At 29.4% G+C, this 72,089-nt stretch overlaps 2 protein-coding genes and 1 pseudogene across 4 annotated transcripts; 1 reads left to right on the top strand and 2 right to left on the bottom strand.

The window, feature by feature from the left end:
- Window positions 1-27,050: 27,050 nt before the first annotated feature.
- On the bottom strand, window positions 27,051-27,695 carry LOC111293336 (early nodulin-like protein 14 pseudogene; annotated as a pseudogene).
- A 10,247-nt stretch (window positions 27,696-37,942) lies between these two features.
- Window positions 37,943-43,939, bottom strand: LOC111291952 (pre-rRNA-processing ESF1-like protein). 3 transcript variants are annotated; one of them, XM_089766875.1, is made up of 9 exons: window positions 43,681-43,939; window positions 42,906-43,481; window positions 42,451-42,525; window positions 41,338-41,558; window positions 40,875-41,037; window positions 40,514-40,642; window positions 39,173-39,840; window positions 38,557-38,929; window positions 37,943-38,214 (listed from the first exon to the last, which is right to left on the bottom strand). In XM_089766875.1, exons 2-8 carry the CDS (start codon window positions 43,431-43,433, stop codon window positions 38,599-38,601), a joined length of 2,115 nt encoding a protein of 704 aa, XP_089623001.1. In that variant the 5' UTR covers window positions 43,434-43,481; window positions 43,681-43,939; the 3' UTR covers window positions 37,943-38,214; window positions 38,557-38,598. The 3 variants fall into 3 exon arrangements, with proteins under 3 accessions (XP_089623001.1, XP_089623002.1, XP_089623000.1); XM_089766876.1 differs by having other exon boundaries at window positions 42,906-43,468; XM_089766874.1 differs by having other exon boundaries at window positions 42,906-43,939.
- A 20,484-nt stretch (window positions 43,940-64,423) lies between these two features.
- On the top strand, window positions 64,424-66,860 carry LOC149516517 (uncharacterized). The gene is made up of 2 exons (XM_089767293.1): window positions 64,424-66,247; window positions 66,473-66,860. Exons 1-2 carry the CDS (start codon window positions 66,026-66,028, stop codon window positions 66,698-66,700), a joined length of 450 nt encoding a protein of 149 aa, XP_089623419.1. The 5' UTR covers window positions 64,424-66,025; the 3' UTR covers window positions 66,701-66,860.
- Window positions 66,861-72,089: the final 5,229 nt, after the last annotated feature.

Below are 72,089 nucleotides of genomic sequence, written 5' to 3'. Positions count from 1 at the left end.
TTGTGGGAACAAACTTTAAGCTTTATAAAGTTTATAAAATTATATTCATGACAAGATTCTAAGTGAAGAAAATTACTACTCTATTTTTATTATTATAATCATGTCTAAGTTAAAAGAAATACATATGAGATCCAATTATGCCACCACCATGGTCCTACGCCATGGCTTTTGATGCTTCCATGAAGCCATGATCCTGTAGATACATTTTTTAAACATAGACTACATTTCAATCACAAGATAGTAGAAACAAGAAAGACAAGTAATGAAGTCTCAAACTTATGGATAGTCAAAAAGATGACTTGGAACCTACCTTTATGTAGTAACTAGTGAGTCACAAAAGAAAAGTGAAGCTGTAAGACTCCCTACAAGCAGCCCACATGCATAACAACCTCCACCCTTCAACAACACATATGTAAGAGAAATCAAAAACCATGAAAGAATAAAGCTTCAACCTTCCACCCATAGACCATACATAGAAAAGAACAAAAAAAAAAAAACATGAAAAAGGGTAAAACTTTGTGTTTTTATCAAAAAAAAGTATGCAAAAAATAGAACAACAAACATGAAAGCAACTAATATGACCATAAAAAAAACCATCTTCCCCATTCAGACCACTTATCGCTCCCTACTTTACAAAACATTTTTGTAAAAAATCTTTTTTCCACGTCAAATGGGTGGTGCTATATGGAACGACATCTAAAACTATGACTGCTTATGGGAAACCAAACAACATAGTTTGGTTATTCCAAGCTGATTTCCAGGTTTTTTTATTTGTTTTAGCTTAGGCAAACTAAAAACTAGTCATGAAAGATGAAAAAGCGAAGACTTTTAAAGTGGAGAAGCAATGATGGAAAACTTTGTAGAATGAAACCAACTACTGCTACTACTAGAAGAAGTAAAAGCTGTTCGACAATTCCAACAAAAAGAGATGAGGTTTTTCTCATTGATAACCATTTTGTAAAAAAAAAAAATTGAAAAATAGAGCATATAAAGCCTCAAACTTCATCAACATACATGCCAAAGACAAAGCATACAAAGAACAACTATGAACACTTTTGCAAAAAAATATAATGGTAGATGCAAAAATGCTGTCACAATCAATGATATAGAATGAAAAACATATACCTTTATGAGACCATGGTCATGGGACTATCTTAGCTCCTCTTTTGAAATTTTTTTGGAAGTTGGTTTCTCTCCTTTTGTTTTGTGAAAAGCTCTTACCTTTCTAAAACTTTCTCTTAAAAATCCTTCCTTTTTTCCTTTCTTTTACTTAGCTTTTCTCTTTTCTTTTTCTTTTGTGTTTTTGCTCTCTCTTTTTTTTTTACTAGAAGCATTTCTTCTTTTTTTTTCATCCACCAACTTCCTTTTCTTCTCTTCGATAGACCCCTCTTTGTATGAAAAAATGGCTTTTCCTTTTTATCTTGGTGAATATAAACCCTTGGATCAAGTAGCATCCAAGGGCCAAAGTTTCTTCCTTTTCTTTCTTCCAAGGAATAAACTTTAACTAAGGGATCAAAATTCAAAGGATATCTAATTGTTCATATTATTCACTGCAAATGTTGGATTTTATTGCTTCTAAACCCATGAAAAAACCATTTTACCCCTAATAGAAAGTTTTCGATATTTAGGTCATTTTCCTAGAAATCAATGTTCCCATGCTCATTTATGAGATTTTAAAACACCAAAAATTATGAAATATTATAAAATTGAGATCTATAAAATTTCATAAAAATCCAAGCTCAAAAAGATCAAATTACGAAAATACTCTTAAAGGGTATTTCGATAATTTCATAATTTTTAGGGTACTACCGCGAATTTAAATGCATCAAAAATTATAAAATATTATGAAATTGAGATTTGGAAAGTTTCACAAAAATCTACGATCAAAATGGCCAAATTATGAAAATACCCTTAAGGGTATTCTGGTAATTTAAAATTTTTAGGGATATGGATGTGATTTCAAATGCACTAAAAATCATGAAATATTATGAATCAAGATCTAAAAAGTTTCATGAAAATTCGGGCTCATAAAGGTCAAATTATGAAAATACCCCTTAAAGGGCATTTCAGTAATTTTGTACTTTCCTAAGTGCAATAAAAATTTTTAGTGTTTTAAAATTTTCCAAATTTAATTTAAAACCACATTGATTCCAACTACATTGTGAATTTTGAGAATTAACCTGGGTTTTATTCATTTTGATCAAGTTTTGTGTAATTTTAACTTTATTTTACCAAATTTGACTCAAGTTGACTTTAGGTCCCTAAATTGGCTAATTTATAGGCTCTGTATGGGTTGTAATTGATCTTCCTAAATGGTCTCGACCCATGTGCACAAATGAACCTTAGGTCAATCATGTTGAAAAATGTTATAGCCAAAATTCAGTGTCTACAATATTCACTTTTTGGAATATGAAAATGGGTGTAAGAGAAGATATGGGGAGATAAAAAGCATATCGTGGTGATTCATGAAAGAGAAAATATCATGAAAATGCATCCTATTTGCCATTTTTATTAAAATGATAAAAAATGAAATCTTAATACATAAAAGAAATCTTAACATTATTTTAAAAGAAATCCTACAATGACAACCAAATCCAAATAGCTCAAACTATCTTTATTGCTGTTAAAATTATGCTCCCATGAGGTCAGGCAAAGGGTTTTTACCAATATTCGGCCCATTTGGCTTATCAAAACTCACCAAGCCAACTCTAATCAAACTTTGCACCTTGTGCTTGAAAGCAAGGCAAGTTTCTATAAAATGACCCATGTTTTCATTGTGATAATCACAAGTGGCATTAGCATCATATCATTTTAGATAGGGTGGTTTTAATGGTTCTATAATAACTGGAGATATCAAGTCATTCTTAACTAGTTCTAAGAATAGCTCAATGTAGGTTATAAAGATAGTATCAATGCAAGCTCTATCTTGGTTGTTCATAGATATTCTCAAACCACTCGCTTGGTTATTAAGCTTTGAAGCTGATGTAGTGATAAGACTAGACCCATATATAGGTGTTTGAAAAGTTGATTGGTAAACAAGTGGGTAAACTAGATATGGAACAAGTTAGTAAGGGGCTTGCAATACTATTAATGTGGGGTGGTAAATAAGATGAATAAGTGGTGGATATGAGGCATAGCTTTTGAATTGTTGCCCCTTAAAATTCACAATGTGGGCTTCAACTTCTTTCTGTTTAAGCATCCATCCTTTCTTTGTACTAGTGTTCTCTTCTTCCTTAAGCTTGCCACTCTTAATGGTATTTTTAATAATCTCTCCTAAGATCACCAGGTCAGCAAAATTTTTCATTGCATTTCCTATCATCCTCTCATAGTAGAGTGCCTTCAAGATGTTCATAAATAGCACTATAGTTTTTTTTTTCAATCAAAGGTGGCTGAATTTTGGCAACTATGTCCCTTCACCTTTGGGCATACTTTTTGAATAGCTTAGTCATTTTTTCTTTATGCTCTACAAAGAAACATGATCTGGAGCTAAGTTTATGATGTGCTGGTACTAGGTGATGAATGCCCTAGCCAATTCCTTCTATAAATAAATGTAATTTTTGTCAAGCTGAACATACCATTTAGCAGTAGAGCCTGTTAGACTAATTGACACATGTGGATCATAAGCTTCTCATCACAATTGTGGGTAGCCATTTTTTAACAATACATTGTGATGTGAGTCACAGGACATTTAGTGTCATCATACTTTTCAAACTCATAGACTTTAAACTTGGGTGGAACCACCATATTAGGCACCAAACACAATTCAAAAGTATCCATGGACCCAAAAAGTCCATCCTTTCAATAGTGCAAAGTCTTTCTTCTAATAGATTTATCTTTTGAAAAGATGAGTTTTCTACTACCTTAGAGGATTTAGTTTTAACTTTTTTTGTTCTTTGGGATCATTAAAATCATAAACTTAAATAGGATCAAATACCTTTTCAGTAAAGGTAGGATTAGTATAAGCTTAGAATGTTCCTTGGAGAACTACAAATGACATTCTTAGGTAAGCATATGGATATGTCCTAAAAAAAAATAGCTATTGCTCTTTTGCCCCTTGAAAAGTTTGAGCTTAATTGGCCTAGACTATACCCAGATGGATATAAAAAGGTACTTAACATCTTGGGATAGGTGATCTGGGAAAGCAGGAGTTTCCTTTGTAGCCTTCTTCTTATTCATTTTATTAAGCATGTTCATGAATTTTTCTAACTTCCTCTTAATCTACATTTAAGCTTTCTCCACCTTTTTAATTCGGCTAGCTTGTGTTGGCTCCATAAGTTTTGCTTGAGTGCAAGTGCTATAGTGATGCTGAGTAAGGCTACCCTAAAAGTTGAGCTATCCTTGGACCATTTTACCATAATTAGAATGTCATGTTACTAGATGCCAAGAATCATCCTAACTTGTTATATGTCTCAAGGGATAAACGAATGCATGCATTAGATATTTGATACATTGCAATATATGATGCATGAATGAATTGCAATATATGATGCATGAATGAAGACATGCGTTAGTGTTTACCTCATAACAATGCATAAATGAAGGAATGCATGCTTTGCCCTATGATGTATGAATGAATAAATGACCACATAAAGTTAACATGATGCATGAATGGATGCATGGAATGATAAAAATTCAACAATGCATGGATAAATGTATGAATGTGTTAATATTTGCCACATAACAACATAAAAAAAAACTGCATAAACTCAAATTCATACAAAAAAACTACAAAAGTTCCTTCATGTGTCCTAACTTAAGTTACATTCTAATAATGGGTAAACATGGCTCTAACTTAAGGTTAGCTTCTTATATTTTACTACATGTAGTTTCGGTGAACTCTAAACGTTCCCAAATTATTTTTTACATTATTGTCCATAGCAAACTAATAAGGTAATTCAATCCTTATTCAATATAGGTTACAAGCGAAAAGGGTTGATGCAAAAGTATCATAATAAATCATGCAATTAATACCATAAAACAAATATGAAGTAAAAATAAATAATTACAAAAATCAAGCATTAATTTAAGAGAAAAACAATAAAACAAAAATAAATAAATAACCTAGTGAACCAGATCAGGGGAAAGAAGCATGGGTACACACGGGCCGCCTAATCGGGAATAGGTAGAAGCAGGGCTTCGTAGCAAATAGTGTTGTTTTATCTTTGGTTTAAAAACCAAAACTTGTTTTCTCCCCTTTGCTGCTACTCCGTCTCTCTTTACAAAATCTAGCTTTACTTTGCTCTTCAAGCTTATTCAAATAGCCTCAAAATTGAAATTCTAAAAATTAGCCAATCACCATACAACCCAAAATGCAGACTATTCCCATACGATGTTGTTTTTCTTATTGATTGCTTAGTGTTTTCTTGTGAGTTTTTATTCTTGCTAATTGGTTTTTCTGTGGGTTTACTGTTGGTAGGAATTCTTACTGGATTCAATGTATCTTGAGGATGAAATTTGGATTTGTCTAGTTTCTGGTGTGTTGTCTGATGATGCTGAATGGATGATTGTGGTATTGGCTTTCGAATGCTGGGTTTCGGCCATGGATTTGGTTTTAAAAATCATCTCTATTTGCTGCTTTCTAATCAGTAAAATTGTTTCTGGCTTGGTAGAAATTGGATGAGTAAATCGCTTGTTAACCGTTCCCTTGAAAACTTTGCCTGAAATTTGCTTGTAATTCAACTTTTTTTCAACTCAAAAACTCTTCACAAATTTACTAATCTGATTGTCCTCTCTTCATGAAACTATGGTGCTAAATTTATAGGGATTTTGTTTCAAATTCAACAGAAGTCCCGATCTAAAGGAGTCTCAACTCCAATTTCAACCAAAACTTTACAATCCGAAAGAATTCTAATCCTGAACCAATTTGGTTTTACCCAAACTGTTTTTGCTTTTTTTAAAATAATAATAACTCTAAACTAAATATAATAACAAAAGTTGAAAAGATAAATCAAAGCCTAATCTTAAAATATAAATTGACCTCAGACTAAATAGGGTGTTTGCAATTATATAAGGAGAAGTATAAATGTAATGAAGCATGCGATGAATTCTTAGTAAGGATTTCGATGGAGTATGATTTTTATGTTTTATGTTCTTAGTCTTGATCTATGATATGCACTGATTTTTGTGAAGAGATATGCAATGTATTAAGTTGCATAGAGATTTAGAGATTGAATATGACTTTAGAATTTACCTACTCAACCCTTAAAGCAAAATTATAAACTATAATTGGCTCAAGAGATGATTTAGGCATTTTTTGGATAGTTTGTGCCTTTTTCAAGCCTACCTTTTATGAAACATTCCTAGTATCTTATATTTTACACCATTGATATATATCTTTTTCTTTGTTTATTTGGTCATATGAATAAGCCAAAGCCTTTTTCTTTGAATATATCCCATTTTTATTGTTTTACCCAATACAATGTTGGTTGTACATATTTTTGGACAAGCTTTTATATTTGGGAGAGAGGGAAGCATAAGGAAGTGAAAAAGAAACAAAAAAGGAAAAGCAAAAATAAAAGGCCGAAAATGGCTTAATGAAAAAAAATGCCAAAATAAAGTGATGCCTCAAAAGTCTTGAAAGTTCAAAGTTCTCAATTCAAAGTTCTAAAGTCCAAAAAGTCAAAAGAAAGTAAGCAAAAAGGTTTATAAGCTTAAATTTTCTTTTCTCTTACCTTGACACAAGCCTTACATTACAAGCCTTAAAGACCTTTTGATCTTAAGTTAAGTATGTAAGTCTAACATTAGTGGAGAGGAAAAAGGAAAGTAAATATATGAAGTATATTCTATCTTTGAGTTAATATACAATGAAATATTTTGCATTCTTTTTGTTTAAATTATATATATGGATTATAGATGGAATAATTCCATATGCATAAGAGTTATATGATATTGAAAATCTTACTTTTAAATGAGTTTCTTGATATCTACGTTTGTAATTATCTTTATATTATGCTATAGTGCATGATTGAGAATTTGTGTGATTTTGACTTTGCCTGCATGTATATTGATTTTTAGTAATATTAATTTGAGAGTTTTGCTTGAGGACAAGTAAAGATTTAAGTGTGGGGGTGTGATAACACTAAAATATATAGAGATTTACATATGTAATTTGGTTGAAAATTTTAAAATTTGCTTGAATTTAGTGTGTTTAATGTTTGTTTTCTTTATCTTTAGGCTTTTCTACTTGGAGTAGGATTTCTATTCATTTTCATGCAAAGTCCATGCAAGATTAAGACAAGATCAAATCTTGTAATGTTCGACCACGCATATTAAGGATGTAATCGAATTCTACTTGAAGTATGTTTTCTAAATTTAACTTAAAATGGAAATCCTAATGGTACTATGACTCCTATAAGCATTTGGTTTTCCTAAATCCAAGAGGACTTCTACATGCATTCAATATTTGAAGAATTTTATTTAAGGAAGGACTTTATGATATTTGATCAAAGGAGTTTTTATTACACCATGACTCTTTGATTAACCCTTAAAGAGTTATATTTCAAGAAGGACTTTTGCAAGACTAATCTTAAGAGTTTGGATGAAAAACAATTACAAGTTCTTGATAATGCAAGCTTAGTCGTCACTCTTCAAGATTGTAAGATCAAGTATGATAAACATCCAAGATGATTTCCAAAAAGCATATTCGGCCAATGCAATTCAAGAACCAAATATCCCATGTTCAGCCAACATCTCCTCGATCAAGATAACTCTCATTCATTAGAGTTTGGATAGAAATTGACTTGTAACCTTTATCTTTACCCCATAGCTGAAACTCTCATCTATAAATAGGTAGGTTCACTCTTGTATTTTAGATCCCACTCCACACCATTCTTCATTTCTATTTTCTTTAGTTTCTTAGTTTTTTTTTTTTAGTTTCTCTGTATTAGGCTAAAGTGACAGATTGGCCATTACAAAAAGTTTTTGTTTTCTAAATTATTTCTTTATTTCAATACAAGAATTCTTTATTTTCAAGCTTTCTTTGTTTTCAGTTTACAAGTTTTTTAAAGCTTTCTTACTTTTATTTTCCCAATCTTGTTTCTAAGTTTTCATTAATCAAGTTTCGACATAATCTTTCTTTCAATATAGCATTTGGTCATATTTCTTTATTTCCTACAAGCTTTCAGCTTTTTGCAATCTTTGTTCAATTGTTTCTTTTATACTTTTACAAGTTTCCAAAACTTTAAATCTTTCTTTTATTCAAGTTTCAATCATTTTTTTTCTTTAGATCTAGTTCTATTCAGCTTAATCCATGATTGCTAGTGACAGTTGAATATTGAAATCTTGGCCTATATTGTTCTTTATATGTTCTTGATTTATTTTCAATTGCAATCAAATCAATTATCCTTAGTTTAGATATAAGGACTTAATTTGTCATCTTTGGTACTTGAATCCATCCAATAATTCAAATTTATAATCTTTATAGGGTGATACTATACTTCCATCATTTTATTACTTGATTATGATCTATGCACTTATAGACATTATAAAAACTAGTAATTAGATCACCAAAGTTGAGTCTCCATATACCTTTAATGCTCTACTCTTTTTTTCAATTGCCATTTTCAAACCCATAACACATGCTTCATATTCTGTCACATTATTGGTGTAGTTAAAATCCAACCTTGTAGTGCTTGGATAGTAGTTTCCTTTTGGAGAAATTAAAACTGCCCTAATTCTATGTCCTAAGGCATTTGACGATTCATCGAAAAACATTTTCCATGGTTTTCCTACAAGCCTTCCCTATTCCACTTAGAAGATAATTGTCAAGTCTTCATCTAGCAAATCAAACTTCATGGGTTCATAATCATCAGTAACATGATCTACAAGGAATCCTACAGCATCTACAAGGAATCCTACAGCCCCAACAGATATCCCATAAAATTCTTACACACGATCAAATATAGAATCCAAGGTCTTCCTATAATAGGTGGCATCAACACAAATGGATACAATAAATATTCTTTAATTTTCTCCAAGGCACCTGACATTTTTTATTCCATTCATCAAGATCATCTTTCTTGAGTAGCTTAAAAATGGGAACACATTTGGAAGTAAGTAGGAAACAAAACAAGAGATCTAGTTCAATTTTCCCAAAAAGCCTCATACCATTTTTTATGTTTGTGGAGGAGATAAGTTCTAGATGGCACATATCTTGTCAGGGTTTACTTCGATACCTCTTTCACTAAACATGAACCCTAGCAACTTTCCTAGTTTGGCCCTAAATATGCACTCAATTAGGTTTAGTTTGAGTTGAAACTTTTACAACCTATCAACAGCATTTTGAGATTGGCTATATTGTCTACCCTCTCTTAAGATTTCACAATCATATCATTCATGTACACTTCTATTTCTTTATGAATAATATCATGAAAAAGTGTCACATTTCTCTTTGTTAAGTAGCACCAGTATTTTTTAATTTAAAAGGCTTGACTTTGTAACAAAATGTGCTCCAAATTGTCACAAATGTGGTTTTTTCCATATCCATAAAGGCCATTGTAATTTGGTTGTATCTCAAAAAATCATCCATAAATGAGAACATGGAATGCTTTGCAATATTATCTACTAAAGTGTTAATGTGAGGTAATGGGAAGTTATCTTTCAGGTTTGCATTGTCTGAGTCTCGATAGTCCACTCACATCTAAACTTTTCCATCATTTTTTGGGACTGGGACTATATTCACCACCCACTTCAGGTATTTAGCCACTTTCAGAAAACCTACGTTGAACTACTTTTTCACTGCATCTTTAATCTTCAGCAACATTTATGCCTTCATACATCTCAACTTTTACTGCATTGGCTTGCATTCTAGTTTTAAAGGCAAGCAATGTTCTACAATATCCATAGTGAGCCTTAACATATCCTAGTATGACAATGCAAATATGTCAACACACTTATGGAGCAGGTCCTCCAACCTTTACCTTTTAGTATGTGGGAGTGAAGTGCCCACTTTGACTTCCTTCTTATTTTCCTCATTCCCCAAATTGACTACATCTAGAGCTTCTTCATTTGATTCAATTGGTTTATTTCCTTGCTCTACTAGTTTTAACAAATCATGGGGTAAAATATAATCATTCTAAAATCCTATTTTGATTGGATCAAATTAAATTATAGAATTAATATAATAAATAGGATTTGGTTTGTTTATTTTATTACTATATTGTATTGTATTATTTATTATTTATTTGTTTATTTTATTATTATATTATTTACAAACTATACTATTTTATTTTGATTTGTTTAAATATTTAAAATAAAAATTTCAAAGATTTCAATTTCTATCATTCATTATTATTTTTTTATCTTATTTATGAGATACGATATATAGAAAATTCCAATCTTTTTCTTTTATTTTAACTCTAAAATAAAAACTTTACAAGAGATTAGTAAGAACTTTTTTACTTTTTTTATTTTTGACTTTTCTTTTATTTTAATATATTTTTATTTTTATATATAATAATAATAATAATTTTTATATATTTATATATGATATTTTATATATTTATATATGATAATAATAAAATTAAAATTTTTATGAGAAAATTTTATGTAAATTATGTATTAGTACATAACGAAAGTATAATACTAAGTTAAGTCCAATAAAATTAAATCCAACTCATTAAAAATCCTTTTTTTTTTTTTGTTCTTATGGTAATAACTTATGTTACTAAATAGGGTAAAATTAAAGGGTAAAGTTAAAGTAAAGAAAAAAACAAACTTATGTAAAGAAAATAAAGACTATTAAATCTAAATTAAATAAAGGATAAAGGAGCAATACCAATACTCTTGATAAAACAAGAAATTGGTTATTGCTCCTTTATTTTCAAAAACTTGTATACACTAAAACCAAAGTTTTATCCATTTGTAGATGGAGCTTCGATAGCAACTAGGTTTAGAGGAAAGTTATGAACATTAAGTTCATGCATAACTTCCATACCAAGGTTAGTACGATTAATAATATTAGCCTAGTTATTAATTACACGAACTTGACTATCAACTAGATATTGACTAAAATTGAAACCATTTAGGTTGAAAGTCATAGTGCTAATACCTAAAGCAATGAACCAAATACCTACTACAAGCCAAGCAGCTAGAAAAAAATGTAAAGAAGAAGAATTGTTGAAACTAACATATTGGAAGATCAATCGGCCAAAATAACCATGAGCAACTACAAGATTATAAGTTTCTTCCTTTTGATCGAATCTATAACCTTTATTAGCAGGTTACCAAGGAACCATGCATAGCACGGAATAGGGAGCCACCGAATACACCAAAGCTGCCAAACATGTGAAATAGGTGCATAAGGATGTTGTATTTAACTACAATCATGAAGTTGAAAGTACTAGAGATTCCTAGAGGCATACTATCAAAGAAACTTTTTTAACCAATTAAATAGATCAAGAAAATAGTGGTAGTAGCTGTAATAAGAGCTGAGTATGCACTGACTTTTCTTTATTATCAAACTCGTCAACATGAATAAGATTTTCAAAATTGGATTCTAGATTATCATCATAGTTATCTTCATGTTCATTATTTGGACACTTGAAGAATATATTGAAGAAATGTAGGTAGATATATATAGGTGTGGAAAGTTTAAATGAATGAAAAAGGAAACAAAACTGAACTTATTTTATTGAAATGGAAAGATAAGTCCATACACAAAAAACCTCATAATGCTGTTAGGCAAAAGCATTGAGGAATTAAACTCATTACATTACTTTGAAAGAGACTCAAGGACAACTAGCAACTTATCATTTTTCAATTGTTCAACATAGTTCCAAGTGGGCACTAATAAATAAACACCTCTTCTTCTTTGATTGCCATCTCTTTTCCATTTACCATGCTAATTTCTAGCTTGAAAAAAAAATTTTCTTTATCAAATGTGGGTTCTCCTCTTGCAACCTCTATTGAATCAGTGGTAAATACATCTATTTGAGTGAAAAGTATCATAAAGGTGAGAAAAAGACATCTTCTCACTTTTTAGTTCATATCCGTTAAAACGAACCATTCTTTTCTTTCTTTTTATTCATCAGTCTCTTTCTCTCTTTTACATTTGCCTTTATCTTAACCCAAATCTTTCATTGTTCACAACTATCCTTGATAGCTTCTTGATTCTTTACAGATTCACCCTCAGGCCTTTTCCAACATGCCATCTTTTTCCAATTATTTGCAAGATGACCATTTCTGTGACCCTAGATAAGCATAAAGTTGGTATCATTGACTCTTCTCCCACATAAGCTATATTGAAAAATTCAAGAGATCTGAAAAAGCTTTCCAATATCTTCTTAGTAGTTTTCATGTATAGGGTGGTTAAAAGCTTGCTTACCAATAGATCATCTTCTTAAAAAATACAAACATGTTTATCTTTGATAATGAACTTGATCATCTAATACAGAGAAGATGGGATGACACCTATCATGTGAATCCATGGCCTTCCAAGCAAACAACTATATGATGATGAAATGTTCATGACCTAAAACTTTATAGTTAAAGTACATAGGCCAATTTTTAAGGCTATCTCTATATCTCTAAGTATCTCATGCTGAGAACCATCAAATGCCCTTATAATCATATGACTTAGCTTCATATATGACATGTCAATAGGTAACTTCTTCGAAACGGTGATGGGTATGACGTTGATCGATGAGCCATTATCAATGAAAACCCTACCTATGATGTGGTCTTTACACCAAATAAAAATGTAGAGGGCTTTAGTATTACCTCGACCTTCTGGTGGAATCTCATCATCATTGAATATGATGTAATTTTGTACCATGATATTTTCCATTATGTAACTAACATTGATATGTTATGACCCACGTATGCTTCGTTCAACACTTTTAACAAGGCTCTTCGATATAGGTCAAAATTTAGCAACAAAGACAATAACGAAATACGGGCATGCATTTTGTTAAATTGCTCTATAACATTGTACTCGTTATGTTTGATCAACTTCAAGAATTCACAAGCTTTTTCTTTAGAAATTGACTTCTTAGCATATATTTCTTAAGTCGCTGTCGAGTAGGTTTCCATTCCTTCTTATGACATTTCCTCTCTTTCTTTTGCTTTCCATTTTTGAATCTTCTTTAAAGTTTCCAATATGTAACACCTTTCATTCATGGTTATACTGCCCACACTAATAATATTAGACGTGCTTAAGAGCTAATTTGTTGAGCAAGGGGAAATCAACAAAAATGATATCTAAAAAATGGAAAGAAAAAAGAATCCCAACACTTGTATCTTTGTAGAAGCATTTGCATCATTAAAATAGAATCTACATTTTCATCATGGTAAGGATTTTTGCATGTGCATTGTCACATTTGCATCATGAAAAAGGTATTGAAACTAGTAAGACATTTACATCACTAGGATTAGAAATTCACATTTTACATAATCACATGGAACATTTGGAACATAGAAAGGACATTTGCATAGTTAATAGGAATTTTTACACTTGCATTATCATTTTGAAAATGTTTACATCATAATTACACTTAGCAATCTTGTAAATATTGAAGAAAAGAGAAAAACAAAATTTGAATGGTTGGATTAAAAAAAATGAAGAAAAAAAGAAAGAATAGAAGAAAAAAAGAAAATATTGAGAAAAACAAGAATAGATACAAAAGCAATTAACATTATTTCTTAGAAAAATATGTCAAGATTTTCTAATGATAATACCATCTTTTATTCAATTCCCTCGATGGTGATATTTGATTTTTTTACATGTTTTCATTATCTCAATGGTGATGTTTTATGATGATTTGTGATGCTATTTAAAACTCTTTGGTGGTGATATCCGAGTTTTTTCAAATCTCAATGGTGATATTCGAGTTTCAATTCCAAGTTTTCAAATCTTGATGGTGTTATTTGAATATTTAAAACTCCTCAGTAGTGATATCCAAGCTTCTTCAAATCTCGATGGTGATATCCAAATGTTTAAATCCCAGCTTTTCCTAATCTCGATGGCAAAATCTGACGTTTCATTAAAACTCTCTCAATGGTGATATTTGAGCATTCAAGTTTATATTTTGTCAAAATTTTCTCGGTTATGCAATCCAACCTTTTATCAAAACTCCGTCGATGGTGAAATCTGACTTTTTTTAAAATTCTCTCAGTGGTGATATTTAAGCTTTTACAAAAACTTTTGATGGTTATATCCAAAATTTTCTTAAAACTTTCTTAGTGGTGATATCTAAGCCTTTACAAAACCTTTTGATGGTGATATCTAAGTTTTCTTCAATGGTGATATCTGAAGTCATTTGAATTATCTTGGATAGTGATATCCAAAGTTACTTGTTTTCACTTGGTAGTGATATCTAACTCTTTTTCGGTAGGGATATTAGAGTCTTTTGTTTTTACTCGGTGGTGATATCCATAGCCCTTTGTTTCACTTGATAGTGATATCCAAGGTCATTTTCATCTACTCGATAATGATGTTTGAGTATCTAAGTCTAAATTTGCATCTTTTTTTCGATGGTAATATCTAAAGATATTTACATCTACTCTATGGTAATATCTGGGTCCTTTTTTATGATGATATCCAAAATCATCTCATTTTTTATGGTATTATTCAAAGTTTTCATTTAGATTTCCTTTCAAAAATAAGAGAAATTTAAAAAAAAAACATAAAAAAGAAGAAAAAAATTTTCAAAATCATCTTTCAATATCTTTTCAAAATGAAAATTTTTTTTTAAAAGTCCTTTACCTATCATTATAGGAGCTCTTCTTAAAAAAAAAAAAAAAAAAAACCCTCCTCCAATGTCAAAGCAAATCAATAGCACAAATAAAACCCCTCAACCCTTGCTCACAAACAAAATCGATGTCTTTGATCTTTTCAATATTTTTTATTCTCAGAAATATGCAAAGAGAGATAGTTGTAGACACCTAATTTTTTTGGGCAAAATTGAAGCCATTGTGAAGAGCTTAAAATCTAACCCAGTTCAAATCCAACATCTCTCTAATTTTAACAAGGTTCTAAAATTAAAATTTGAACCAGTTTGACATAAATGCCCTAAAGTCAACTCTAGTCAAATTTACTCCAACTTGGTCAATAAAGTCAAAATTGATAAAGACTTGGTAAAAACGGATAGAACCCATGTCAACCCTCAAAATTCACAACCAAATTAAAATCATTGTGGTTTAAAATTAAAATTTGTGATTTTTAAAGCACTAAAAAGTTCGATTGTACTTCAAGAAGTACAAAATCACCAAAATGACTTTAGAGGTATTTTCAAATTTTGGCTTTCTCAAAATTGAATTTTGAAGAACATAATTGATTTTTTTTTATGATTTTTGATGCATTGAAATCTTAGATTACACCTTAAAAAGTGTAAAATTACCAAAATACTCCTTAAGGTATTTCTTAATTTAACATTCTATGGTTGGAATTTGACAAAAAAACTTCAGATCATGATTTTATAGTATTTGATGATTTCTAGAATTTTGAAAATCTTGATTGTGCCTCAAGAGGTATGAATTACCAAAATGCCCTTTAAAGGTATTTTCGTAATTTTACCTTCCTGAGGTTGATTTTTCGTAAAACTTTGCAGATTATAATTTTATAACATTTGATGATTCCTGGTGTATTTGGAATCACAATAGCACCTCGAAGGTGTGAAATTACCAAAATACCCATTAAGGGTATTTTTATAATTTGACATTTTTTATGTTAGATTTTCACGAAAATTTTTAGATCTTAATTTCATAATATTTCATGATTTTTAGTGTTTTGAAATCCCAAAAATAAGCATAGGAACATTGATTTATAAGAAAATGGCTTAAATACCGAAAACTTTATATTAAAGGCAAAATAATCTTGTCATGTAGTTTAGGGCTATAAAAATCCAACCTTTGTTGTGAATAATGTGGACCATTAGATCTCATAAGGGATATTGATCCAACGGCTAAAAATAGCTCCTTAGATTAAAAACAAGAGAAAAATTTTGGCCCTTAGATGAGATTTGATCCTAAGGCCTTAGTTTAATCTTGAATAGATATTTTGGTGGCTTTCTACTTCACAAGAGAGAGGTCTTTTACATGAAAAAAAAAAAAAAAAAAAACAAACCAGAGGAGAAGAATGTGAAAATTAGAGGAGCTTTTTGTAAAAAAAATAGGAGAAAAATTCTTTGTGCTTGGTTTTGAAGGTATACTTTCGTAACACCATTTTTCCATCTTCATGCATTCTCCATCACATTTCATAACATTTTTCATGCTAGTTTAATCCATTTTCTTTTTTTTTCTTAAAGCTTTTTACTTAATTTTTATTTACTTGAAACTTGAAATAACTTCATCTAATTAACCAATAGTTGGATTGAAACCAAAATTCAAGTGACAAAAACCACAAATCCACCATAGAAAACAAGTTGGAGACTTGACCACGGTGTCCTTGTGTTTGGCTGAACCTCTTATTGGCCCCCTTTATCATTTTGTTGCTTTAAATGGTAGCTTATGATGATTAAATGATGAATATATTGTTGTTAGGTTACCATTTTTGTTCTCATGATTTCTTTGCCATTCTTGGATCATTATATATTTGTTGATATTGTTTTCATACTATAAATCCTTTCATGAGGTAAGTTTCAAGTTACCAATGCTTGTCTGGATGAAGTAGGATGAAAGAATGCTTGGGAAGTATGTTGGATAGGTTCGGCCATGGGGTTCTTGTGGTTGGCCAAACCATACTTATTGCTTTATGAATATTTGATGTTTTAATTCTTGCATTTGACTATGATTTTATGATATTTAGCAAGTTTTTAACATGTTTGAACAAAAGTTTTATTAAAAAAAGGTTGTTTGATGGTTGTTTGTGGTAGACTTTTGAAGTTGTTTAGCTGAGGTGACTGATGAACGATGGTGAAACATTCAAACCAAATTCAAAGTTTTTTTTTTTTAATGTTTGATCCATTTTGGTCTTGAATTTTTGTGCACTACATGTTTATGATATTAAGTTTAAAAAAAACTCAGTTTGTAATTATATTTCAAGTTCATACATTTGGCACATGTATTCATTAATGGCATTTTAGTAATATACATTTCTTTCATGTCCATTTCCTTAAAACCCAAAAAAAAACAATTTGAAACACCAACCTTAAACCCTAAATCTCCTATCAAACCCTAAACCCCAATTCCCAAAAACCCTAATTCCCAAATCTAAAAACCAAACCTAAACCCTAAACTGTAACTTAAAACCCTAATCATTAACCCTAAACCTTAAATCCAAAACCCTCAACCCTAGACCCTAACCCTAAACCCTAAACCATAACTCTAACCTTAAACGCAATCTAAACCCCTAAACCCTAAACTAATTATGCATTTGCATTTCATTTTATTTTGTCATCACACACAATTTTATATTATCATGCATTCATACTTTGTCATCTATATTATATTGTCATGCATTCATCATATTTTAATATGTTCATACATCTCATGCATTTGTTTTCAAAATTTGGCATTTAAAGTAAAATATTTTAAAACAAGATAATATCTCAAGTAAATATAGTTATTAAAATCTTGCCTAATTATAGAGGGACTTTCGGTGATTATTAACTATGAAAGTTGTTATCTTGATTTTTTAGGGCAATTTGAAAACTCTTAAATTAGAGATATTTTTAAAACCCTATCTAATTATAAAAGAATGAAAAAAGTGTTTCAATATTTAAGGTGTTTTCATCTTAATCCAAAGTAAAAAAAAAAAAAATTGTTTTGAAATTTTGATTTGTTTTTGCTTCTAAAAAAATAAAGAACAAAATGAATTGATTTTAAACATTAAGTAAAATAGGACTATTTTAATCAAAATTAAAGGATAACATGTAATCAATTGGTATCGTCTTCGATAGGTATTGTAGAGGTGTTAATTTTTTCGCATGCATAAATGACTCCCGAACCCAACTCTTGTTTCGCAAACTATAAATTTATTATTTTTCTAAAACTTTTAAACCTAATTTAAAATGTTTTATTAAAATGACAAAAAATTTTGGGTAGCCAATCATATCCTAAAAAGATTTATGGAGACTCTTTCTTTTTTTTTTCTATCAAAAATATTCTTTAACCCTCGTTTCCTAAATTTTCCCATTCATTCGACTTTCGGGTCACCCTTCTTTGGGTCTTAAGACGTCACAACAACTAGTCTATATGCAAGTCAACCTGAGATCTAGTCTTGTTAATCCAGTTTTTGGTCCCAAACTTAAATGATCCTAGGGAATAAGAAAAGCTACGAAGCATGTTAAAATTGCTTGAAAACATCGAGATGCAAAACAAATATGACTTACTGGAATAGAAACTTAGGATGATGAAAGGAAGTGATATCTTCAGGGGTATTAATCCTCGTAAACTTAGCTTAGTGCCTCACCTAGTCATCCCTACAAAGTTTAAGGTTCTTAAGTTCGAGAAGTATGATAGAACAAAGTGTTGCTTTTCACACATTATGGTGTTCTATATGAAAATGATCAACCATACCTATAACGATAAACTTAAAGGTGGTATGTGCAACTTGTTAGGAGCTAAATCCATTCTTAGAAAGATCTGGCCAAAGCTTTTATTGCCAATAAGCATGTGATTAATATAGCCTCAAATACATTGTCTCTAATAAATGTGGAGAAAAAACCAACTAAGACATTCAGAGAATATGCACATAGATGGAGGGATGTAAAAACTTAGGTCTAGCTGTCATTGACAGAAAAAGAAACAATAACACTCTTCATTAGTACACTCAAGGCCTCATATTATGAGAATTTGGTGAAGAATCTACTAAAAATTTTATCAACATAGTGATTTCTAAAGAAATAATAAAAAATGTGATAGAGTGGTAAGATTAAAGTAAGTGATGCAACTAATGTTGCAAAAGGTAATGCACCCAAAAGAAGAAAATAGAGGTGCATGTAGTCATACTTAAAGGCCAACTATCAAAAAAATTTATCCAATACAATCCTTATCATCTTCACCAATCTTACTACCAATCATAAACAACACCTCCCAAAGTCCCTACCATTATCAACCTAGCCTTCAAGCAAATCTTCATCCTCAAATGAGAAGCTAAAGAGGACAAAAAACAATCATGAAAAACTTTCAATTTCTATTCCTAATCTTTTGCCTTTACTAATAAAAAAATCAACACCTAGCTTCTATGCCATTGAAAACAATTCCAAATCTATCATCAATGAGTTATGATCCTAATAATAGGTGTTATTATCTCATGAGGTCAATTGGCCATTCGATTCAAAAATACAAATAGTTGAAAAAAAGGATTAAGGATTTCATTAAGATTGATATTTTAACTTCACAACTTATGAAACAATGGAAGTCAACACTATCCAATTGCAAAATTTGAAAAGTTTAGATAAGGGAGAGAGATTTAAGTTTTGAATGTTCAACATAGGATAATTTTTGTGTATGTAATTCATATGGTGTAGTCAGGTGATATTTTGATTAATATTGTTGGATTTTTTTAAATGAATGTTTTGGAGTTTTCTTATGAAACTTGTTTTTTTTATGCAATTTTTCAAGATAAAACACCACATGATTAATTCCCAAAAAAGAAAAGTTACATAAAAAAAAGGAAAAAAAATGGGGGATTTTTCTTAAATAAAGAAATGAGTCTTGAAAGAATTGGTGATTATTATTAGGAATTAACAATCCCAATAAATACCCTTATATTTTTCTTTCAAATATTTTATGGCTAAGACCATTTGAATAAAAATCACTCAAGAGCCTTAATGTTTCAAAGGACATACACTTGAATTCCTTGAACCAAATCTTCACTTGATCATACCATAACAAAAAATAGGTGATAACTTTTTTCAACATGATGAATAATGAAACTATTAATTTGAAAAATTTTTTTGTGGATTTCTTGAAAATTAAGCAAAGATGACATCTTTTAAAGATCTAGAGCCTAGTAATTTAATATGTGTCAAGATTATGCTAGATCTTCAAGCATAAAAGCCATTCAACCAAATCCCTTAGAATGGATCAATGTCTTAATACTTTTCCTAAAATTATCCTTGTTTTGTGTTTAAGGGTATATTGACCAAAAGAGTTAGACTACTCATTTCCCTTAAGCCAACTTGAGATACAACTAGTTTTTCCTTTTGTGGAATGACATAAACAATTTGACACCCTAAATGAGCTAATTCTACATGACCTTTTTATCACATGGACCTTCATTAGGATTGACATGTTAAAAGAGGCTTCTTTCATGATTCTCATCTTTTTTGCAAAGTGAATTAATGCAGGACATATGGGAGCATGTGTAAAAAGAAAGGTAAAAAAAGAAGAAAAAAAGGAAAGAAAATTAGCAAAAATTGTGTGATCATCTTTCGATACAAACGTATTATTCAAGTATCACATGTTATGAATATCACGTGTTATTCAAATATCATAAGAATAATATAATAAAAAATTTTATTAGGTAATCTTACGTTCCCCTAAACCAAACATAAAAAACTTACATTTTCTAGGTCAACAAAACTTGGGAATCATACATTCCCTTTCAATATCACTTCTTTTTCAAAATCTTAGAATCCGTGAACTAAACAACTTTTTAGGCATTTTTATTGTGCCACTTGTATGAACCACCTGTAATGTCTAAAACTTAATAAACTTTTTTTGTCTAGGCAAACCTACTAATAATAAGATAATCACTTCATCCCAAATTTTTTTGGTGTTTTTAACTTCCACGAATTTTAAAAAGAAAATTTTGAATTTAATGTATTTAATATTAAATTTTAAATTTTTATAAAAGTTTCCTGATTTTTAATGTCAAAAAGTAAAAAAAAAAATCATAAAAATATTTTAAAATATAAAAGGTAAGAATTTTAAATGTTCAAAAAAGAAAAACATAATTTCAAGACATCTAAAAAAGAAAGATGAACAAAAAAATGTGACAAATGGAGTATGTTTTTATAACATTACGGGTTTTTTAAAGCCAAATATGGGGTAAGCCAAAACTATCATTATCATTTTGACCAAGAAAAATGAAATGTTTTATTCCTTTCTCTCTCTCTCTCTTTCTCATACTCCTTCTCATGACAATTTTTTTTAGAAATGTTGTTATGCTATTTCTTCATTCATTTTCCAAAGCAAGTTTCCTTACTTTTGCTCTTTTTTAAATTCGAAATCATAATAAGAATCTATCTCATATCATATTTGAAATCAAAATATATCTATCTCAAAACAAGGTAATAAATCATACATAGGATATATTAAAGTTGATATAAGTTGGATTTTACAACTTAATTAAACCATGAAATGTCGAGGAAGCATCCAAGAACTAGCTACCCCTATTGAGGAATTGTTGACCAAATCTACTTCTTTTTGTTCATGGTTAACCCTCTTTCATGATTAAGTTGACTTATAAGCATTAGGAGTTGAATTAGATGGTCTTCAAAAGGGATTATTTAGCTAAATTGAATGTTAAAATTGTCCATGAAAGCTGTTATTAGAAGCTTACATGATTGGCACTAAATGATAAATTAGGACCACTTTAGACCATGACAGTCGCACATGCACATTAATTTGAAAGTCATGATTTTTTGCACAAATTAAGTAGTACATGAAGTGTCTAGGTGGCTTCCAAAGTGTAATACACATGGTTGCAAAATACCATGCCAATGATCCAAGCAAGCAAAGTACCATGCCAATGGCATTGTTGAGCTTCTTTGATGCTTTATTTTATTTTTTTTCTTGTATTTAAATAATCATGTACTACTTTTAATTTACTTTTCATGTACTAAACCTACACTCAAAGTTTATTTGTGTTTTCTATAAGTTTTTGTCAATGAAAGTTCATCATCCTTATTCAGTTTTTCTAGCCTTGTTTTCATTTTCAGCCTTGTTATACTTTATGTTTGAGCTTATATTTCCTTGAAAAAGATAGTCCAAAGAGGTACCTAACTTAAGAAATTATGCCAAGGGCCTAATGGACTTGATTCCTAATTTAATGCATCTTATTTTCAAGTTTTATTCAATGTTTTTCTTTTCTGTTCAGACCTTGTTTATGAGTTTATTGAGCTTGGTTCAACTGCTGTTTTCTTTTTATTTGACCTAACATTCATGCTATTCCATCATGCTTTCATATTAGTTTAGGCCTTTCTGTTTTTTGCTCCTTTTTTTTTACTTGCATTACCTTGTTCATAAAAAATCACGTGTAGTTTTAGAAGGTTGTTTTCATGCTCTTTTATTCAATTATTAAAGTAGCTTACCCATGCATTTTTTGTTTGTTTCAAGTCTATTTTGAATCCATACCTTTTGTTTTTAAGTTTAATTTAGGTATTTTTAGTTTTAGTAGCATTTAATCCACTAGGTTCTTTTTAAAGTTTATTTTCATAGTTTATCTTTACATCCAAATTTGAAGAGCTTCTGTTCAGTTTTTAAGATACACTTCATTATAGGTTTTTGTTGCATTATAAGTCTATTTTAAGATTGTAAAGTCAGATTTTAAGATGCATATCATCTCCATTTATTTTGCTTGCGTCTTCTTAGCATATAGGTTCATTTTAGGAGTTTTTTTTTTTTTTTTATTTAGCCACTATTTCAATTCTAGTAGGGTTGTTTCCAGCCCTTAAAATTTCATTTTTACGTTATTACTTAAGTCTTGTTTATTTCATTTAATGCCATGTAGCTTAGGTTTCCTTTTTTAATTGCTTATATGTTAGCATTTTAGGTGATTGATGAAATGCTTACATGAAATTTATTCTTTTCTTTTCCAGTTTTGATTTTCTATTTGAAAAAGTTTTCAAATCTGGTTGCAGTAGTTAAATGATGGGTTTTAGATCATTTTCATGTTTAAATCATGTGTATTTAGGGTCTTGCATAGTAGGTTAATTTCATACTCTTTTAAGGTTTATTTATACATTGTTTGGATTTGTTTCTTTTTTTTTTTTTTTTTGCCATTTGTTATTGGTTTTAGGGGCTGTTATATTTGATGTTTGATTTCTATTTTCCATTTAATTAGCCACCTTTAACTTTCATTTTTAAACCTTCATTTACAATGTTGATTAGTTCCTTTGTCCTTAGTACTTTAGTGTCAAATTTTCTTAAATTTCATGTTTTTAAGTAGTTTGTTTATGTTTATTTGCTTCCATGCATCTTTCACAACCAATTTGTATGTTAGATTAGACCCATATTAGTTTAAATTTCATGTATTTATTCATCATGCAATTTATATTTTTTGTTCATGCATTTTTCATGCCATTTAGGGTTTATATTCATTTAGGATAAACTTGCATTTTATTTCTTTACTTAATTAGTTTACTTCATGCATTTTCATTTGTAAATTTTAATTTCATGTTAGTAGTTAATTGTTTATTTAGAGCCTTCCCATTTAGGAATTAGAAATTTTTTATTTTAATAACTTTCTAATTTTAGAAACTTTCTTTATTTAGTAACTATCTATTAAGTTTTAAGGATAGTTTAGTAATTTTCATAATGTGTTATTAATTAGGTTTAATTTCACTTGGAAAACTTTTATGTTTAATTCATGTAGGAAATTTCACTAAAATTTTAGCTTTTTCATGCTTATTTTTAATGCAATTTTACTCATATATTGGTTTGCTCCTTAGGATTTTTAGCAAAATTACTCTTAAATGAGCATTTGTCTCATTGTAGGTACAAATAAAGAAATTGAGGAATTTTGGATTTTTTTTATACAATTTGAAGGATTTTGGTGCAAATTAAAGAAATGGCTTATATTAGTGTCATTAAGCTACATTGATTTGGAGGGAGCTTTTTTTTATCTTTCTTTCATGATTTTTTTTAGCATTATTTTCATAATTTTTCTAATGAATTGTATGTTAAATTTGTTTATGTAATGATTTACATTTTCTAGCAAGAATGAAAAGCATAATTCATGCAAGAAACAACAACAAGAGAATGAAGGAAAGCTAATTGCTGCATGCATGGAATAAAGCTTCAAATGAGCAAGCATTTGGTACCACAAGCTTGGATTCAAAGGATAACCAAAAAAGGAGTTGAGATAACATTTTAGAGAGCTATGATTGGTCATTAAGTTGACTTCTTGGATAGCACATACACGCAAAATGAAGCTTGCAAACCTGATAAAAACTTAGGCTCCAACTAGCTATGCAACTAAAGGATGAAGAAAGCTTTAGAAACTCACTAATTTGTAGACTTTTTTTAGATTTTTTTTAGGATTTGAAGTCTTTCCCATTTGCCTATAAATAGGGGGAGAAGGCCAGCCAAAGTAGAATTTTTTGCTTAGTTTTTAAAATTTTTTTCCTTTAGTATTCTGCACTTCCATTTATTGCATTTTAAATTTTCAGAACATAAGTGTTCTTTGTGATTTTGACAATGAAATCGACAAATTCTATTGATTTCTAGCTCAAATCTTCAAGTTTTCTTGCTGATCTCAAATTTGTTTTTGCATTTTTCACACTTGACTAGTTGTAATGTTTTAATTATAACTCAATCATTTCATATTTTTTTTGCTCCAATTTTTTTTCATAGTTTCATAGTTCATTAGGTTACAACATAGTGAAATTTTAGCTTCAAATTCACACCACAACATTTTAGATCAAATTTAGAAGTTTTGATCGGATGCAAGTAATAATGCAGTTCCAAACTTAAGCAACTAGTTTGGCATGGATCTTCTCTCTTCTAGGCATTTAGTTTGTTTCTTTCAATCGTTGCACTCTTATATTTACTTGGTACCTTACTTATTTATATTTTGTTGCAATTTAATTCATGGATTTGTTGGTTGCTTGAATGAATTTTGTTGATAGTGTTTTAGTTTTCCTCTGTTTTCAATAAATCTAGATTTGCTACTTCATTGAGCTTGTTCTACTTATTTTTGCTACAATTTGCTAGCTTGATTTTATAGTAAACTTGTTTATGAAGGGTTCCTTACCTCAATTTAAGTTAATTTTCAATATAGGCTTATAGATTTTAATTTTTCTTTTGTCACTTCAGTGAGTCACGATTGGAATTTTATGTTCTGTTTTTGTTATTCCTAGTTAGCTTTTATATTTTCTTGTATTTTTTGTTTTGCAAATCAATTTTCCTTTGAGTTCTTTAATTGATCTTCTTAATTCCAATTCATAATCACTTACTTTGGCATCGATTAGATTTAGTGTACTAGATTCAAATTTGGTTATAGATTTATATTGTTAGTTTTGGTTTTGTCCTTTTTCTTAGCTATTTTAGGTTTTTCTTCAATCCTTTGCTTTTCAAATTTCATTCCTAATAATGTTCTTCGAGAGGTCGTTAAAATATCAGTTGGATTCCATTTGATCATATGTCATTTTTTTATATATAAAATGGTAGCTTAAACTTTGATTTCCAATAATGCAAGGTAGTTATGGTTTTAAATTGCTTACTTCAGTTTTTGAACTCTTTGCTTCTTTTTTGCATTTCAAACTTCTTTTTAATCTAGTTCATTATGTGATTTCTCATTTTAAGAGATTTTCATCATTTACTTGGTTGCCATTTATAGTTCATTTTATTGTTGTAAGTCATGTTTTGGTCTAGGCTGGCTTGTATTTTTGGTTTTCTAAGTTTTGCAAGTTTAGTTGCATTTTGCATTTTCATCACTTCATTTTTACTTCAAATTTGATTTTAATTCAATTTAGCTATCGTATTTCACATTTTATAGTATACATTTACCTCTTGTTCTCGTTCATTTTCTCATTTACTTAGATTTATATTTTTTATGCTTTATTCACTTTTATTTTTGTAGTTAATTTGTATGTTTATTTGGTGATTTAAGCCAACTATAGAAGGGTAAGGTAATAATAGGTACTAAATTTAAGAAATTCTTCACTTAATTTTTGTGCAACAATATCTTAACCAAAAGGTCACTACTATAATTTGTATGACCTGTGTACTTGTAATTTGACCCAATCAGTTGGGTAATTTTGTAATTTTACCAAAATCTCCTTTCAACACAAATACATCATAAGTATCAAATTTGAGTAGTTTGCCCTACGTTGGAAATCCAATCCTTATGGAAACGATAACCCTTGTACTTACCTTTTATATTACTTATGTTGTCTGTACACTTACGGTACTCCTACGTAGCGCGCATCAATTTTTTTAAATTATATATGTGATATGGACTCTTTTCTTACACAATTAGGTTGCTTTTGTTATTTTATCACTTTCATGCCAACTATTTTTTTCTTTACAAGCATTATTATCATTCTTCTTATCAATTATTTTCTCATGAAATGGAAAATTGGTGGTCCAGTGTTTGTTAAAGCTTACATATATTTCACATTTCCTTTTCAAGTAATGTATTTCTAGGATTTGAGATTAAAACAAGTCAAGTTTATTATACATTTAGAAGCCTATATAGTGAGTCTTCATCATGATTTCTGTTGCTTGATACTAGTTTGACTATTAGGGAAAAAGGTTAAGTTTATTTCAATTAGTTTAATGCCCATAATTTCACCAATTACTTTTATTTTATATCATTTTGTGATTCCACTTGTATATTTTGTAACTGGCATAAACCATATCTCGGTAAAAACATAGGTTGCGATTGGTTAATAAAATTTTTTTTTGTTTTCATTCTCTATTTTTATTTTTTAAAAATAATTTTTATTTTTTATTTTCTGAATTTTAGAAGACATGTTTGGTACATAAAATGAAATTTTATTTTTAAAACTAAAAATTACAAAATGTGTTTGGTATCTACATTTTTATAATTAAAATAAATTGCTTTAAAAGAACTTAACTATGTAAAGACTCAAAACTTAAACATTACATAACATAAAGGGCAAAACATTATACAAAAATTAGCAGAAAAATCAAGTGTACTAATTAAAATATATTAATTCATCCAAATCAAGTGTAACATTAGTGACATCAACCCATTTTAGAACAATGCTTGTCTAGACTTTAGATGAATCAGTAAATAATGGCAAACTACCTATGTTTTAGTGAAAATGTCAGGCACGAAGATAGATGAACACTTTTCATCATATTGAAGTAATATGAAAGAATCATTAAATGAATTATATTGCTATAATGTCAACTACATATAAAAAAATGAAACAATCTTTGTAATAATAATGGATAGCAAAATCTAAAATTATCACTCAAAAGCCATAAATCCACTCACATCTTAAAACCAAAACCCCTAGTGTCACCAAGAAACAAGCCTTCAACATTGCAGCACTGCTTATAGGAGCAATGGCAGGACCTTCAATTTTTGTTGAAGAAAGTACCGGGGAGATTTCAATGTATTTAGGCCTTGGAGACAACACAATCATAAACAACTTCTAGCCTTACTCACAATGACCCTTAGCTCCACTAATGAAATAGAATGGCCCTAACTTTTCAAGCTTAACCTTGGTTTTTCCATCATTATGCTCTACAATTGGGTTTGAGGTATTGCAGCTTGCATAAGCCTCTTTAGTCACTTGCAACACTAAGTCGTTGCCACCATCATATTCCCACTCTAACAAAAATGCCAAAAAGAAATTAGAAAAACTCAAGTAAAAAACAATCCCACAAAGTGAAGTGCATCATTGTATTAAAGCTAAAAAAAAGTAGATTTATCACTAAGAGAATCACCAATGCAAAAATGAGAATTTTCATCCCATTTGTTGAGAGTCTAATTTAGAGAATAAGACCTTCCAAGTGTCTATCTTCCCACCAACTAAGTTTTCTCTAGCATTTGTAAAGCTTACAACTAGAAACAAGAACACCAAAGAAGTTAGCCTTCTTGGAAAAATGGCCATGGGAAATCAAATTTTGGAAATGCTGAGCAAAAATAGCAATCAAGGAAGAGAAACAAACTTGGGTAAAACTCTTACAGAAAGAAGAAAAGTTAAATGAATATTTGTAGAGCTATTTATTCGAAACCAAGACCTTTGTCCTAAAATTGGAAAAAATTTTAAAAGACCTATGTTTTCATATTTTCCATTTCTTTCAAATATTTTCATTGAAAAAATTGAAAACAACTTTTTATTATTCTTTAAATTTAGTCTAGTTTCATTTTCATTTTCCAAAAAACAATTTTTGTTTTTTTAACCAAACAAGTTTTTTCATTCATGCTCTATTTTTTATAAAAATAAAATAGAAAACAGAGATATTTTAATGAGCCAAACACACACTTACGCTTTGGCTAAGATTCTATTTCCTTAATTGTTTTACAAGTAGTAGTTTGTTCCAAGAACAAGACTGTCTATTCCTTTGACATGGTAAGCGTGGAAATTGATTTGGTTTAAGTGTAGACAAAAAAAATTTTATTTTTTACCATCATTTATGCCACTACTTTTTTGGTTCAAGCACCACTCTTTTTGTGATTTTTTGCAATGTCTTGACAAATCAATCTCGTGCTAGAAATAGCACTAGAAAATCAATCAATAGTGATAATCTAGTGATAATTAATACTCCATCCCAATTGAATGTCTTGCCTTCTATATTGAGATGCGAAAAATTCACCTTTTCTATATTTAAAAGTGATTCACATGTTTAAATACTTTATTTTTCCACAAAACCTTAAAATCTTAATATTCAAGTGAATTATTAAAATTCCAATGCAAAAACCTCAAAGCCAAACTTTCTCCCAAAATTTATTTCTAGATAGTGAAAGTAATATTATTGTTTTAAATTTGATGAAAGATCCACTTTCATTAATGTAAGAGATACACACTTCTTTTACCTTTAAATCTAAATGGTTAAGTGTAAGTTATGGATTTAATTTTAATCTAAAAGTAAAAAAAGTATGTAACTCTTACATTAGTGCTTTTTATATTTTATCAAAAGTATCATAACTATTAATGATGAATTTCATATAGGAAAAAGAATAAAGAGGTAAAGATTTTGAACTCTTAGCTTGTCAGTTATTCATATGTAAAAGCTCAAACTAAAAAATGTTTCTAAAAGAAAAAAATATAGTAGCATCAGTTGATTCATTGACAAAGTTTTAAATACGAAATAGAGTTTATATTCTCTTTTATAGTCAAACAATCTTATCATTCTCTTCTCTATTCCCAAGCTCAGCCCATCCCTAACCTTTTTTTTGTCTTTGACAAGTCTCTACTTGTATTTGCCTAATGCCTTATTTAAGTCTTTGAATCTATTCCAACATTTGATAGCGTATCTCTTACATTTGCCTATCTTCAAGATTTCCTTGACTTTGTAAAAAAGAATAGGCAAAAAGGAACTCGAAAAGAAAATTTAGAAATATTTCCTTTCACATGTGTGCATGCTAGGCTACTACTTAAATTTTCAGTTCTCAAAAGGTGTTATTAAAAAAGTTATAAATTATGGTTAAATGTCAATTGATTCACCCTTTTATCTATGAAATGAAAGATAAGAAAGATATGTAAAGTATACAAATCTTTGAGTACCTACCTTTAGTCCTTGGCATAAATGACAAGAAAAAAAGTATTGTTTTCATTTTCTCAAATACTTGATCTTTTTCATTGAACGATCAAGATGCTACTCATTCTGTCTCCCTATGCCTAATACATTTTTCTTTGACCTCTTAAGGTTAAAGGGCAATTGAACTTGTTTTAACTTCATCTTGACTGATCTCACCATTGAAGATAAGGCATGATTCTCCTTCGATGGTAAAATATCATACTTTTCATTCTCAACTTTGTTCATCTCAAGATCGCTTGATGGGAACTGAGCATTTTTACGTATCTTCATGTCCTCCACAACTAATTCTTGTTATTCACCCTTCTGCAATTTTTTTGCCTTTACTAATAAAAAAATGGGAACTAAGCATTTTTAGAGAATGGTACTAAAAATTTATCGACATAACAATTTTAGGGGAAATAATAAAAAATGTGATAAAGAGGGGTAAGATTAAAGTAAATGATGCAATTGATGTTGAAGGACATAATGCACCCAGAAAGAGAAAAATAAAGGTGTCAGTAGTCACACTTAAAAGCCAACTATCCAAAAACTTTATCTAATACAATCCCTATCATCTTTACCAATCTTACTACCAATCATAAATAAAACCTCCCAAAGTCCCTACCTTTATCAATCTAGCCTTCAAGTAAATCTTAATCCTCAAATGATTACTAGCAATACTATCCCAACCTTTGAATATGCAACTGAAGGTACCACCAAACCAATGAGAAGCCAAAGAGGACAAAACAACAATCATGACAAATTTTCAATTTCTATTTTTGATTTTTTACCTTTACTAATAAAAAAAATCAATACCTAGCTCTTATGCCATTGAAAACAACTCCAAATCCATCATCAATGAGTTATGATCCTAATAGTAAGTAAGTGTTATTATCACATGGGGTCAATTGGTCATTCGATTAGAAAATGCAAGTAGTTGAAAGAAAAGATTAAGGATCTCATTAAGATCAATATTTTAACTTCGTAACTTATGGAATAATAGAAGTCAACTCTATTCAATTGTAAAATTTGAGGAGTTGAGATAAGGGAGGGAATTTCAAGTTTTGGATGTTCAACATAAGATAATTTTTGAACCATTAACTTTTATTTTGTGCATGTCATGCATATGGTGTTGTTAGGTGATATTTTGATTAATATTGTTGAATTTTTTAAACAAAAAATGAATGCTTTGGAGTTTTCTTATGAAACTTGTTTTTTTCTACAATTTTTTAAGATAAAATCCCACATGATTAATCCCTAACATATGAAAGTTACCCTAGATAAAAAATAAAACAAAAACAAAAAAGAAAGAAAAAAACAAAATAAGGTATTTTTTTTAAATAATAAAAGTAGTCTCAAAAGAATTGGTGATTATTATTAGGAGCAAACTAATCCCAATAAATACCCTCACATTTTTCCTCTCAAATATTTCATAGCCAAGATAATTTGAATAAAAATCACTAAAGAGCCTTAATGTTTCAAAGGGCAGACACTTGATTTCCTTTAACTGAATTTTCATTTGATCATATCGTAACAAAAAAAGGGTGATAACTTTTTCCAACACGATGAATAATAAAATAGTTAATTTGAAATATATATTTTTGGATTTCTTGAAAATTAAGAAAACATGACATCTTTTAAGGATCTAGATGCTAGTAATTTAATATGAGTCAAGATTGTGCTAGATCTTCAAGCATAAAAGCTATTCAACAAAATCCCTTCAAATGGATTAATGCCTTAATTCTTTTCATTAAATTGACTTTGTTTCGTGTCTAAAGGTATATTGACCAAAAGAGCAAGACTACTCATTCCCCTTAAAACAACTCAAGATACGACTAGTCCTTTCTTTTTGTGAAGTGACTTGAACAATTTGACACCCTAAATAAGTTAATTCCGCATGGCCTTTTTATCACATGGACCTTCATTAAGGTTGGCATGTTAAAAGAGCTATCTTTCATAAATCTCATATTTTTTGTAAAGTGAATTAATACATGAGTTGTCGAAGCATATGTAAAAAAAATAGGGAAAAAAAAGAAGGAAAAAAATTTAGCAAAAGATGTATCTTTCAACGAAGACATGTTATTCAAATGTTACGTGTTATTCAAGTGTCATCAAAGACAATATAATAAAAGATTTTATTACGTAATGTTACATTCCTCTAAATCAGACACAAAAATCTTATATTTTCTAGGTCAACAACTAGAGAATCACACATTCACCTTCAATATTACTTTTCCTCTCAGAATCTTAAAATTCGTGAACCAAACAACTCTTTAAAGGAACTTTTCTTGTGCCACTTATGTGAATTGCCTGTAATGTCCAAAACTTAATAAACTTTTCTTATCTAAGCAAACCTCCCACTAGTAAGATACTCTATCATATATTATTTGGGTGTCATTAACTTTTACGAAATTTAAGAAAAAAACTTTGACTTCAATGTATTTAGTATTAAATTTTAAATTTTAATAAAATTAAAGTTTCAAGATTTTTAATGTCAAAAAGTAACAAAAAAATCATATATGTAATTTTGAAATATAAAAGGTAGGAGTTTTAAATATTCAAAAAAAAGAAAAAAATAATTACAAGACATTTAAAAAAGAAAGATGAAAAAAAATGGGATGGATAAAGTATGTTTTTACAATGTTATGCGGCAAACCAAAACTATTTTTATCATTCTGACCTAGAAAAATGAAACACTCTACCACTCTCTCTCTCTTACACTCCTTTTTCATGATAATTTTTTTTTGGCAATGTTCTTACACTATTTCTTCATTCATTTTTCAAAGCAAGTTTCCATACTTTTGCTTTTTTTTCAAATTCGAAATCATAATCAGAATCTATCTTATATCATATTTGAAATTGAAATATATCTCTCCTAAAAAAATATAATGAATCATACTTAGGAAGAAATAAGGTTGATATAAGTAGGATTTTAAACCTCAATTGAGCCATGAAATGTCAAGGAAGCATCCAAGAACAAGCTACCCCTCATAAGGAATTGTTGGCCGAATCTACCTCTCTTTATGCATAGTTAACCTCCTCTCATGATTAGGTTGACTTACAAGCATTAGGAGCTGAATTAGATGGTCTTCAAGAGGGATTATTTAGCTGAACTGAATGTTAAAATTTTTCATGAAAGCTGTTATTAGAAGTTCACATGCTTGGCACTAAATGACAAATTGGAACCATTCCACTACAGGACAAATTGGGACCACTTTAAACCATCAAAGTCGCACATGATCATTCCTTTAAAGGTCATAGCTTTTGGCTCAAATTAGGTAGTAAATGAAGAGTCTAGATGGCTTCCAAAATGTCATATACATGGCTATAAAGTATGATGCCATTGGTCAAACAAGCAAAGCTCACAAAGGGTGCATTAAAGGATAAATGGGGGGACAAGTAGTACTAATAGGTTTCTACTGTCTCCACTACTTTTGGAGGCTATTATCATGTTTTTGGAAAGGAAATTAGGAAGAAAATTTGAAAGATTACATGGACAAATGACTTGGCAAGAAACTTAAAAGAAAAATGGTCCAAGCAAGCAAAGTCACATAGGCTACAAGGAAGTGCAAAAGCCAAGTCAACTTTGATGCTGCCAAAATTGAGGTAGATGCAATTTAGAGGATTAAAGGAGTTAAAAGTCCCTCCTTTAAAGGTCCTAAATGGATGCCAACTCACCCAACACATGGAGGCTTCAAGAAACACCATTGGTCCAATTAAGCAAGCTTACATAAAAGGTGAATGAGATGGATAAAGACACCATAGGAAGTTATGTTTTTGTAAGGGGGTTGCTACTCTCCTTTTGTCCAGCAAATGAGGGAGTTGATATTGCTTTTTAGAGACCAAAGGTTGGCTTAGAATTATCCTAGGTTTTACTATGAAAAGAATATGATAGGTTCGAGACAAGGGAGCGACTGTTTATATATATTTTTTTCTTTCTTCCTTGCCTCATGTGAGGCTTAGCAAGCAACAGCCACTATTGGCCTTGTTGAGCTTCTTTTAGGCTCCATTTACTTTGTTTTTCTTGTATTTAAAGAGTCTTGTTCATGCTTTTAATGTACTTTTCAGGTACTAAGCCTACTCTCAAAGTTTATTCATGTTTCCTATAAGTTTTTCTCAATGAAAATTCATCTTCCTTGTTCGATTTTTTGAGCCTTGTTATGCTTTATGTTTGAGCTTATATTTCCTTGAAAAGGATAGTCCAAAGAGGTACCTAACTTGAGAGATCATGCAAGGGGCCTAAAGGACTTGACGCCTTATTTAGTTCATCTTATTTTCAAGTTTTATTCAATGTTTTTATTTTCTTTTCAGACTTTATTTATGAGTTCATTGAGCATGGTTCAGTTGCCATTTTCTTGTTATTTCACCTAACTTTCAAGCTATTCCATCAATCTTTGTATTAATTTAGGCCTTTTCATTTTTGGCTTTTATTTCACTTGCTTTGCCTTGTTCCTTAAAAATTATATGTAGTTTTTAGAGCTTGTTCTCATGCGCTTTTGTTCAGTTTTTGAAGTAGGCTGCCTATGCATTTTTTGTTTTTTTTTTTCAAGTCTATTTTGAATCCATGTCTTTTGTTTTTAAGTTTCATTTAGGTATTTTTAGTTTCAGTAGTATTTAATCCTCTATGTTCTTTTTAAAGTTTATTTTAATGGTCTATCTTGCTTAAATCACGCACATTGAAGGTCTTGCATAGTAGGTTAATGTTCATGCTCATTTAGGGTTTATTTATACATTGTTTGATATTGTGTTTTTTTTTTTTTTTTTGTCATTTGTGCTAGGTTTTAGGATTTGTTATAGCTGCTGTCCGGATTCTGTTTTCCACTTAACTTGCTGCCTTTAAATTTCATTTTTAAACCTTTAATTTACAATGTTGATTACTTCCTTTGTCCTTAGTGCCTTAGTGTTAAATTTTCTTAAATTTCATGTTATTAAGTAGTTTGTGTTGTGTTTATTTGCAGCCATGCTTCTTTCATATTCAATTTATATGTTAGATTAGACCCATATTAGTCTAAATTTTATGCATTTACTCATCATGCAATTTATCTTTTTGGTTCATGCATTTTTCATGCCATTTAGGCTTTATATTTAGGGTAAACTTACATTTTTATTTCTTTGCTTACTTAGTTTACTTCGTGCATTTTAATTTGTAAATTTCAATTTCATGTTAGTAGTTAATTGTTAATTTAGAGCCTTCCCATCTAGGATTTAGAAATTTTCTATTTTTAGAAACTTTTTTTATTTATTAACTTTCTATTAAGTTTTAGGGATAATTAAGTAACTTTCATAATGTGTTATTTATTAGGTTTAAATTCACTTGAAAAATTTTTAAGTTTAATTCATGTAGGGTAATTTAGTAATTTTACCAAAATCTCTTTTCGAACCAAACATATCTAGAGTATCCAATTTGAGCAGTTTGTTCAAAAACCCAATCCCTATGGAGACGATTACCCCTATACTTATATATTACTCATACAAACTGTACACTTTTGATACTCCTATGTGGCACCCATCACTCTTCCTAACTTATATATGTGATATGGACTTTTCTCTTGCACAGTGATGTTGCTTTTGTTGTTTTATCTCCTTCATGCCAACTATTTTTTCTTCGGAAGCATTATTGTCTTTCTTCTTATCAATGATTTTCTCATATAATGGAGAACTGCTAGTCCAGTATTTGCTGGAGCTTGCATATCTTCTGCACTTCCTTTCCAAGTAATGTATCTCCTGGATTTGAGATTAAAAGTAGTCAAGTTTATTATATATTTAAACGTCTAGATGGCGAGTCTTCCTCATGATTTCTGTAGCTTGATACTAGTTTGACTGTTGGGAAAAGGAGTTGAGTTTAGTCACTTAGTTCAATGCCCATAGTTTCTCCAATTACGTCTATTTTATATCATTTTGTGATTCCATTTGTATTTTTTGTAACTGGCACAGACCATATCTTGGTAGAAATTTATGCATTGGCTGATATTCTGTTTCCTTAATTATTTTACAGGTGGTAGTTTGTTCCAAGAACAATAGTGTTTGTTCCTTCAACATGGTAAAGGTGGGAACTTATTCGATTTAAGTGTGGACAAGAAAAGTTGATTTTTCGCCATCACTTATGCCACTGCTTTTCTGGTTCAAGCACCACTCCTTTTGTTATTTTTTGCAATGTCTTAGAACTCAATCTCATGCCAGACAAAATGCAAGAAAATCAATCAGCAGTGCTGATCTAATGATAATTAATACTTCATCCCAATTGAATGTCTTGTCTTCTATATTGAGATGCGGTAAATTCACCTTTTCTTTATTTGAAATTGATTCACATATTTTAATACTTAATTTTTTCACAAAGTCTTAAAATTTTAATATTAAAGTGAGTTACTAAAATTTCAATGCAAAAATTTAAAAGCCATAGCTTTCTCCTAAAATCTATTTTTAGCTAGTGAAAGTAATATTATTGTTTTAAATTTGAGGAGGGATCCACCTATATTAATGTAAGAGTTACACATTTTTTTACCATTGAATCTAAATGATTATGTGTAAATTATGAATTTAATTTTGATCTAAAAGTATATATATGTATTTTTTAAATTTTATTAAAGGTATCAGATTTCATATAGGAAGAGGAGTAAAGAGGTAAGATTTTGAGCTCTCAGCTATCTATAAATGCTTAAATTGAAAAATGTTTTTGAAAAAAAAAATTAATAGCATCAGTTGATTCATGATTCATCGACGACAAAGTTTTGACTATGAAACAAAGTTTATATTCTATTTTATAGTCAAACAATCTTATCATTCTCTCTTCTATTCCCAAGTTCAGCCCATTCCTAACCCATTGTCTGTCTTTGACAAGTCTCTGCTTGCATTTGCGTAATGCTGCATTTAAGTCTTGAAATCTATTCCTGCATTTGATAGCGTGCCTCCTACATTTGCCCATCTTCAAGATTTCCCTAACTTTGTAAAAAAATTACTCACACTTTGCAAACTTCGCAATAAAGGAAACTTCTTAAAATTTTAAAAATTTAAAGAATTAAAGCTCTAAACACTGAAGCTTTTAAAAACTTAAAAGAATTGATGAATACATCTTGCAATTGATATCCTATCTTCAAAAGTGTTGGAAAGGCCCTATTTATAATTGGAAATTCTTTCGAGCCTTTTAAAATTGGTTGAGAATTGGAGACTTAAAAAATTTTTAAGCTGTCAAGATACATAGGATCTATTCTTTTATTAAGGAAATTGATCTTTTCAAGTTAAAATTTAAAAATATAGTCGTTAAAATTTAGAAGATTGATCATTTATCAAAAGTGACTTTAAGCATTTTAGCTTTGGAGAAAACTATATTTTGAAAATAATCTATCTTTTTAAAGAAGGAATTGATCACTTCTTCACAAAATTGAAAATTTAAGTAATTTTACTTTGAAAAAATGTTGACTTTATCTTAAAACTTAATTGAAAAAATAATTCACTTGACAAAATCATAATTTTGAGGAAAAGGCTTAGTCCTAAACGTTAAACCAATTTTTAAAGTAATTTTTTTGAATCCAATAATATAGAGCTTAATACAATTTTCTTTTCAAGAACAAAAGATTTAATTAAAATAATGCTAAAATTATATTTTAAATTTATGGCAAATATTTTTCTTTAATTATCAATTGAACTTGTATTTCCAAGTGAAGCACATAAAAAATTTCATTTTAAAAACCGTATTGAATCCTAAACAAATTTTCATTAAAGCAATAACTAAACCTACATTTAGATTCAGATAAAGTAATCTTTAAAGAAAATTTTTTGTTTGAAAAATACACAATAATTTTAAGCAAATTTGGTGTGAAAAACACATTTAGTGTTATCATTTCGAAATAATGATCAATTTAAGACATTAATTATGATATACTAAACAAAGTGTGATAAGTTAATATGTGAAGCAATCGTTGGAAGTGGCTATTAAACAAGTGGATGGATCTCTTTTTGCATGAATTATGAACCTATTGATGAATCTACAAATAGTATTTGAATCGGTAGTAAGAAGCAATTTTGTAGAGCTTAACCGGCTGCATTACTATCATCTCTTCATGCATTATACTCCTAATAATATTACAAAGAGTTTTGAAGGGATGATAGAGATTCAGATGCTTCATAGTTATCCTGTGAAAGTGAAAGTAATGCATCCAAATTTTTATGTACAAACTATAGATCCCAGTAATCAGCTGAACTTTTGTCATGGCTTAGACCTCTGTTTTTAATTGCAATAATTCTAATGTCCATATCTACATCCCCCCCCCCCCCAAAAAAAAAAAAATGTATGACATCCATTTAATGATAAAATATTGTGGATTTTCTGGTATAATGCATCATTTAATACTTTGTTTCTTGCTATTGAGAGATTGGGATAACAGTTTAACATATTTATTTTTAATAAAATTCAAACTACTCCCTTGAAAGCATCGACAAGACATCTCCCTCATGACTTGCGTCCCGACTTGATTTCACCTTTATATTGCAAATTAGCAACAAATTTAACAAGGGATTCTTGATTGTAGGAGCATACCATAAATGCACAAATGAGAAACCATGCAATCAGCACATTCTGGCACTTGCTGAAAGATTAGCGGATTTCAGGATTACGAAGCACTTTAATCAACAAGGATTCTGTTAATAAAACTCAGGGAAATTTTGAAGCAAAACCAAGTACATTTGCACATAGGAACTACCAACAAATTCAGAAGCAGAAGAAATAATAGCAAATTTATGGTAGATATTTAAGGGGCAAAAAATCAAACAGAGAATTCCTATGGGGACGCATTTTGGAGCAGCTGGGTGGAAGCAGAGGTGGGAGTAACTAACATAAGTTTTGTTGCCGCATATAAACAAATGCAAAAGCTCAAACTTCAGCTTGGAATGGAGCTGCATAGGTATCAATATATATGTTAAACAGAAGCTATAAAACCTCCAAATTAAGAATTTTAGTTTCTAACCATTGAAAGATCCCTTGAAGATTACATAGAAAGACCTATTGAATTGGCTATTCAAGTTGAAAAAGGAATAGGCAAAAAGGAACTCAAAAAGAAAATTTAGAAATATTTCCTTTCACATGTGTGCATACTAGACTGCTGCTTAAATTCCAATTCTCGAAAGGTGTTATTAAAAGAGTTAGAAAATATGGTTTAATGTCGATTGATTCACCCCCTTATCTATGAAATGAAAGACAAATAAGATCTGTAAAGTACACAAATCTCGAGTACTTACCCTAAGTCCTCAACAAAAATGACAGGAAGAGAAGTCTTGTTTTCATTTTCTCAAATCCTTGAACTTCTTCATTGAATGAACCGGATGCTGCTCCTTCTTTCTCCCCATGCCTGATAAACTTTTCTTTGACATCTTTAGGTCAGAGGGCAGTTGAACTTGTTTTAACTTCATCTTGACTGATCTTACCATCGAAGACAAGGCATGCTTCTCCTTCGATGACAAAATATCAGACTTCTCATGCTCAACTTTGTTCATCCCAGGATCACCTGATGGGAACTGAGCATTTTTGGGCATCTTCTTGTCCTCCACAGCCAATTCTTGCTGTTCACCCTTCTGCAGCTTTTTTGCTATTTGCCGAGCGTAAGTTGCACTCCTACAACAAACAACCCCTATGCTTTAGCCAGGCAACACATATCAATAAAAGATCCAGAAACTTGCAAAATTTAAACTCAGTGCAGTGTTATCTTGTTGGTAAATCAACACACTAGTTCAGACAAGAAACAAGGTAAAACAATTTTCATACACAGTTGAGCGTTCTATCACCTGGTTCTTTTGTCCTAAATCTCTTTTAAAACAAATCTAAATTTGTTTTCTCATAATTACAGTTTACTGTTACCTTTTGAACTGTGGGTCAGTGGGATCCAAAGCATAGAGAGGCGACGTAAAAAGAGAAGAAAATCGTGGATCATCATCAACAACCGGTAGTTTTTCCTCATCTAGAACTTCTTTTCTCGTTTTCCCCTTAGCCTTTTTAGGCTTTAGATTGTATCCCTTAAGATCAGTGTCAGCTCCCTTGTCATCAGTTAGTAATAACTCAAGTTCTGCTCTGGTTGCGTTGGCTTCCTTCTCCACATTTTCAAGTTGCTTCCTTTTTTTCTTACTCTTAAAAGGCTCTTCAACAAAGAAGTCATCAGGTTCTGTAGCTTCTTTATCAGACTCATAACTCTCATCTTCTGATGAATATTTAGATTTATTTTTCTTGGCCTTCCTTTTCTCCTGTCTTTTCCTTAGATGGGCCTCCCAAACTGTTTCTGCTTCCTTATCTTTCTTCTCTAAAATGCGCTTACTTATATCCTCCAGGCCAGTATTGAAAGTGACTTCCATATCCTGGCCATCATCCTCACCATCTTCATCAGAACCATCACCAGACTGAAGTAAGGCACGGTATATATCTCTTTTTTTATTTTTCTTATCAGATTGATCCTTTGCGGTGTCTTCATTCTCATCATCATCACTTTCACTCTCATCAGAAGCCAGAAACTCCTTCAACTCCAATTCAGCCAGCTGCACGAAAACAGAAGCAGTAATAAATCAGATAAATGTCGATGAATTTAAAAAAAAATGGAGTGCAAAAAGTGTAGATGCTATTTTCTTGTTCTTGCCATGACTGTTTCATTGATTTCAACATCCTCAACATTTATTGTTGTCAGAAGTGTTATTAACACAATCATCATTTTGCCCAAGTACATAAAAAAAGATTAACTAACACAGAGGGTAATCCAAAGAATGAGAAAAGAAAGATTTTCAATCCCATATAAACACAACTATCAGCCATTGCCCAACAAATTAACTGCTAACATTTATAAAACTGAAAGAAAACAACTGACAATCACTTGGACAACAGAACAAAGAAGCATTCTGAAATCTCATATTTAGAGAAAATCATGAAAGTACCTTCTAGAAGGACCTCCAAAGCCAACAAAAAAAAAAGTTAAGACTGATTAAATTTTATCTCCACTGGAAATCTTGAAAGCACCTTCTACAGGATAACTCCAAAACAAACAGAATATAAAACCTATGCAAAAGACTTCAGGTGAAATGTTTATCCGGATTGCTATAACTAAGTCGGTAGAATGGAGGACAAAAAAAAAGAAGCATACAATGTCTTACACTGAATTTCACAGAAAACAGATGAACCATTACAAAATAGTTCGCATTACAAATTAGGTGCACTAACCTGTTCAGCATTGAATTTTCGTTTCAAAATTTTCCCACGTTGTGGTTCATCTTCATCCCATGAAAGATGAATTTTACTTTGCTGCAGTGCTTGTGTATGGAAATTTAAACCCTCATAGTCTGCAGGTGCCTGAGCAAAGAAGAAGATATTTACATTTAGAAGTCAGTAGTAGGCTTAATTAGGTCCTAGGTTACGAAATTAGTCAACATTTAAAAATAACAATAGCAATAGCAATATGGAACTATTTTTTAGTTATCTTCAATTTGCTTGGATCTCTTTCTAAAGGTAAAAGATCTTGTAAAACCCTATAGCCCATGTACAAAACATAAGTAGAATGAATGTAACAGTCAGACAGATACACCTCTGTTGCAACATCACGGGGTGCATGTTTAAATTCCATAGAGTCAGGAACGAATCTCAAATCAAGCACATTTGATGACCTTTCAAACTCAGCTCCATCACAAGATTTGTACAAGTAATCTGCTGTTGCAGTAGAATCACATTCTACTACTGCATAGTAGTATCTGGAAGGACAATCAATAATGATTATAAGCAAAAAGAAAAGTAAAACATCACCTCATAGCATATGCATGTTCATTAGAAAAGACATAAATCACAATATCACATTGTAGTTTAAAACAACAAAGAACCAATATGTAACATAGAAACCAAGCTTAAGAAAACATCGTCCAGATTGCACATCAGTATTTCAAGAATTCATTGGTCAACAAGAGTCACAACAATTACTAAAGAGAAAGAAAAAGGAAAGAAAGAAATATAGAAGATATCATTGAACAGTAAAAATGACATTTAGTGGTAATCACCTTAGCCTACTTTTCTCATATGCACGCAATTTCTCATTATCAATTTCATCATCACCATCTTCATCATTTTCCTCATTTTCACCATCAAATAGCCCTACTGGTCCATGAATTTCCTCTTCTCTCATACACTGAATTCCAAACTCAGATGGATAAACAGCAACTGAAATAATTTGTCCATCTTTAGGGAGAAACGAGCTTAGCATTACATACAAGTCAGCAGCCTACATATCAAAAAGGGTAGAAAATCAGTCAGAAGTCAAGCTGATTTGCAGTTTGTCTACAACCAAATTACAACCCTCAATACCCTAACTGATCAGAACAAATATGGGAAGATGGAATTCTTGGATATGGTTCAAGCTGCAATGCCCAAGATACTTGCATGATAACCAAAGGCTAAGATTCTGAGCAATATTTTCCTGAAAAAATAATGTGTACCCTTGACTTCAAAGTTGACTCAAAAAAAGAAAAACTAGGAAACACCATAATCCAAAGCAAAAAATTCTTATGATAAAAGTATCTTGATTTGGCTGAGTTCAATGATTTTTTTTTTATAGAAAGAACAGCATCTTTTAAAAATCAAACCACATAAAATTGATACCTTAAGAAATACTATTCAAATTACGACTCATAGTAGTAATAAATAAAAAATCAATACAAAGATAATATTCATTGAAGGGAAGTATGACAGATTTATTTAATTGGATCTATCATTTGCTATTATGTAACCTCACCCTACAGTGACACAATAAATTGAATTAACTAAGTTGAATATAAATGCAAGTACCATGACATATACAAATTAAATTACATAAACAGGTCAAATTGCCAAGAGAATTCATTCCCTCAAAGAAATTCTAATTTCTCATAAAAAAGAAAATATGCTTTTGCATTCAAAATAAATAACTTGAAGTAAAATTTTAATAGCTATTAATTGGAATACTTTATTAACTTACAACATTTCATGGGCAATCACCACTTATAGAACAGTTTCAGGTTTTAATAATGGATAGAAAACGTCTATTGGTTGGTGTCATATACACAATTCAACCCATACATGTCACTTTGAACAAATAGAAGAATGATACAATTCAACAGTAAGCTCCAATAACATACCTTAACATGCCTCCAATCCATATTAACAACAGCAAGCCTGCGGGTTTCCTTTTCAATCATTGGGACATTTTCTTCCTGGCAAGTAACCAATATAAAATAATCAGTGATTCAGTCAAAAACAATAGAACAGCAAGTACTAGCAGTTTATGGCAAAGCTTTTAGAAGATTATGAAAGAGTTTAAATTTGCAGATTATATATCATAAAGTTCAAAATCTGCATCTTTACATCTTAATTCTTAAGTGACACTTTTTTCAAATGTTGTCTTTTTAACTAGAAAACATCAGTTATCAATCTTAACAACAAAATCAAGACTAAAACATAGATATTAAAAATAAAATAAATTCAATATCATCATTGATTTCCTTGTATCCAATCTCACAGCAACCAATGAACAAATTAAGTGCAATCATTTAATTGAAACCAAAAGAGCATAAAAAAAGATTAGAAAGGGTACCTGTATTTCAGGCTCTCCATCCTCATAAACTATATCGACATCTTCCTCATCCGTAGTGGAACCGGATTCTGATCCCTTCTCCTCCTCCTTTTCTGACTCCAACATTTCACTGCTCTCACTCTCCTCATCAAACTCCTCGCTATCACCCCCTTCACTCACAACGTCTTTCTTTCTTTTCTCTTCTTCTTCATCATCATCTTCAAGGTGATAATAATGGCGAAGAGAGCTCTGTGCCTTTCCCTTCTTAGGTTTCCCTCGCTTATCCATAGGTGCGGAAGACGGGGCAAATTTCTTGTCATTGAACATCCGATTAAAACGAGAATCAATGACAACCTTCGTCTTGTGCCTCGGAACCTTCTGGAACCGAGGGTCCGAGTGCAGGGATGCAAATCGAGCGTCCGTAATGATCTTGCTACTGCTCTTTTCATTTTTGTTGGTGTTGCTATATTGCGTTGAGAGTGTAGAATTAGGTTTGTTCTTGTTCTTTTCCTTATTTTTGGTCTTAAGGCCTTTGTTTTTGGATCCCATGCTTGATTCTGTTTTAAATCTCGCTCCGCTCGCCGCTGGATTTTGTCCCTCCGTTTTATAAAACAAAAGATTCAAATAAGAACTTGAAAAAAACTAATCTTGCTCCAAGGCCCAAACACAGTATTATTATTTATATTCATAGCTGACAAAACCTTAAGATTAATAAGATAGTTTAATTCCCATTCAATCCAGAAAAATAATCATGAGACAGTAGTTCAATTGGGGAAGCAAAAGCAACACAACTCACTGGGAAAGACAAAGACCAAGACCAAACGAAAAGAAACGACAAAGCTGCAGCTTCCAGCCGTGGAGCTAGTCTACCTCACTTATCGCCGCTTTGAGTGGCAAAGCTTAGTGGCGCACGGGATGACAAGCGTAACGTAGCAAGGAGCTGCCGCTGTGAGTTGGTGCGGTTCAGCTTGAAAGGGTAGAGAGAAGCGAAGTTAAAGCCTGATGATCGCAGTTGGAGGAAAGAACGCAGGCGATCGAAGCAACCCTATTTCTATGCCCTAATAAAATTAAAACAAAATTTTAAAACTGTCAAATACAAGTTTTGGACTGTGCGTGTTATGTTAGCCTTATGGGTTCGGACTGTATGGGACAAATGAATTTGGGCTTTAAAAGCCTAAAACTATGAATAGATTTAACTTCCTAATATATTTTTAAGCCCAAAACTAGAATTAGATGTAACTGCATAAATTTGGTCCATGGCCGAAATTTATGATTTCATTTTATTATTGTTAGAGATCTCAATTTTACTTATATCCAATAAATAATTTAATTTTTTATTGAGACGAGAATAGATATTGTATTAATGGGATAGTGATGGAAATGAATATAATTTTAAATTTTTTATCGAATCAAGAGATAAGAACAAATAATATAATACCTGCCTTATACCTATAACATATATATATAATAAATAAATTTTTAATTAAATAATATAAATTATTTTTTAAAATTAATTGGAAATATATTTCTATTTAATATATATGTTAATATATATTTATAAAAATATTACAAAAATATGCAAGATATAAATAAAAAAAGCTAAAATATAAATTTTATTCTTTATCTTTTAAAAAAAGATAAAGGTACCTACGAGGTTAAGGATTGAGATAGATATAATATACTCATTGAATATAAATACGAAAATGGATATAATATAAAAATTCAAGAATGGGAATGAAGAATATTTTATCAATTTCATACCCTATCCATTGATATCCCTAATTCTTGTCTCATTTTATGATTTTATTTTTTTTTTTGAAATTTCTAATCTATCCCTAACCTCTTATATTATACTTATCTAACTGAAAAAAAAGGTAGCAATAAGTCGAAGTCAAGTAAGTTTTTACTCATTTCGAATCTAGCTTGACCTTTTAAAAATTAAATTCAACATCAGGCTATTATTTTTTTATACTCACTTTGATCCAACACATATTTGTATGATTTGCATACGACTTGATTCTAACTTAAAATTAATTTAATGATTTAATTTAGTATTATATTCATAAAAATATTATTTTTAATATATATTATATCTTAATTATATATAAATATAATATTTTTATTAAATTAATATTTTAAATGAAAATATTAAATAATAATTTTATTAATATATAAATATAAAATTAAATAAATAATAAAATATATATACCGAGGAAGTCAAGGTGGAAGACCTAAAACCTACCTCTAACCCAACCTCAATTTAAAAAAAAAAAAATTCCAACCCGTCTTTGAACGACCTCTTATTTGTAAAAAAAAAAAAAAAAAAAAATTCATACATATAAAATCAAAATAAATCAAAATCCATCTGATATAAATTATTTTATCATCTCTAAGTGAAGATGTCATAATATGTATAAACTTTTTCAACCACAAAATACCAATGAAAACCAATTAATCGAAATATCAATTAGCATATATATATATATATATATATATACACATATATATTTATATATATATATATATATATCTTTACTTACTAAATATAAAAAAGCTCATTTAGGCATATTAGTAGAAATGCCAACAAATTTGCTCATGAATAAGCAAAGTTTGATTGTCAGCCAAGGAAACATAGATGTTGGAAAAGTTTTCTTCCGATACTTATTTGTAACAATTACTAAAATGATCTTTAATTGCTTAATTTAGTGGTCAAATAAGCCTTAAAGAAGACATAGGGTTAGGGTTGAACCCTAATCTCTCCCTCCTTCCTTGATGTAAGACTCTGCTCTTCTTGAAACCAAAAAAAAAAAAAAATATATATATATATATATATAGTGATTAAAGTGATGAGTGGATTATTAATATTATTTTATAAAAAAATATTAAAAAGCTCAAATTGAGTTTTTTTTGGTAAATCAAATTGAGTGATTTTTTTTTTTTATTGAATCAAGTGGTACTAATTCAACTGAAAAAGTTAATCTTATGCACACTCATATGTATGTGAAATAAATAAAAATTTTATTACTTAAAATGTAAAAGAGAAAAAAAATGGTTAACTAACGTATAAGTTTTTAAAATGAAAAAAAAAAAAAAAGTAAAAGTGGTCACTTTTATCTTTTTATTATAACATTACAAGTTATCAATTATAATAAAAAATTATGTAAAAATTCATCACTTAGAAAATATATATTTTTTAAAAATATTTAATAAATCTATATAATATTAAATTATAATTAATTATATTATATTATATTATAAATAATTATAAATAATATGCTCCAACTTTATTGTAGATTTAGCGTTGGGAGTTTTGATGCCCGCCACTCCTTGGTCAGATCCGGCACGACAAGCATTATAAACACTTGTTATTTTAATTATTAGCTTAATTAAAATTTTCATACATTAATTTTAGTCTTTGAAGGTAAAATAAGTAATAAAAAAGCATTAAATCAATTAATCTACATGAAATTAAAATTAAGTCTCCATTTTTTAGAGGGTTGAATTACTGATGATTAATCTTTTTATTATGCATTTTTTTTGGGAATAAATTTTGAATTTGGCATGAGTGAGTTTGACTTATGTCTTTGTACTTTAATTTAGTTTTATTAAAATTTGTCAATGTATTTTTTATTTTTTGTGATTCTTGGATAAAAACTAAAGTATATGAAATATTATGTAAAATATCTGATTAATATATTTAAAATAAATTTTTAATAAAATAAAAAATATGAATTGGATATTCCTTTAGCAAAAATTTTTTTTGTGTTCTTTTAATGAAATTTTTATTAAAATAAGTTCTTTCTAAATATTATATTTAAATATATATTTAAAAAAAAGATAATTTTAATTAATCAAATTAAAATCAAATTTTTGTCTGTTTTGGTTGATAGTTAGTATAAATAATTTTATGGCTCATTACGAAAAGTCTATATTATGATGTGACATGGTGAATAACAGGGGCAATTGGTGAGGACTTACTTTTTCTGACACGATTGTAACGGGGCATTTGCGGTGTGGATAAGCTGAGAGCTTCATGGGATTTAGGACTATAATTAAATCGAATCAAATGATATAATGAAATATTTGAGTTTATGTTCGATTTTTTATTTAATGTTTGATATTTGATTTAAATTTGATTAAATTTTATTTTTTTAGTTTAAATTTGATTTATAATTAAAATCGAATTATTTAAATTCACTCAATTAAGTTCGATTAATATATTAAAATAAGTTAGATTCTTATATTTAATAAGAATTCGATTATTTGTACTCGAGTTTGAACTCAAATTTGATATATTTTATTAATTAAAATAATAAAAAAATTTAAATATAAAGGTTTAATTAAGCTCGTGAGTTATTCGAACCGGATATAAAAATATTTGAACTCGACTCAATCGATAAATCGAATTATTCGAACTCAAATTTGATTCAATAATAATCAGATCGAATTTAAATTTTATTCGAACCGAATTCAAATAATTTATGAGTATTAATATTTTATTTATATCCCTAATTGAGCCCATTATAAAGTATAAAACATGATGTATGCAGCCATTCAGAACATCTGTTGCAAGGGGATTGATTAAGAAGGGTTCTTGTAGCATTTATCGGATTTGAATTTTGAATGTACCGTTTTGAGTGGGAATTTAATAAAAATAAAATAAAAGTCTGGTATCAGTTCAATGGATTTGGGTCAAATAAATGTGTTTTTCAAAATAGGTGTAATTGAAACGATAGAATAGATGGGGGAATTTGTTCGAACCGTTTCAATTGAAACGGTTAGTTGGATTTAAATACAGGAAAGAAAGGGATTGGGACTCTACTTTTTTCAGGTAACTTGAAAAGATTTGTCAAGAGTAAAGTTCCAATATATCGATTTTATTTTAAAATTATGAAATATTATGATATTTTATGATATATTATAATAAATTATAAGAATAATATAATTAAAAAAACAGATTAATAAATAAACATTAAAAAAGAAATACATAACTTAATTTAATTTATTTAATAAAAAAAATGATACATTTTTTAATTTTATAATATTAATTTATTTTACAAAATCAACTTAATTAATTAATTTAATAGTATATTGATATACCTTTTTATTATTACATTTAGAATTATTAAAATTTTATTTGATGATAAAACACTTTAAACTCACTTTATATCTAATAATATGAATTTTACAATTATTTTTATATTTTTATGTAAATATTTATTTTTTAATTAAATATTTATTTTTATTTATATTAATAATTTTTTTTATGTTTTTATGATTAAAAAATAATTTTTTATGTGGACAATTTAATTATTTACATTAAAATAATTTTTTTTTTATGTTTGTTCTTATATTTCATTACGTTTAGAATTATCATAACTATTTTTAATAGTGTTACAATAATTTTAATCAATTTTATACTAAATAATATTAATTTTATGACTATTTTCACATTTTTACGTTATGATACTTTTAATACATTTTACGTGAAATTATATCTATTTTATGACTATTTTCATATTTTTACGTTACGATACTTTTAACACATTCTATGTTAAATTATATAAATTTTACAATTATTCTCACATTTTTACATTAATATTTATTTTTAGGTTTAGAAGTATAAAAAATTATAATAATAATTTTTTATGTTATTAATTTAATTATCTACATTACAATAAAATCAGTTATATTTATTCTTATATTTTATTATATTTAAAATTATCACAATTTTTTCTTAAGTATTGCTACACTTTAAATATATTTATGTCAAATTATACCAATTTTACGATTATTTTCATATTTTTACTTTAACACTTTTTTATTTAGAATTATTTTTATTTATAATACTAATTTTTTTGACGTTACAAATTTATTATATTTCATTAATATCTTTTTATGTTTGATGTTATTTTTATTATTTTTAAAATTATTACAATTTTTTTTATTAAGGTGCAACGATACTTATAACTAATTTATGTAAAATAATATCAATTTTATAATTATTCTCACTGTTTTATATTAACTCTTATTTCTTTAGAATTATTTTTTATTTGTAATAATATTTTTTTACATTGTCAATTTAATTATTTACATTATAATAATATCTTTTTATGATTGTTGTTACCTTTCATTATGTCTAAGATTATTATAACTTTTTCTTAAATGTGTTACAAAACTTTTAACCATTTTATGTTAAATAATTTCAATTTTGCAATTACTCTAACATATTTTATATTAACACTGTTTTTTGGCTTAAAATTATTACTTATTTGTAATAATAATTCTTTTATGTTACCAAAAATATTCTTTATGTTATAATAATTTTTTTATACTTGTTCTTACTTTTTATTATGTTTAGAATTATCTCAACTTTTTATTATGGTATTACAACACTTTTAATCCAATTTACACCTAATGACACTAATTTTATAATTATTTTTATCCTTTTACATTACAACATTGTAATATATTTTATATCAAATGATTTCAATTTTTCAATTATTCTCATCTTTTTACATTAACACACTTTTTTTTAGAATTATTTTTTATTTATAATAATAATTTTTTTATATTGTCAACTTCATTATTACATAATAATAATATTTCTTACTTTTTAATACATTTAAAATTATCATAACTTTCTCTTAAAGTATTATGACATTTCGAACACATTTTACATAAAAAATATTAATTTTATTATTATTTTTATATTTTTATGTTAACACTTATTTTTTTATGTAGAATTATTTTTATTTATAATGCTAATTTCTTTACATTATCAATTTAATTATTTACGTTTTAATAATATATATTTACACTTGTTGTTATTTTTTATTACGTTTAAAATTATTACAATATTTTATTAAAGTATAACGATACTTATAAACATTTTACGTCAATTAATACTAATTTTATGATTATTTTCGCTATTTTACATTAACTTTTATTTTTTATTTGTAATAATATTTTTTTACATTGTTAATTTAATTATTTACATTACAATAATATCTTTTTATACTTATTCTTACCTTCATTATGTTTAAAATTGTCACAACACTCTCTTAAGGTGTTATGACACTTCTAACACTTTTTATGTCAAAGATATCAATTTTACAATAATTTTCACCATTTTATGTTAATATTTATTTATTGGTTTAGACTTACTCTTTGGGTTCAAGGTAATAACTCTTTTACGTTATTAATTTAATTATTCACTCTACAATAATATCTTTTTATGCTTGTTCTTACCTTTATTATGTTTAGAATTATCACAACTCTCTCATAGGGTGTTACAATACTTCTAATACATTTTATGCCAAATGATATCAATTTTACGATAATTTTTTTATTTTTATGTTAATATTTATTTATTGGTTTATAATTATTCTTTGGGTTTAAAGTAATAATTCTTTTACATTGTCAATTTAATTATTTACTTTACAATAATATCTTTTTACTCTTGTTCTTACTTTCATTACATTTAGATTTGTCACAACACTATTTTAGGGTGTTACAATACTTCTAACACATTTTATGTGAAATGATACCAATATTATGATAATTCTTAGCTTTTACATTAACATTTATTCATTGGTTTTGAATTATTTTTTGGGTTTACAGTAATAATTTTTTCACGTTATCAATTTAATTATTTATGTTACAATAATATCTTTTTATGCTTATTTTTATCTTCATTACATTTAGAATTATCACAATGCTTTCTTAGGGTATTATAATATTTCTAACACATTTTATGCTAAATTATACCAATTTTACGATAATTTTTACCTTTTTATGTTAACATTTATTTATTAGTTTAGACTTAATTTTTAGGTTCAATGTAAAAATTCTTTTACGTTACAATAATATCTTTTTATGCTTGTTTTTACTTTCATTAAGTTTAGAATTATCACAACTCTTTTCTTAGGGTATTATGACACTTTTAACACATTTTATGCTAAATAATACCAATTTTACTATAATTTTTACTTTTTTATGTTAATATTTATTTATTGGTTTAGAATTATTCATTAGGTTTAAGGTAATAATTTTTTTACTTTGTCAATTTAATTTTTTACATTACAATAATATCTTTTTTACGGTTGTTCTTACCTTCATTACGTTTAGAATTGTCACAACATTCTCTTAGGGTATTATGACACTTCTAATACATTTTATGCTAAATGATACAAATTTTATGATAATTCTCATCTTTTTACGTTAACCAATTTTTAATTAAAAATTTTTAAATATTATATTATCTTGCCCTTTTTTTTTAGAAATTTTAAATAGTTGTTTTCCTTAGAGAATCCTTAAAGATATTTTATCATTCATTTTGTTAGCAATTCTTGATTACCTACAAATTCTTCATATGAAAAAGGAGAAAGAAAAATTTTCAAGATCATTACTGTCTTAAAACTTATGAATATAGTAGTTGATGCCCCTCTGTTCGCTTAGGAATTTTATTTTTATAAAATTATATATATTATATTACAATATACATAATTACCAGATAGTATTTATTGACATGGATATTTACGTGGACAGTTTCTTTTTTCAACACGTAAATATAATTCTCAAAACTTCTAATTATGATGAGACATAAGATATTTATTTATTTTAAATTATTTATAAAAAATATATTTTAAAATTGATTAAATTATCTAAAATTTTAAAATTTAACCAAAAACCAATTTACATTTTAATGAAATTCCTTTCTCGTGTAGATCACCTCATTTTAATTTAAAACTAATTTTAAAGTAATTTATCTTTTTTAATTTATTTGCACTTAATATGATTATTTAAATTTATTATAGCTTTAAAAATATTATTTAATATCTTTAATATTTTTTTCTAAATAATCCTTGCATTATCTCTAGCTTTTAAATATATTAGTTATAGATAAAGATAATTTTAATAAATAATCCATTAGTTTTAAAAAATAGATTTAGATATATCTAAATTAAAATAAAATTTAAATTGAAATCAATATTTGTCATGGACTTTTAATATTAATATTTTAAGAAAATATGAAAAGAAAAAGATATAAATACCAAAACAACTTTAGGAAAGACTTCATTGTTGGTAGTTTATAATTATATAGCTTACTTAATGTCCCCCAAAGCATTTGAGCTAAACATATTTTCTCTACTATTAATTGAATCTCTCTTTTTATTAATCTATTCTTGTTATACTATAGGAACTAACATGCTTTTTTTTATGATAAATACTGTTTCATTAAACATGCTATTCACTCCATTAGGTAAGATTTTTTTTTTTTTTCAAATCAGCTATAACATTTCTTCTTTTTTTTTTTCTCAATTCATAATAAATTTAATTAGAACCCACTTAAGCTAATATCTTTTTTTATTATGATTTAAAAACAAATAAAAAAAACTCAATAAATTTTTTTCATTTATTTATGAATAAAATGGAGACGTTAAAATGGAAAAAATATTGGAAGAGTTAATAGGCTGTTCACATATTTTTGAAGTAGAACTCAATGATTACAACTTTTTTTATGAAAGTTCAAGATTGACTGTTACATATGTTCATTAGATACTTTATATAGAGAAGAGTCAGTATTTACTTGAAAAAAAAAATAAAAGGTAAGTAGTTTAATACATTTCATTAAAACCTTTTGCTAATAATTTTCTTAAATAATTGTTTAAAATTTAATACTATTACTTACTTAAAATTTAAAACTATTTCATTTTAGTTTTTACAGGAACATAATTTTATATCATATATCAATCTCAAAACAATTGAAAGGCATAAATATTTGGAAAGCCATCAAGATACGGGAGATTATGATATTACTGAAACTCTTAAAAAATATATATACACATGAGTAAGTTATCACATATATTATTTAAACATTTAAAATCATTAATTCTCTTAAATAAATTAAATTTATTTTAAAATTATATAAATCTATAGGTGTATAAAAATGATAAAAGAAGTTGAAGATGATGCAAATTGAATAAAATTCATTTGAAGTGATAAGACTTTTAATTTTTATTTTAATATTTTGTTGGTATACTTAATAATATTATTTATAATATATTCTAGATTTTTTCTTCCTCTAATATTATTTATCATATATTTTAAAGTTTCTTAATTTTTTAATTAAAATTTTTATTTTTATTATGATTTGATATTTTAATTATATTATTTATATTTTACATATATTTTGAACATGTAAATAATTCAATAATATTAATTTTTATTTTTATTTAAATTCAAATAAAATAAAAATAATATATGCATCATACGAATAGCAAGCTAGTTAAAATAGTAAATCACTATAGCTTAAACAGCATAAAACAACAAAATTTTTTCAAACTATGAAATTAATAAATTTCGGGGTTTTCCATTTGTTATCTTTGTTTCACTATAACAAAAGCAATAATCTCTTCTTTATTTTCTTCTCAAACCCAAATCCATATACATTTTTAGGAAAATATATTTTTCAAACCAAACAGCAAAGACAATCTCTTAAACCAATTACACAATTTACGTAACAAAAAATGCATAACAAAAGCAATTCAAATCTTTAATCAAATTGAAAAACCTTCAACTTTGCTTTACTCAACTCTTATCTAGCTTTGCTACCAAAACAAAGCTTATCGATAGCAAAACCATCCACCAACACATAAATTTTTTTGGTTTTTTTTTACCTAGAATAGTTATTTAGAACCATCTTTTAGGTATGTATACAAAATGCGAGAGTTTTTCATATGCCCAAAATGTGTTCAATGAAATGAGTGAAAAGGATTTCAAATATGGCTGTTTTTCATATTTAGAACCTTATTGGATTTTGTTTTGAGTTAATTTTTCATCTAACTGTTAACTCGATTTTGCAAATATGGCTGAAACTGGGAAAGATTTCAACGTCACCCTATATTAACAAGTTCGAAGGCCTAGTAAGGAAAAAAGATCCAGTTCATGCATATGGGAAACAAGATGATTAGCGCAGCTATACCTTGTACTTTCTTAGGTTAGAAATCAAAAGTTAGGGCAGGTCGAGACTTGTCTTTTACATCAACATCGATGCCACCCTTTCTAGCCAAAAGACCATGGGTAGAAGTGTTATTCTCTCCTCCTAATAACCTTGAAGCTAGGGTGCTGAGACCTAGCTTGAAAAAAATATCTGTGGGGTTGGAGTTTGCTCTGATGAATGACCCTACCCCATCTCTAACCCCGACGTTGCTAAAAGGTTCTATAAGGTCGCGATTTATCCTCTTGTTAAGTATCTATTGACCTCAGCTCAGTTTCTTCCTACTATTTTTATTTTATTTTTTTAAATCTAAGGTTTTTCCATGTAGTCCAAAAGAAGTTTCCACCTTAGTCCATGAAGAATGACAACCAAGCCCTTCATCATACTTATCTTGTCATAGGACATATGCTGAGGGCTGAAAAAGATATGGTTGCTCTTGTTGAGGAGCATAAAAAGAGCTCAGAGGCATTGGGCAACATTAGATTAAGCCTCACTGCATTCTACAAAAAAAAGGTAAAATTGAAGAAAAAAGTAAATAGCCTGACAACAAAGTTGGAGGTCATCTTTATGGATAAGTGCTAAACTAAATCGATGAAAGAATAGGCCAAGCTAAAACTAAATAATGCTTAGGTTAAAATTATGAGGTTGAGGTCTGAGTTGAAAGCTCGAGACAAGAGGAAAAAAAGTTATAGGTCAAGGCTATAGAGGAGTATAAGGTCTTTAATGAGTGTCTTTGGGTAAAGGTAGAGTTCTTGAGAAAAAAAGTACTTGGTGCCTTCCAGTTAGCCAAAAAAAATGTGTAGTTCCAATTCTCCTCTATCAACCTAAACCTCTTTGATATTGATATCAATAATATCAGATCAAGGCCTGTTCTGAAATAGCTCGATGAGGATGAAAAAGAGAAAGAAAAAGATAAAGATGAAGCTTTGAAAGAAGAGCTAGAAACTATCATAAGGATAGAGGAGAAAGACGTAGAAATCATTGAAGCTAAGGTTTTTCCTCCTACTGGTACTAACAAGAGTACTCCTCCTACTACAGCTGCTACCATTGATGAATGAATTTGATGATTTTTGTTTTTGTTTTTGATTTTGTAAACTTTTTGACTTTGAGGTTAGGTTTTTGTAAATATCTCTCATACTTCAACTAATGTACTTTATTGCATTAAAATGAAAAAGAAAATTTTTTAAGTTTTAGCTTAGTTTTACTATTTTTTTTCTTATTTGCATTAGTTCAAGAATGATTTATCGATCTAAAGGTAGATAATTAGATTGTAGACTTGTATGATTGCTTTAGATCAGATTTACCTAACTACGAGTTCTAGGTTGAATTTGTTCAAATGACTTCAGGTCATTTATACACAAACCTACTAAAGATAATTTAATTCATATGTTTGCACATAAAAATAACATTAAGTATGAGCTCGGTTGGAATCAATCTAGTGATATTTCATATCTTTAGGACAAAATAATACAAGTGCAAGCTTGGTTAGAGTTGAGCAATTGATAGTAAATCTTTAAGTTATTTGTGTTCCACGTCATTAGCATGACATCATTATTTAGATTTTATAATTTGGAGGTCGTATCATGGATGACCTTCTTAATAATATACGATCTTTCCCATATCGGAGTCAATTTGCCATCTCGATCATCTACCCTTGAAGCTTTAACTTTCATAACTACTAAGTCACCTTTCCTGATATGCTTACATCAAATTTTCTTATTATAATAATTGGCTACCTTTTATTGGTAGGATGCAATTTGGGTCAGAGCTATGTCTCTTTGTTCTTTGACGATGTCAAAGTCAGCCTTAAACATTTATTTATTTATTTTTTTTACACTAGTTCAACTTTTAAGCTTGACAAGCCAATATCAATTGACACTACGACCTTTATTCCAAATGCCAAGTAAAAAGGAATTTCACCAGTAAGGACCTTTGTGATTATCCTCAAGGCCCACAAAACTTTTGGTAACTCATTGGCCCATTTCTTTTTTGCTATGTTGAGTTTTTTTTTCAAAGCTTCTAGTATTGTTTTATTTACAGCATCAACCTATTTGTTGGACTGAAGGTGGGCAACTGATGTGAACATGAGATTGATGTAAAGATTTGAGCACATTCCCTGAACTTCGAATTATTAAATTGTTTGTTATTATAGATCGAGGTAGTCTAAATCTGTAGATTATACTGTTTCATGCAAACTTCTCAACTTGTGCTTCTGTGATAATGACTAGGGCTTCGGCTTCCAACCATTTTATGAAGTAATCTACTACCACTAAGATAAATCTCTTCTGACTTATGGTCGAGGTCAATGGTCCGAGGACGTCTATCCCTTATTATATAAATGGCCAGGGGCTGATGATAAAAATGAGCTCGATTGAAGGGAAATGTTGCACATGGGTAAACTTTTAACATTTGTCACATTTCTTCACCAGTTCGATTGCATCCCTCTTGATGGTGGGCTAATAATAGCCTAGCCTCAACATTTTATAAGCCAAAGGCCAAGGTTTGAGGTGATTTCTACATATTTCCTTATGGATTTCTCACAGGACGTATTTTACCTCTTTTTTATCCATACATCTTAGGTAAGGTAGGCTAAAAGATCTCTTGTATAATTTTTTCTCGATCATTATATACCAGGGTACCTTCCTCATCAATATCTTAGCCTAGACTCTTTTATCGAGTAACATTCCTATGGTCAAGCATGTTTTAATTGATGTCATCCAAGTTTCTTTCTTTGTGACTTATCCTACGAGCTTATCTTTGGTGCTTTTATGCACTAGTTTTTCTACTAGAACTTGGTTTGGACTTCCTATTATTATTTTCAAAGCTAACTTAGATAGAGAGTCGGCTATTGAATTTTTTAATCTCGATATCTTTTTCACCTTAACTTTTTTGAAACTAGTAATCAAGGCTAGTGCTTTGTTAAGGTACTTTTGAATTCCATTTTCTCAAGCTTTAAACTCTTCATTTACCTAATTGATCACTAGTTGGGAGTCACTATAAGTGGTTATGCACTGAACATTTAGCTCAATTGCTAACTTTAGGCTAGCTATCAATGCCTTATATTTTGTTTCGTTGTTAGATGCTTTGAATTGAATCTCAAGGCATATGGGTGCTATAGTCTTTTTGGATTGATCAGAATGAGATCGGCTCCTCTAACTTGGCTTGTAGAAGATTTATCAACAAATAGCTTCCAATCATCTTTATCAAGAGTTTTTTTTTTAACTATCCCTTCGATTGCACCAAGGTGCACTCTACTATGAAGTCAGCCAGCACATCTAATTTTAATACCGATCTGGATAAAAAGTGTAGATCAAATTCACTAAGCTCCACTACCTATTTATTAGCTTTCTTGACATTTTAGGCTTTTATAAGACTTGCCTCAGTGACTGATCAGTCAAGACGTGGATCATGTGGGTCTGAAAGTATGACCTGAGTTTTCTAGTCTATGTGACCATGGCATAGGCCAGTTTCTCTATACTGCTATAGTTAACTTCAGGCCATGTCAATATTTTACTTACAAAATAAATCGATCGTTGTTTCCACTCTTTTTCTTAAACTAAAATTGAGCTAACAGCTTGATTTGTGCTCGCCAAGTATAAGTATAGTTTTTTTTTTTTATCTTCAATTTAGATAAGATAGATGGGAAGGATAAGAACTCTTTGAATTTATCAAAAGCTTTTTGGCATTATGGAGTCCACTTGAAATAAGAGACATTTATAAGAATATTGAAGAATAGTAGACATTGTTCTATTAATTTAGACATGAATTAGCCGAGCGCGGTTATTTTGCCTATTAACCTCTACATCTTTTTTACTGAGGTCGATATTTTCATTTCTAAGATACTTGAACCTTCTCAGGATTCACCTCTATCCCCCTTCAGTTAATCATGTAGCTGAAGAACTTGCCCGAAGTAACCCCAACAACACATTTGCTCTGGTTAAATCTTATATTATACTTTTTCAAAGTATTGAAGGTTTCTCTAAGGTTTTTTAAATACTCGATCAAACTTTTATTCTTGACTATTATATCATTTATATATACCTTTATATTGTGATTGATCTAGTCTTTAAATACTTTGTTGACTAGCCTTTAGTAGGTTATCCCTACATTTTTTGGTCTGAAGGGCATGACCTTGTAGCAATAAAGGTTTTTCTTAGTAATAAAAGCTATCTTATCCTCATTTTTTCAACATTTTGATATGATTATAGTCAGAATAAACATCCATAAAGTTGAGAAAGCCATGCTCAGTACTATCATATACTAGTCAATTTATGCTAGGGAGGGAGAAACCATCTTTTAAACAGGCTTTATTCATGTCAGTAAAGTCCATGCATATTCTTCATTTTTTGCTATGCTTTTCGACTATAACCACATTGGCTATCCATTCAAGGTAGTGGACCTCCTTGACAAAATCAACTTGTAATAATTTATCAACCTCTTCCTGGATGACTTGTTGTCTTTCAGAGGTAAAAATTCTTTTCGTTTGCTAAACTGGTTTGACCTCGAGATTAGTTTGTAGTCTATGGACCATTACTTTGGTATTAATCCTAGGCATATCGAATGGTGTCCAAGCAAATAGGTCAGCATTATCTTTTATAAGTTGAATTAATTGATCTTTATACTAGAGCTTGGCTCTGATCTACATGTACTTTTGAGGAATGTTGTTTCAGAATCGAATTATAATAAAGTCTTCAGTCTGCTTGGGTTGATTTGCTTCTGAGTTTGATTTTTGATTGATTATCTTTTTTTTATTTCATTAGGTCGAGATCATTTCCTATTAAAATAAGTTCCAATGTGATGATTAGTATATTGAACAACTTGTTAAATGTATTAGTAGAAGTGAAGTATATTCTTCATTTAATGCTATGTATTGGCCGGTGTGTTAGCTCAGTCCAAGTAACATCAATTTTTTACACCAGCTTAAGAGCTTGATCATTTCTACTATTGCTTTAAAAAATTTTAAAAATAAAACAAAATTAAATTTTTACAGAGCTTAAAAGCGTAAAGCGACTTAAAAACATGTTTCTCTTAGATTGATTTTATGTTATGTGTTCTTGTTAGTGGTTTCCTACTCCCTGTCAGTTCTCTATATTGATTCCTCTTTGCTTTTCACCTCGATATCGATTGAGCTGCTTGTTTGCTTCTCACTCTTACCCTTCATTATTATGGAATAGCATTATCATGCTGTGAACTGGTCTTTTTGTACTTTTTTAACCCCTATAAGTGTTAAAAATTTTACTTTTAAATAGAAAGCTGAGCCTATGAGCTGCATAACAGGCTAGCTAGGTCAGCCTAGTAGGTTGACTTAATATCATACATAGGTAGATAAGACATCTACTACCATGAACTCTAAGATCAAGATAATCATCTTTAGTTCAGTCCGTAAAGAGATTGAGAGCTTGATGGTTTCTATTACTAGCACCTATTCATTCTCAAACCTCACTAATGTTATGGTGATTGGCTTCAACTAATCTTTGCCAATCCTTATGTTCTTGAAACAGCCATAGTACATAGCGTCAATCAAATTCCCATTGTCAAATATGATTCTTTTAACCATATAATTGTACACCAAGGTTGTGATCACTATGGCACCATCATGTGAATGTTAGATCCCTCTAAATCTTTTAAGTTGAGTGAGATTAGCTTATCTCTCTAGTCTTTTTCTTTTTTAGCTGAGGTGCTTATTGCCATCACCATGCTTGAATTAAACTTTTTTGTTGTCAAGGTAGAGTTACCCTTTTGTGATTACATTAATCACCCTAGCGATTGGTTTGCTATTGTCAACTAAGCCCTCTTTCTAATTCAACTCTTCTCTTTGGGCATCCTTTTTTCCTTGATCAAATCTTTCCTTCTACCTTGGATGGGCACTTTATGGTTATTTTTGTAGTCTTTTCTAAATTGATATTATCTTTTATGTCTCATAAAACTTTTCAGCTGACCTTGTCTTATCAGAGCTTCAATCTTATTTTTTAGGTTGACATAATCTTTGGTATTATGATCGATGTCCTAGTGGAAGGCATATTTTTTTGTTAGATCCCATCTTGTGTTATGTCTAAGTAGGTTAGGCCATTTAAGGTTAAGATTTCTTTTGATTTGCATAGAATCTTTTTACGAGAGGTATTTAGTACAATGTAGCTTCTTTCTCTGCTGGGGCTTCTAACCTTGTGTTGTCACTCTTTTGGGGAAAGATTATAGAATTTCTTACCTTTTTTACAACCGAAGAAGGGCGATGAGCCTTTCTTATCTTGGTTTGTTTTCATTGTAGCTTCAACATTGACATATTTTTTTGTTATTAGCAGGACATCAATCAAAGTTTTGGGTAATTTTAGTGACAATGTCAATTTTAAGTGGTACTCTTTATCATTGAGTCCATTAGTCAGTATGGCAATAATGGCCATCTATTCTAGGTCTTTAATGTGTAAAGTTTTCACATTAAAACACATGACATAGCTTTTTAGAGTCTCATTTCTCCCTTAATGAATTAACATCAGGCTTAAGGTTATTTTCTTAGCTCTTTGGCTACTCACGAATTGGGAGAAGAATACGTGACTGAGCTTTTTAAAAGTAGTGATTGACTTTGGCTACAGATTGCTATACTATGACCAAACTATGCCTTTCAACGTAGTGGTTAGACTTTTGCACATTAGAGCCTCGTCTGCCTCTTATATGATCATGTTAATTTTATAAAGTTTTAAATGATCAAAGGGGTTAGAAGTACTATCATACGTCTCCAAAGTTAGCATTTTAAATCTCTTAGGAGGCATGGCTCTATCAATCTCCTTAATAAAAGGTGAGGTCTCTAAAAACTTGAGCTTATCATCAAATGCTACTGGTTTTGTTTTTAATTTTTTCTTTATGGCCTGTATCTGAGCTTTTAAATCTTTGTTCAATTAGGGTTTATGGTCTGTTTGTTTGGACTTTTAGTTGTGACATATGTAGAATTGTGGCTAGGGTGATGAGGAGTTGGATTTGTGTGTTCTTTTTCTTTAGAGGACGAAGAGGCTTTTGCCTCTTCGTAGCTTAACTACCCGACAACAATTTCTTAGCCTGATGTGACTAAGTTTGGTACTTTGAAGACTTATGATAGGGCTATAGTTTGCAACATCCGTTTAAATGATTGTATTTGTTCGATTAGGGCTTGAAATTACTCCATGGTTGGCTCTGCCTGTGGTTGAGTTGGGCAGACAGAATGCTAGCTTTGGTGAATTTTTGTTCTAACCAGGGCAGTTGTATCTCATTCTTTTTAGGTTTTTTTTCTTAGTGGCATTATTTTGTACTTGGCTGATATAAAAATGTTAGTCCTTTACCTGGTGCACCAAATGTTGGTGTCGAGTTACGATCTGAGGGTATTCTTGTAAATGTATAAAGGAATGACAATTAGAAGCAAAGGTAAGAAGTGTTCTCAATATTTGCACTCTGACATGTAAGTCAGTAAGAATTAGGTCAAAAAGAAAGCAAAAAAGTTAAATAGAGAGAAAAATATGGATTAGATGAACCTGGCTTTATGCTACATGAATCTCTATATTTATAAGTAAATTGAGAAAGATAAAAAGGGGATAATTAGGATAAGACCGAGTTGAGGTGGCATTAGAGATGTCAAACTGACTTGATATACCAGGTTGGTGCAGATGACCATGATACCTAAGGTTGTGTGCTGAAGATTGAGAGAGAAAAAAGACCAATATGTCATTTTGACTGTTCTATGCCCCTAACAATAAGGAAAGAGATTCATGGTCATATAATGCGAGCTAGGTTGGATTTGGTATATTAGTAATTAACTTAAAAATAAAGGTTAATAAGATCATTTTATTATAGAGTACAATTGGTAATTTTTAAGACTTTTGGGGATACTTTTAATCTATAGGTTATAGATTTTGAGTAAGTGAATTCAATTACTTTTGTTTTCTTGAAAGAAATAATTCCAATCTTTCATTCTTTCATTTAAAATTCTTTTTTATATTCTTTTTTTTTGCTACTAGTTGTTGAACATATCATTGACCCATTAAAGTTTCTATACAATTGTTTTGTGATTGATTCAATTAATTATTGGACTTTTTTGCAAAAAATCATGACTATACGTAAAGAGTGGTAGAGTATTTAACTATTTTTATAGTTATAATATTTACCTATTAACAATTTTCTCACATATTGTTTATTTTATTGGTGTTGTAGCCTTATGGTAACATAGAATCAACATTGTTGAACAAAAAAGCATTGCATGGACTTTCAAAAGATGATATACTTGGATTGGAATTTGACATAGTTGATGATGCTTTTGAATTTTATAAAGCATATGCGATTGCCATAGGCTTTGGAGTTCATAAAGGTAGCAATAGGTGTGGTAAAAATGGTGTTCTAGTTATGAAGTATTTTACTTATTCAAAAGAATGACATAGGGCAGATAAATAGAATAAGCTTGACAATAGGGTGCGTGAGCCAAAAAGGTCATCTCATCAAGAATAGATTGTGGTGCCAACATTCGAGTCATTCTTAATAAAGATACAAGGAAATGGTATGTTTCACATTGTTAAATGGAACATAATCATGAGATGGTGAATCTTTCTCCAATTTGCTCCATTTGATCAAATAGGCATATCAAAGCAGTTGATTATGTGAAGTTAAAGCTATGAAAAGCATTGGTATAAAACCATGTCAAGTAATGAGTTTTTTTACAGCATAAACTCGTGGTATTCAGAATGTGGGATTTACTCATAAGGATTTATATAATCGTCCGGCAACTAAAAGGCGTGCCAAAAATTGTTGATGGTGATATTCAAGCCACATTGGTTTACTTCAGTGTAAAAAAGGAAATGGATAATGGATTTTACATGCAATATGACTGATGAGGAGAAACAAATTAAGAATATATTTTGGGTTGATTCTATATCAAGGTTAGATTATGCTTGTTTTGGTGATGTATTAGCATTTGACACAACTTACAATAAAAACACGTTTAATTTGCCTTTATTACTTTTTATTGGTGTTAACCATCATCATATGACCACAATCTTTAGTTTAGCATTGCTTACCAATGAAGATTCAAAAAACTTTATTTGGGCATTAAATACATTTTTAGATTGTATGATGAACAAAAAGCCAATATTTGTGGTTACTGATAAGGATCGAGCAATGAGAAAGGCCCTAAAATTGGTACTTCTTAGAGTGCAACACAAGTTATGTTCATGGCACCTTACTCGCAATGCAAAAGCAAACATCCCAAACTTAGATTTTGTAAAAGATTTTAAAGCTTGCATGAAATCTTGGTGGAGTATTGATTTGTTTAAAAAAGCATGGGTAGAGATGGTGGAAAAATATACCTTAAAGATCACCCATGGATAGATGAGATGTATCAAAAGAAGCATATGTGGGCCCAAGCATTCTTGAATGGTCATTTTTTTAGCACACTTAAGAGTACTTCCCATTGTGAAGGTATGAATGCATTTATAGCTTTTCTTGTAAAAGAAATGAAGACATTATTGGAGTTTGTTTAAGCACTTGAAGATGGAATTAAGAATATCCGTAACAATGAGCTAGAGGAAGATTACATAACAATGCACATTGTGCCAATTAAAAGCCACCCTTTTGAGGAGATTGAAAAGCATACTACTAGTGTTTACACAAAAAGATCATTCAACAAGTTCTGAAAATAGTTACGGCTACAGGTACTATATTTTCATGAAAGTTGCTTACAATTAGATTCATCAACCAAGATGTACACTTTAAGTAAGTATCGAGAACCTTCTGTGCAAATATGTGTTGAGTATCATAAAGTGGATGAAAGCATTACATGTTTATGTCTTAAATTTGAAACTGAAGGGATGCCATGTGCACATATCATTCGTATGATCATCTTAGAGCAATTTAATAAAATTCCTTTTAAACTTAATAGTTGATGTGCTTACGATTGTTGACCAAAATGTTGAGCCTAAGTGCATTACCATGCTGCATTATGCTTCCTTAAGCTCACATTGTAGTAGGTTATGTTATGTGGCATCTTAATTCTCTAAGACATTTAATGTTGCTAGAAGTGAGATTGTTAGTTTAATAAGGTGGTTTGAAAAGATGTGCAGAGTTGATAATGAAGGAATTCCTACACCGATAAAGCATGTTGATGATCCTACTAAAGTAAAAACTAAGGGCAAAATGGGCCTATAGTTGAAACTAAAAGAAAAACAATAGAAAATGTGGTCATTGCAGAATGGAAGGTCACACAAAGAATAAATGCCTATATCTTGAATTTACACTTCGTAGTATTGTTTCAAGCAATTATTTTGATGATGATATTGATCTCGATATAGATGATAATAACAATCCAATAAGCCCAAGTCAAGTAGGTACAATATTTGGAGGTGATTCTTATGAGGTAATTATTATATGTTTTTAACATTAATATTTGCTTATTCATACATTTGATTATTTACTAAGATTTTGTTTTACTTATTTTATTTTTGGAGGAAGAATGGATGCAGTTAATGAATTTCAACTATAATGAATGTTGTTCAAAGGTGTAATGCAACTGTTGATTTCTACAAAAAGAAGTAACCAGTACCCTTTTTTCCTCCAACCATAAATGAGTTGTAGAAAGTTGCAGGGGATATGCTTGGCACTGTGGTTGTGCTCTTGTTGTTATTTCGGCATTCTAATGGATGAAATAACACTAGAATCGATGATATGGGCTGTTACACTTAGGTTTGCCTTTAATTTACTCTTAGGTTGATCTTTACTACATAGTCATTGTTAAGATGTCTTTGATCACATTAGTAATTCCATGATATTCATTTATTTTCTATAGTACTTCCTCTTTTAGATATGTAAAAACTTCAACTAAGTTTGGTTCTTTCCTTTATCTCTTTGTCATAAAAACAAAAAGAAAAAGCTGTCTTTTTGTTATCTTGGTTAAGTGGTTATGCTTTACTTGGAGTTTCTAATCTCTGGGTTAATAGGTAATTAAGTTTTTACTTTATTGGGAACCAGCTGTTGTTTCTTATCTTTGCTTGTTTTGCTTTTCTATTGGATTGGGGTGGTTGATCTTTGTTGCTTAGATCCATTTCTTTGTGGTAAGAGAGAAACAATTTTCTCATTTTACTTATTCTATTCATTAAAGTTTGCAACTTTCTTCTTCATTTTGTTTTTCTTTTACTTTGATTTTAACAGTCAACAATTGTGATGCACTAGACGGTGTTGGGCTAAAAGCTTCCAATCCAATCACACCAACGGAAGCGAAATCAAATAATAAATGAATGAAACACATAAGAGACAACAATTTAACGTGGTTCGATCCAACTGACCTACATCCACGGATGAGAAACAAGATCCACTAGTTGTAGAGAATTACAAACTTACATCAAACCATCAACCTCACTCAATAATCAATACTCATAAGACACTTTCAATCTCCTCTAGTCCTATCAAGTATTCTCAACCCAAACAGATACAAACATAAACCTTTGTGCATCCTTTCAACATAACCAAACACATACCTATATGCTCCCATACATCATACCTATGTAGACCCTCTCAGTCTCCTTTAGTCCACTCACAAACAAACATATACACCCATAAGACATAGAGCCCCAATACTCCTATGGGGTGTCTATCCCACAGAACCCTACAACTCTCTTTCATCTTTTTCTCATACCTAACCCTGTAGAGACTTCACATATTTATAACCATACAAACTTACCCATTAAGAATCCCTCTCCTCTTAGAATTCTTCTCTTGTAAGTTAAACTTGCCTATTAAGAATCCCTTTCCTTTTAGAATTCTTCTCTTGCAAGTCAAACTTACCTATTAAGAATCATCTTTCTCTTAGAATTCTTCTTTTGCAAGTCTTCTTGTCCATCAAGCAATATCTGAAAAATCTCAAACAAATCTCTAACAAATCCCAAACAAATCTTTTATGGGATTTGAGTCATTATTCCCAATAGATGGGACAAATCTTTTAGAGGAATAGCTTCTGCCAAATCATCAATCGACTACCATTGTTGTGAGGGACCATTTTCCTGAGAATCCTCATCCTGAAGTTGGAGGCTGGGGCTTAAAGCTTCTTAAGAAAGCGGGGGTTAAGCAAACGGTTGACACTTTGGAAGCCCTAGTTCCTTCTGCTTGTTCTTGTGATACCGGTGATTGCTCAATTAGTATGGATGGTCTAGTGCCAGCAGGTCTTCATGGTGGTCCAAGAACCAGAAATGGTGGCCCTTCTAGTCTAATTGAAAGATGGAGATCAGGTGGACATTGTGATTGTGGTGGCTGGGACGTGGAATGTCCGCTGACAGTACTTAAAGCCAGATCAAGCAAAGAAGCAGGTTTACCTCCAACAGGTATATCTGAGGCATGCAAGTTATTTGATTTTTTCATTCAGGTATGCCAGCCTCCGTGTTTTCCTGTCTTCTTACATTCTAAGATGGTTAATTCTGTTAAGATTTAGGCTCATGTCAATATTCGAAGCACAAAAACATATGATATTTATGTTTGCCCAATTTCTTCTCAGTAGAACAAATTTTCTTTTTCGTGGTTAACAATCAAATAACTTTATTAAGACCTGCATAAGCATTGTGATGACCATTGTCCAACTTCAAATTTTCAGGGTTCAGGGCATGGTTCCCCAACCTTGAGGATAGCAAATGTTCATGATGGCCTATATTTGATTAATTTTCAATTAACACTCTCAGCTCTGCAGTCTTTTGCAATTGTAGTCGCTTCCCACTCTCCAACCAAAAAACGTACAGCAGTCGAGGTGGCGAGATCTAGACTTGAAATTGATTTAGTTGTAAGCCTCTTACTGTACCAAAGCAGTGTGCAAGTTGAAATATAGGTATTTATACACAAATTGAGATAAAGAATTTTTATATATTCTTGTAGCTAGTTTGACTTGTTTCAGATTGTTATCTTATATAGGTTGTCTACCATTGATTGGGAATTTTATCCTTGAATCCTTAGACCAAAAGATCTTGTACTTTGCTTCCTTTTTATTCAATGTACAAGTTTAAACCGGTGTGAATTTTATACCGAATGCATTTTATAGAATCCACACTATGTAGCCTTTAATTTTCAGTCAAATTTGAAATTCTCTTTAAACAAACTAGAAGAGAAATTCAAGCATAAGAAGAACTAACATGTAGCTCAGAAATTGCAAAATAAAGGATGAGTTTGCACTTTGACTATGATGACTGAATTTGGTATTACAGCATTCTCTTTCAAGTAATATTACTCTATTTCGCTCTTACGTGCATTATGCTAGTTCACTCAGATTTATTACTTGCAATATCCACTGTTTAGTTGCAGGATATTTACTCACATCCATGTATGTATTATTTATATATGTTTTTAGGTTCACATGTATCTAAAATAAATAAGGACTCTGGTGCTTTAGTAAATCACTAACATCACCTTTATGAGTGAATCTTTTGTATCAAGTACTTATTTCTTTCCCCCTTTTCTTGGTTTATATCTTTGAATAAGATTGTATGCTGTGATCTATCCAATGTTCAGTTATCAAAAATAGTACACTGGCTGAAACTAGCCTTTGTACTCTGTCGTGAGCTTCCTGTTCTCTTTCAAAAGGTTGAATTTTTTTTTATTATTCTGACCTTTTCTTCATGCTTTTATGAGTTTAATGTAGTCTTAGGTATAATTTTTTTATTTTAACTGTTCAATTGTGGATTGATGTAAAAATTTTATGGTGGCATACTTGGTCTACTGTTTTGAAGCATATATTGTCTAGTGACTTTGAAATTTTCCTGTTTAGTTTATTTTTAATATGTATGTTTAAACACATTTGAGCAAAGCATATTCGCTGTTACTTGACAGTTAATTTACTGGTAGTGCAAAACCTGTTTGAAATTTGATTCTTTTTGCCCCTAATTAAATTACTTTTTCCTAATTTTATGATCTATCATAAGCATTGTACCAAATGATTGCCACCTTAAACTAGTTCTTGAGACTCTTTTTTTTTTTCCTAAAAGTCTTATTCACCCAATCTATATGAAAGGCTTATCATACAGTTAAGCCACATTTGATTGCCAGCGCTATTTTTAATCTACTTGTGAAATTTGAACCTAGAACCTATTGATTTGTCAGGGAGTTTCTTTACAATTTCCATTTGTTGCCTTTGCAAGTTGCTTCCAACAAATTTCTTTTGTTAACTGTTTTAATAGTTTGTCCTCTCTATTGCTTTTTCTATAATGTCTTGGCAGTTGAATCTTGAATTTTTATATTAATACACATGTTTCAAGAACTCTGCAATATATCTGCTTTCTGCCACTAATGAGCACTTCGCTTCGCCATCTTGCAAAGCACTCTCTGAAAGTCATTGGGCTTCATATTTTCATCAAGCTTCACTTGGAACTCATCTTAACTGCCACTTCTTTCCTAATACTAGTGGGAGATCTAATGCTCAACGCTTTGTTACCATCTTGTTTGTTCCTTGGTTGCATGTTCAAGATAAAATAGCGTGACTATAACACTTACCATTGATGCCTGTTTGAAGTTCCCAAAACATACCTAGAATGCTTCTTAAGTCCAATATTTAAACACAAAAAAAAAAAAAAAAAAAAAAAACTAAATTGCGGCAGGTTAACGAAAAATTTATCTATTAACAAGGAAAATAATCCATAACACCGTGTCAAATTAGATTGCTTGTTTACATAAACAACTATAATTCAAATTAAAAGAAAAGATTTGAAAATAAACTAATTAAAACACAGTTGACTTTGGGAATATTATGTTTGGATCTATCTTTTCAGTTTCAATTTATCTGAAACAAAATTAAATAAATACAAACTAAGTAAAAATTTTAAATAAAACAATTAATTCCTAATATATTAAAAGAATACATCAACTTAAAGTTAAATGTTTCTCTTACATTTACCTGCATATTTTTTTACTCCGTCACTTTGCACTTGCCTTTGCATAGCATTTATTAACTCTTCTCATCTTCTGTTGTTAGGGTGTCGGATAAGATATATTAACAAATTATATCGATTAAAATCATATGCATACTTAAAGATAAATTAATAAACTAATATTAGTATTTAAAATTTGCAATTCATAAATCATTGTAATAAGAAATGTAAGTTAGATGTCATACAAATTCATGGTAGTCATTGAGGTGCAACATTGGCATAAATTTGCATACAAACATTCCACAATCGTATTTGTAATAATAAAAAGATGAATGGAATAAAAAAATACAAAATAAAAAGATTAATCTTATACAACATATAATATATATTTATAATTTATTTATTTAAAATCTAAGATAAATCATAATAAATTTTAAACATAAGTATTTAACTATCGTGAAACATCCTTTAGGACAACAATTTTCCAATTATTTAAATTTGGCAATTCAACTTCTTTGTGAAAGAATGGCTCATTGAATATCTCTTCCAAACATGCAACCTAGTAATGCAATATAGATATATATATATATATATCATATAATATAATAAAAATTAAATATGATAATATTTATAAAACTTATTAATAAAGATAATAGATTACCACTTTTTTGACATCTTTGAATCTTCTATCATCATTTGACGGTGGCAAAGAATCAAATACTTTAATAACCTTCTCTTTAAAGATAATGACACATAAATACCAATGAACATTTTGGTCATTTATTGGCAAAAAAAATCTAAGCAATAAATATCATAAAATAAATAAAATAACATAATATTAGATAAATGAAAAATAAAAAATCAACTTATGATTACAGACAAATTAAATATAAACATTAAATTACAAAATTTTACAAAATAAAATTTGGATTGTAAAAATTTATAGTTTAATAAACTTATATTATCATTTCACAATTTCGAAGGCAAGTCATGCTCAGGATACTATGATTTCACATATCAACCCAAGTTGTTTCGCTTTTATTTTTTCGAATGAAATCTTATCGCAATACATAGACATTATCATTCAAGCTAATTGAGGTATATGGTTAAATACATTATTAAAGAAATTGATTTAAATTAATAAAAAATTATCATTACTAAGGATAAACATAATAATCCAAGATAGTAATATAAGATCTCACTAATAAAGCACATGGCATGTACCACCTAGTCCAAGGATTGGACTCTTTCTTTGCTTCTATCATGCACGTATAACTTAGCATATCAATTACCTACAATTATTTTTAAGTGCTAATTAATCAAAAGCCTTGTTAAAAAAGCTACCCTATAATGATGAGCTAGGCAATTTATTGAAGAAGTTATCCAAACTTTTGTTTCCAATGACATCATTTTTGACCTTACTGCATATGTATCAATGAAATGCACAATGATATGTTTGCTGCATGTGTAAAAAATTCAAAAAAAATTTTCATTAATGAAAAATATGGTAAGAATATCTAATAGTACTTGCTACTCTCTCGATGATCATTCCATGCAGACTTGCAAATATCATTTACATCTTCAAGCAATTTACAAGGTAATGAAATACTTGAACTCCCAAGTTGAACCTTTATAATAACATAACATATTTACATTTCATGTAATCATTTGTTTCATTTAGAAAACTAATAATAAAAAAAAATCAAAATGAATAAAAAACACAAAATTAAGATAAATAAAAATAATTTAATTACAACAATTTATTATAAAAATGCTTTAACCATACACCTAATAATATGTCTAACAATAATAATAGCATTGTATATACGTATGACTTAAAACAAAACATCTATGTCTTTAATTTATGTATTCTTTTAATAAAATCACTATAATAAAGTGATTTGCATGCTAGGCTGGGAATAATTTTACCAGCAGAACGCGTTTTTAGCCTAGATAAATGAGAAACTTGATTTGATGTTAACCCAACATCACCAATTCTGATGGAATTCGCAGCCAATAAGATGTAGTAGTATTGAAATTTATTTTTGAAGAACTACGCTAATTTTAATTTATTTATAACCATTCACAATAATATATAATTATGCATATAAGTCAAAATTACCTTTATAGTATGCTTTTTTATGGTTTTTTTTTTTTTTACTTTCCTTTTAACCTCAGGCTTTTGGGTTGGTAACCATTAATTGTTTGGTAATGCGTTCATTGAAGATACCACATCAATTGGGTTCTCTTTAGCACTATCATTGTAACCAATATCAATAATTGGACAAAATTGTAAGGCCTATAAAAATTATTAAAACAAATTAATGTGAATGAAAGTATATTTTTATAAATAAAAAGTTAACTTTTAATAAAACAAGATAATAATTGCTATATTTAATTAAACCTAAACATATATTTATGATTAAAAAGGTTACCTTTATATTTGACTTTCGAATAATATTTCTTTGTACTTTGTCTTTCATAAGAGAGCTTAGAGATGAAAAATCTTCTTTTACGAGGAAGGTTGGAGATGGAAAGTCTTCTTTCAATGGAGATGATAAAGATGAAAAATTTTCTTTCACATGAGAGGTTTCAAACTCCACTGGAAACACTTTTAGAGATTCATTAAGAGATTCATGGATACTCTTCTCGTTATTCTAGTTATCATGAGAAACACTAAGAGTGCAGGCTTTTTTATTCATCGTTCCTATGCTATGTGATTGACCATCATTTAAACCATTAGCATTGAAGAGATTTTTATCTATAGCACATATAAAGTCTCCGTTTAACTTTATAGGAAGAGCATCATGATTACAATTATAACAAGTATTTGGAATATATTTCTTACAATGAAACTCCTTTAATTGAATGGCTTGAAGAACTTCACCTTTCATTGAACATAAAGCATCTTTAAAAGATGAGATGTCAAATGATCTTTTAATTTTATCAACATCAGTTTTAAGCTCTGCGATGTCTTTCTCTATGGTAGCTATTACCTTGTATGATTATGTTTTTCCTTTATGTCATTTATTTGATGTTAAAAAAATCCCTTCATCTCCTTAATCTCATTTTCAATGACACATTTTAAACTCCTTTTGATTTTTTCCTCCATGCGATCAACACTTTCACATAATTCCTAAAAAAATTAATATTAAATGTATAATTACCTTATTTAGTTAATGTAATAATAATAAGTTAAATTTAAATATGCTTACTCTGTATTCACAAGAGCAATAAGCATCTAACAACTTTTTTGCTAACTTTGGATAAGAAGTATGTGCCTAATTATTCAAACATGAAGTATTATATCATCTCAAAACAAAATAGTAAAAAAAAAAAAAAAGAAACCAAATGTATTTA

The sequence above is a fragment of the Durio zibethinus genome, chromosome 10, assembly GCF_047325235.1.
Source record: "Durio zibethinus cultivar Kanyao isolate XHJ-2024 chromosome 10, ASM4732523v1, whole genome shotgun sequence".
NCBI classification, from domain to species: Eukaryota; Viridiplantae; Streptophyta; class Magnoliopsida; order Malvales; family Malvaceae; genus Durio; species Durio zibethinus.
Note: the sequence above shows the minus strand (reverse complement) of the source record. Positions and strands in the feature narration are given on the sequence as shown.

Coding starts and splice junctions, on each gene's coding strand:
- LOC149516517 (XM_089767293.1), top strand. CDS start 66,026: ATGGATGGTCTAGTGCCAGCAGGTCTTCATGGTGGTCCAAGAACCAGA. Junction 66,248..66,472: donor TATTTGATTTTTTCATTCAG/GTATGCCAGCCT, acceptor TCAAATTTTCAG/GGTTCAGGGCATGGTTCCCC.
- LOC111291952 (XM_089766874.1), bottom strand. CDS start 43,433: ATGGGATCCAAAAACAAAGGCCTTAAGACCAAAAATAAGGAAAAGAAC. Junction 41,038..41,337: donor TATGAGAAAAGTAGGCTAAG/GTGATTACCACT, acceptor TTGTCCTTCCAG/ATACTACTATGCAGTAGTAG. Junction 39,841..40,513: donor GAAAATTCAATGCTGAACAG/GTTAGTGCACCT, acceptor GTTTTCGTGCAG/CTGGCTGAATTGGAGTTGAA.